Source organism: Diaphorina citri, unplaced genomic scaffold, assembly GCF_000475195.1.
Source record: "Diaphorina citri unplaced genomic scaffold, Diaci psyllid genome assembly version 1.1 scaffold983, whole genome shotgun sequence".
NCBI classification, from domain to species: Eukaryota; Metazoa; Arthropoda; class Insecta; order Hemiptera; family Psyllidae; genus Diaphorina; species Diaphorina citri.
Window position 1 is genome coordinate 4346 of NW_007378414.1, and position 72089 is coordinate 76434.

Below are 72089 nucleotides of genomic sequence, written 5' to 3' on the forward strand. Positions count from 1 at the left end.
TTTAATCTCTCGTCAGCTTATCACACTCATGAGATTTCTCTGGTATGACCGAGGTGGAGTAAGGAATAATGAGTTACCAATAAATTATGATATACTGACACGTGGAAAATATTATACATATCTGCTTATTATGAAGATATTTAATCTCTCGTCAGCTTATCATACTCATGAGATTTCTGTTAAGAATTCTAGCTTTGACAACCCAAAGTTGAAGGAAGCTAATACCTATCTACCTATAAGTACCCTATAAATCGGGAACTTTAACTAGCTTTTGAGTATTAACGGAAGCTTGGAAAGTGATGTACATCTGTATGTTCAATAAAAGATGAGTAGAGGATAAATTTAGCTTATATTCCATAGATGTGGTTGCGTAGAATTAGAAAAGAACGTAGATTCTCGAGTAAAAGGTCACGAAATACCCCAAATCTTATTAAATATTTATTTATTTTATTTATTTATTTATTTAATATACCTTATTTATACTGTCGGCTAAGACTAAAAAGTCCCATTATGCCAACAGTTAGTCCCATTATGCCAACAGTTTAACTCCAACTGTGAATAGGTACCTTTAAAAGGTCGTGTTATGGATCATGAAATGTATGTCGTTCCGCAATCAGTACAGTTGGACTCAAATCACATAGGTACCTAATATATGTACCTATAATATACCAATCTTCAGATCTGAAATTCAAGCTAACGCCTACATCACTGAGATTGATTGAGAAAAAATAAATGAAACAGTCATGACGTCAGATAACGTAAGTCACTGTCGTTAGGTATATTATACTAACTTATTGTTTCTTTCATCATTGTGACGTCACACTTCCTGTCCTGTATCTGAAATAGCCTAAATTAGCCGTCAGGATTTTTGATGACGTGAAATACCGTACAGGCGTATACCTGACATTCTGCAGAATTTCGAGTGTTAGCAAACGGAAATGGCAACACGCTTACACGCGTTAGCTCATGAATCTTTATATGATGGACTGTCTTACACGCGTAGCGATTTATTAGCATTATTTCCTGACGCACTAGTGAACTGGTGTTATGACCGAGGTGGAGTAAGGAATAATGAGTTTTACCAATAAATTATGATATACTATACTGACACGTGGAAAATATTATACATATCTGCTTATTATGAAGATATTTAATCTCTCGTCAGCTTATCATACTCATGAGATTTCTGTTAAGAATTCTAGCTTTGACAACCCAAAGTTGAAGGAAGCTAATACCTATCTACCTATAAGTACCCTATAAATCGACCTCGTAGATTCGTAGAAGCTTAACCCATCCTTTAGGGCTGTTTGCCCCTACACCTAGTCAGCGAACTATTCTCTTGATAAATAAATAATCAATAGATTCCCTCCAATGTTTACCCTCAGTCTGTACATGTAGATATTTGGGATTATGCGTTCTGAAGCTCAAAATGTGGTTTTTTCGCTCATCGAATTCTGGGATAAAGGCTACCGTCACGTCATAAGAAATGGATTTATATGAATTATTATGAAATAATAAATACCAAGATAACACATAGGTGAATACAGCCCTCTGGTTTTCGAGAGCCTGGGCTCCCTTGGCCCCCCTAGTGTATCCGCCCATGATGATGGCATAAGAAACTTTATTTTTGCTTTCAGTTTCAGGGGTTCAAGATTTGAAGCACACTTCACACCATGGCCAATGCTCAGGACATAGAAGCTATGCGGGATTGGCTATCCAAGCAGCCACATCTACCGGAGAAAATCGGTAAGCCTTCATTTCATTTATTTTCCCTCACTAAAAGAATTTCGATTTTAAGCCTGATTAAATTAGTCAACATTGTTTAAATGGACGGGTGACACAAAAATACTCTGAATAAATCAGCAACTGTAAGTACATAAGTCGCAAAGTATTCGCTAGAGAGAGGCATAATTGGATCTTTGGGCCCTGCAAAACCGCAAAATGTTCTTTTCCTGATTGAGTTTCAGAGTTTACTGAATATACTGAACCACTACAGCTCCACTAGCTTGACCTTCGGGAGTTCGAGTTTTACATAATTATTTGCAATGAAATTTATGTATTCTGTTCTCCGCAGACGATTTTCTGATAGAGCGATTCCTGCTCTCCTGTAGAGGAAGCTTGGAACGGACCAAAACGGTGATGGATTCCTTTTTCAAGCTGAGATCCGAAGCGCCGGAATTCTTCACAAATCGAGATCCCAGACAGGAGGCTGTCCAGGCAATGCTGAGAGCAATGTAAGTGTAAGATATACAGGCGTGCATAATGGAACATGGCCTGGCGCACTGCCGTGCTCTCAGATTGATGTTATGTTTAGCCAACCTCCGTGGCCGATTGGGTATCACACTAGGCTTGCACGTAGGAGGTCCTGGTTTAGATTCCCCGCGGTGTCGAATTTTTTTTTGGGGGGGGGGGTTCTGTGCTTGGAGTTCGGGGTACACTCAACGTCGTGAGGACCCTAATTTTGAAGATAGCGGGTTTTGGAGACCACTATGAAAAGTATAATGTACCAAGAGAGTTTAAGGCCCTCTTTTAAGACGTCTTCCCTCATAAGCTCATCTTTAATTTCCCTTCCTCAGAGACACCGTCACCCTGCCCAAGCGGACCAAAGAAGGCTACCAAATCTACTTACACCGACTAGAAGACACGGATCCGGAGAAATTCGACTTCACCGCCTACGGCAAGGCCTTCTTCATGCTGGTCGACACCCGGTTCCGGTCGGAAACTGAAATCCCCAATGGTGACATTCCGGTATTCGACATGGCGGGCTTTACGTTCAAACATTTGACGCGACTCATGTCAGCACTGGGGGCCGTGCGGAAGTACATGCAAATCACACAGGTATGAGGTTAGGTGGTAGAGAACGCTTCCGGTGTTAACCTCGCCTAGTGGTTACCTTCCACTCAAGAGTCTATTATTATTATGACGAGCAAATCACTCTGGTATGGTTTGGGGGCCGTGCGGAAGTACATGCAAATCACACAGGTATGAGGTTAGGTGGTAGGGAACGCTTCCGGTGTTAACCTCGCCTAGTGGTTATCTTCCACTCAAGAGTCTATTATTATTATGACGAGCAAATCACTCTGGTATGGTATGCAAATCACAACCGATCTGCAAGTCACAGTGAAACATCTTTTATTTTCCACAGTTTGTTTTCAAGTGGCAGGGAATAAAAGTTATGATGAATGGTCTACTTTATCCTTGATGACCTTAAAGAATCTGTCACTCTGTCTAAAATCTACAGAGTCTACAGACACTAACCTATGACAAACACCCTTGAAGATGTAGACTGCTTCGCGCGGCAATCGTAGACTCTGAATCATGTACCTATCCTATTATTGCATTATCTCAAGATTCCCAAGTCAGTTACGAGTATTTCCAACTTCGATATGGGTAGGGCCTGCGTAAAAGCCGGTCTTTGCTTCGAGGGCTGCAGCTATGGGGTGATTTGTGGCGAATATGGCACAGTATGAAAGACAATATCACCTATGTATATCCTTTAAATAAACCGGAGGTTTGATACAGTAAATAAGTCAGACTCACCTGCTCTGATTTATCCCATAGTTGATGCAGGTATCTCCTATACATTCACAGCACCCATCATGGAACCACCGCACACTGGTCGAGCCCATACTGCGGCACGAGGTCTTGCATTTACTCCATGTCTATGTATATCCTTTAACTTTAAATAAACCGGAGGTTTGATACAGTAAATAAGTCAGACTCACCTGCTCTGATTTATACCATAGTTGATGCAGGTGTCTCCTATACATTCACAGCACCCATCATGGAACCACCGCACACTGGTCGAGCCCATACTGCGGCACGAGGTCTTGCATTTACTCCATGACATACAGGTGCTCATGTATGCCACTGTGCAGTTCAGTGTGACAGCGGTCAGTGGATCTGCAGTCTCCTGATCTGAAGTCTCTGTGGGGAAAGAACAAAATGGGAATTAAAAGATTTGATAGAGGGAACTTGAACAGTCAGTGGATCTGCAGTCTCCTGATCTGAAGTCTCTGTGGGGAAAGAACAAAATGGGAATTAAAAGATTTGATAGAGGGAACTTGAACTATTCAGGTCTTACTTATCATCCTGAAATTGAAAAGAGAAGGATGGGATAGGAGAAAGCTAGCTGTTCAGAGAAAGCACACTATCTGTTTTCTGTTTAGGATAGTCTGCCCCAGGCAGCCCGTAACCTAGTTCTTGCAGGGAAAAGAAGGTAAGTCAGTTACGAGTATTTCCAACTTCGATATGGGTAAGGCCTGCGTAAAAGCCGGTCTTTGCTTCGAGGGCTGCAGCTATGGGGTGATTTGTGGCGAATATGGCACAGTATGAAAGACAATATCAAAAAGAAGGGATGTACCTATTGGGAGTTAGTATCTGAGTTGAAGAGTGAGTTATATGAATTAGGATATGACTCATAGACTGAGTAGTTCACTCAGTTTTTTTTCTACAAATCAAAGATCTAAAATTATTGAAAGCTAAAAAGTTGTCTCGACAATATCAGCAATAGACGAAGATCACAGAAAGCTCCGGGAGATCACAGAAAGGTCTGCTAATTGAGTTTTTCATTTTCCTCAGGACACAAATCCACTGAGACTGAAGAACATCCATGTCATCAATACTAACTCGCTGATCACCATGCCCATCCCGTAGTATGTCCTTCATCAGATGGGCGATAAGAGACACAATACTCCCCATTTAGGTGCTGGGTCAACACGAGAACACCAGAGAGAAACCCGTTGAAATATTTTCAATCGAAAGATGGTGGGATTCTAGCCCGGGATCTTCTGCATGGCAAGCAAGCACGTTACCACTGGTCTAACTTGTTCTGGTCCCCCATATTGTTCCCGGGAACTTCGGCAAAAGAGGACATCCAGTTTGATTTGAAATGCAACTTAAGGTGAAAACACACTGCTCTCACGTCACGTGAGGTGTTTCTACCATTAGAGGGACATCCTGTACGAATTACATCATAAATCTTACCACATGACTGCGTTGAGTGTACAATATTGTTCATAATGCACCGCGTCTAATAAATTGCATACAAGTGCAATTTGTATACTCATGGCAAATATTAGCTCCCTTCCCCTGACCCCCTAATGACTAGCGAAATATTGGCAATTTTGTCCGTCAGTGGTGTGTGTTCCGTTGAGGCTAGGGAACCACCGATTCCCCTGAGGGAAGGACACGGAAATGCCCGTTTTCCTTCCCCTCTATGAGTTTTCCACAACCCCTACTAGTCACTTGCCGAAAATAACTGATTTAGTGATTGTTTAACCTCGGTTCCAAGACCTTCAGCAAATTCGCCACTAAATTATACTCAGTGGGAGTTTTTCATTTTCCTCAGGACACAAATCCACTGAGACTGAAGAACATCCATGTCATCAATACTAACTCGCTGATCAAGGGTTGGGACATCGAGACGAAAACATCGATGTTCGATACATCGATGTTTTTAAACTTCGATATATCGAGTATCCGATGTATCGTAATCAAAAACATCGATGTTCGATATTATCGGGATTTCGATGTTTTTCGGATTTTCGGTAATATAATTATGGTCCTTTCCGCGTAAATTCCGTATGGGAAATTTTTATAAGTTCGAGGGAATTTTTTTGGAAACTGAGAAAAAAAAATCCCACTTCATGAGGAACCACAGACATCGAACATCGAAAAATAAAACATCCATGTTCGATGTCTGTGGTTCCTCATGAAGTGGATTTTTTTTTCTCAGTTTCCAAAAAAAATCCCTCGAACTTAAAATTTCCCATACGGAATTTACGCGGAAAGGACCACAGACCACAGATAAGTCTGTGGTATTATTAGAAAAAGTCTGTGGAAAGGACTTTTTTTGTTTACAAGTTTACATTATTTTGTCCCGCTTCATATTACAATATTTTTGCGAAAAACATCGAAATCCCGATAATAACGAACATCGATGTTTTTGATTGCGATACATCGGATACTCGATATATCGAAGTTTAAAAACATCGATGTATCGAACATCGATGTTTTCGTCTCGATGTCCCAACCCTACTATAGGTACTAACTTCCTAACGTATGCATCTGAATAGCACCTAACTATAGGTACTAACTTCCTAACTTATGATATTTCTAGCACTTTGAATATTGAGTGCTTTTATCTGAGTTACCTATTTTGAGAAGGAGGAGAAGGTGGAACAGAGGGGAGGGGAGAAAAGAGGAGGGCGAGAAAGAAAGAGAAGTAGAGGAAATGAGAGTAAAAGGAGTAGAGGTAAGACGAGGAGAAAGGAAAGGGGCGTATGAGAGGAGGAAGAGAAAAGATAGGAGGAAGGAGAGAGAGGTGAGAGGAAGGAGGGACAAAAAAAAAGAGAGGGGAAAAGAGCGGGGAGAAAAAGAGAAGGGAGAAAAAAATGAGAAAGATGAAAAGACGAGGGAGAGAAAAAGGAGACGGAAAAGGAAGAGAAAGAGGGGAGAAAAGAAGGAGGAGAAGGAGGAAAGAGGGGAGAAAGAAAAGTTTACTTTTCAACTGATACTGATAATAACCCAGATATCAAGCATTTCACTTATATTCCAAGTAAGGGTTTTTAGCCCGTCCTTCCTTTATTATTACAATAGTAATAAAAAGGTATAGTGGACGGGCTATTGTATTCGCTTCGGTGTCTGTCTGTCCCCATAGAAGGAGTTATCCAAACCTAGTCCACCTATATATCAAATTAAAGGTCTTTTTACCAGGAACACGAAAGTGGTGGTGCAAATTTTGTCCAGAAAACGATTTCACCAAATCGTTTGGATACCACTGATCTAGCCTGTTTTGCTTAGTTCTATGCGACATAAAACTAGGCACATATCAAGTACAATGAGAAAAGTAGGTAGATACTTACTGCGAGATAAAATCTGATCTTGACCTTCGCAAAAACTGGGGTTTATTTACATTCAATTATTGTCAACTTCTAGATTCCATTTGTTCCCAAGCTGGATAAACCAGTTTGATTACTTTGTTCGTGTTACAACTTCTCCAGTCTACGTTAATGAAAGTACAAGTTCTTTTGTCTGTACGTTGAAATAGTTAATGTTACCCTCACGTTTCAAGCGAGGAACTGTAAACTGGTGTTACCTAATTTTCCGTCTGCAAGGATAATATTATCTAATGACCTTTTCCATCCACAAGTTATCTAACGGTCATTTTCTGTCTTCAAGAGGAATTTATCTAGTGTCCATGGACTTGGAGTTACATAAATGCAGTCTTGATATTGCATCCTTAGGGCTGAATAAGCTCTATTGTAAAAACGGGTTACATAGAAAGAAAACCCCATTATGAAAACAAAGGAAAATTCTTTGAGTATAGCGTCCATTGACTAGTATTCCTTTTAATGGGTTTCAGCTGCAATTTCACAGTACAATGGACACGTTCACTGAATATATCCCTCTGGAACTTTTACCTGAAGAGTATGGTGGCAGTGGTGGAAAACTAGCTGACATCAGAGGTAAAGTAATTTCAAGTAATCTTCATGTAATCAATAAATATAGAAATGGAAAGTAATCAACATAGACCTTCACAAAGTTACAGAGCCATCCATTCAGATGCAGAAAGTAATAATAAATTCGTTTTAATTTTCTTACAAATGGCCTTCTTCTGAAAGCGTTGCAGAAAGAAGCCAATTTGTTTGAAATAAATCTAGCAAATGGCCTTCCTTTGACTTGATTATTTTTTGTCACCACTGATGAGATTCAAACCGCAGTCTCCTCAGTTATGAATCTATGTGTACAAGATCGTGGCAAATGCAATAGTGAAACTGAGGATGGGTGATGCAAATATTTGTCTTGGCATAACCTTCTACTGTGGTGTGAAGTTCATCAGAAGTACAAGAAGAAAGGCGATCGGCATCCTACGATTTTTCTTATGATCACATCAATAAATAAATCACCGTTTAGATCGGTAATTCGGTAGAAACAGTGCAGAAATTTTAAGGTGTGTCCAAACCCAAACATAGTCGACGTGAAGTTCATCAGAAGTACAAGAAGAAAGGCGATCGGCATCCTACGATTTTTCTTATGATCACATCAATATTATCAATAAATAAATCACCGTTTAGATCGGTAATTCGGTAGAAACAGTGCAGAAATTTTAAGGTGTGTCCAAACCCAAACCCAAACATAGTCGACCGGCCGTCGATCGACGAGCTAAATCTATGTTGCCGAGGCAGTGTGGACGGTTCAGTCGACATCGATCGACGACCGGTCGACTATGTGTGGACACACGTTTCCAGTTTCAAGAACACACGAACGATTTATAATACATACCATCCAATCGTTGGAAAAAAAAAAAAAAAATCATAGTGTAACACACTTTTCCAGTTTCAAGAACACACGAACGATTTATAATACATACCATCTAATCGTTGGAAAAAAAATCATAGCGTACCAGGATATTACAGTGTATCAGGTTTTATAGAACCAAGAACCAAACACGCGAGTGAGAAGCTAACAATCTTTGTTCCATTTCAGAGGCACATTACAAAAGGATTGAAGAGAACCGGGAATGGCTGCTCCAGGAACCCTGGCTATCTGATGAAAGAAAACGACCCGCTGGTTCCCGGAAATCTATCCACGATTCCTCCTCGGCCGTGAACGGATCCTTCAGGTCCCTGGCTCTGGATTAGGGACTTATTAGATCAGTACCTTAATTTACGACAGCGTGTGGTTAATATTCTTCCATCGTGTGTATTTTTTCGTCTAAAACTACCCGAAAACGGCTACTTTCTCTGTAGCGTATAATATCTCTTAGTAACGCTGTCAAACTGTTGACTTGAGATCAGTACCTTAATTTACGACAGCGTATGGTTAATTTTCTTCCATCGTTTGTATTTTTTCGTCTAAAACTACCCGAAAACGGCTACTTTCTCTGTAGCGTATAATATCTCTTAGTAACGCTGTCAAACTGTTGACTTGGCGGGACGGAGCTTCTATAGGTACATATTATTTTCTAGCATTAGGTACCTAGATTTGTAATTTAAATTATACTTGTAAATACATAGTTAGACTTATATTCTTTGACAATAAAATAATGAGAGGACAATCAATTGGTTTTCAGACGTATCATTTTGTTTTCATCTATTGTTTTTGTTTAAATGATCCGTACTCGTATATCATAACCAAATGAATAACTTTAATTAGTTTTTGGTAAACCTTAACAACCAAATACCTATCTTGTGAAAAATGTGGAGAATTGTGTTCAAGTTTAGAAAAACGTATGTGTAGTTTATTATATGGCACAATACTAGCATACTAGTAAACTAAACTACAGTAGTTACAGACTTACAAAACATTTAGGAATGAAATAAACTAATATAAACTAATAATTAGGTACAGACGTATGTAGCTATTATTTCTAGCCTATTAAAAGTGAATTTTGTTCTCAGCAATTAGTTTTAGAATTTTATTGTTTCCCAACCTTAAGACAAAATACCTACCTACTCGTATCATTTTTAGCCTAAGTAGCTATAAAAGTGAATTATTTTACTGTCGGCAAATTGTCAGAAGTTGAATGTTGGGCCAATTTCCCAAACTTGAAAATATCTAAAATAAATTGTACAAAAAATCACTACCAATACTGAAAATTTGGTACCTAGTTCATTGTGGAATGTAAAATCGTAACAAAGGAATACGTAAAAAAAGTCGAAATTTAAAATAATACATCTTCAATAAAGCACTAAAAAGGCACCCTTAAAAGTAATACAAAAATAATCACATATTAAAAGTAATAGGTTCTGATAGCCTAAAAGCTAATAATTATAACAGCAGAATGTGAGAAAAGATCTAGCTCTCATTACAGACCGGATCTTTGATCTCCATGTTGAAGTTAGTCGACTTCGTACCATATTTACCTACTCCCAAATTAAATGTTCAGTTGATCATTACACCATCCGGATCTTTGGACATCTTTCTAGGTTTAACGATCTGAAGTTCTGTACAATCTCAGTGGCTGCGTCGAAGAGCAACTTCTAAGGTGCAACCCTGACACTTTACAAAACTTGTTAGTCCGTAATTGGACATATTTCTAGGCTTAAAATCTCAAGTTGATTGGTCAAAGAAGACCGGAGGACCACAGCTTAGCTCCTATAGGTAATTGAAAAAAGAGACCTTTGAGTTCAACATGAGATTTTACCAGTGCTCTTTCTTGATCACCGCTTTGTCAACATGAGCCTTGTAAACCCAAGGTTCTGGTATTCTCTCTATGTCTCTATTGCACATGCGTTTCAGTCTTATTCTCACTCGTCTTCACTTCTTCCTTCTTCTTCCCACTCTCATCTTTCTCACCTCCTGTTGTTGCTGTTTTCTTTGCTGTTGCATCGACCTCAGATGAAACTGCCGGTGGTGGCTCTTCTGTCTCATCATCGTCTTCACCGTAGTCCATTTGGTCGGGAGACAGATGACTGATGGCCACGGTGGTACAGTTTTGACACCTGGTGGAACAAGGTGGCATAAATAAAACAGGGTTAGTGAACTATCAGTCTCATGTATTTAATGGGTTCCAGACCATAGGTTGTTAGGGTGGGTTGGGGTAATGACAAGTGCAATATCAAGACACCAACTTCATTGGTCTCAAACAACATACTACTTAATAAGGTACAGAAGCAATCCTTTAAAAGCTTGGTTTCTTCACCAGGTTATAATATGGAAATCTGACTAATTCAGTTGTCCATGCAGTAGATCTCCAACCTTCAAAGTAGGTGTCTCAGAATTGTACTTGCCTTAAAATTACCCAACCCATCCTAACAGCAAAAAAGTTTGGTCTGTGTTCTATGTATATCCTTTAAATAAACCGGAGGTTTGATAAAGTAAATAAGTCAGACTCACCTGCTCTGATTTATCCCATAGTTGATGCAGGTGTCTTGTAAACCTAAATCAATCTCTAAAACAAGGTAAGTTTTGTACCTCTGTAGGTAGATCCACACCTACTGAAATACCTACCTACAAAATACCATTTACCTAACTGCCTACTTGCCATAATATAGGTATGCATAGAGTAGGGTCATCCAAGACTCCCTAATACAGAATTCACAGAATTGTCAATTGTGACTTTAATTGTTGTGGGAATTCACATGCATACCTAATGTCCAATTTACAACAATTAATTCAAGTGTAAATGTAAAATGTATGTAAAATGTAAATGTAAATGCAGTTTCTTTGTGTTATTATGTCACAACTTTGGTGCTCACTGCAGCATTGTAGGATATTATACATATGGGTATAGCATCGAAATCATGAAAATAAATAGGTAATTGTTATTTCGCGCTTAAAATGAACCACTTTTCGCCCTTTTTCAAGTGAAAATTTAGTGTAAAATACAGTGTCGGGTAGCTGATTCTTGTGATTTCTCGCCATCTTTCCCTTGCACGGTTGTTGCACCTATACAATGGCCACCGAAAAGGTAAGATGAAGAGCTTTAAATTCTCAAATAAATGATAAAATTTCATGCCTCGGCTCGGATCGAACTTGCGTCCTGTTTACCAGGTGAGTTAACCACTAAGTAGTATCTATCCATACCTACTACACTACCTAGGCAGGTTTAGAACTTATATACAACTTCTTAGAACTTACCTATAGTACAATCTCATTCCTTGCACTTATTCACTTACCTACATCAACAAAATCATCAATCTTGTCAATACAAGGATAAATGGCAACAAACTAATCACAACTCTGATCTCTCTCATCTCGTACCTACCAGTGGTGTGTGATGTGTGATCCATTGATAGCGAAGCACCACTATCCTTCCTCTCAAAGGGATCTCCCCTCAACTCCCCTACTTGCCATCACTAATGTCAGCCACTCACGTGCAGACTATCTCACAGACTTCTTGTGTCCTATGTCTGTCAGTCGGTCTGAAAGCTTTTCCCCCTTCAACCGTTAAGATGGTCTGATGGATCTAGTTCTGTGAGACTGCGATCTGTCACACGGTCTGAGCGGAAGTGGCGGGTACCTATAATGTACCGAAAAAAGGTAGCACATCTAGCACAAAACAGATACCTATTCGTAGGCTTGCCAAACGTCCCGAATTGGCCGGGACAGTCTCGAATTTCAGGGGGTGTCCCGGCGTCCCGTTCAGTTTTTCTTTTGGGGCGTTTTGTCCCGAATTTTCGTTTTTGTCTCAGAAAAAATTCGGGACGCGTTTTTTAACTTTAAAATTAGGTACCTCTATAAATCAGAATTTGTTCTTAACTTGTTTAAATTTGTCATGCTTTCATCAGTTAGCTCTTCCACTTTGCTAAACCTTTATAAACGAGAAAATGTTGTATTAAACCGCCTTAAACGAAAAAATGAGCTGGTCCGTTGGATTCTCGTTTATCCAGGTTCGACTGTATTTTGTTTATCTGTTTTTAATAATAGGTATGTTACCCATGACCTATCGTACCTATGCACATATCGTACCTATGTGATTTCGCGATTTTGTTCGCGGATTTGGCGATTATGGTCGCGGATTCGGCGATTATGGTCGCGGATTTCGCGATTATGTTCGCGGATTTCGCGATTATATTCGCGGATTTCGCGATTATGTTCGCGGATTTCGCGATTATGGTCGCGGATTTGGCGATTTTGTTCGCGGATTTCACGATTATGTTCCCGGATTTCGTGATTATGTTCGCGGATTTGGCGATTATGTTCGCGAATTTGCGCATAAAATGAACCACTATTCGCCCTTTTTCAAGTGAAAATTTAGTGTAAAATACAGTGTCGGGTAGCTGATTCTTGTGATTTCTCGCCAACTTTCCCTTGCACGGTTGTTGCACCTATACAATGGCCACCGAAAAGGTAAATGAAGAGCTTTAAATTCTCAAATAAATGATAAAATTTCATGCCTCGGCTCGGATCGAACTTGCGTCCTGTTTACCAGACGAGTCGACCACTAAGTAGTATCTATCCATACCTACTACACACAACCTAGGCAGGTTTAGAACTTACAACTTCTTAGAACTTACCTATAGTACAATCTCATTCCTTGCACTTATTCACTTACCTACATCAACAAAATCATCAATCTTGTCAATACAAGGATAAATGGCAACAAACTAATCACAACTCTGATCTCTCTCATCTAGTACCTACCAGTGGCGTGTGATGTGTGATCCATTGATAGGGAAGCACCACTTTCCTTCCTCTCAAAGGGATCTCCCCTCAACTCCCATACTTGCCATCACTAATGTAAGCCACTCACGTGCAGACTATCTCACAGACTTGAGTCCTATGTCTGTCAGTCGGTCTGAAAGCTTTTCCCCCTTCAATCGTTAAGATGGTCTGATGGATCCAGTTCTGTGAGACTGCGGTCTGTCACACGGTCTGAGCGGAAGTGGCGGGTACCTATAATGTACCGAAAAAAGGTAGCACATCTAGCACAAAACAGATAGGTACCTATTAGGAATATTCCTACCATATTTCAGCTTTCTAGTAAATGGATCTTGCTTTTGTATTAAGCTAATACCTATTACAAATCTCACTCCACGCCACTGGCTCAGAGCTCAACCTTGCTGTACCAGTGACTGTTTTCATTGCAAGTCATTGCTCTCTTGAGAAGATACAGTAAATACCTCTCAATGTAACACACACACAAAGTTCATGCCGATATCAGGGGAGGAGGGAGGGGGGTCTGTTGCAGAAATGTGCATATTGCACATCTGGACTGCAAAAATCTGCGCTCCTGAAAGAAACTCTAAAGGGGGGGGGAAAGAGAGAGAGAGAGAAAGGGGATAACGGGAGGGAGGAGGAGGACTTTTGAAAGAGGGAAGAGGTTTGATAGAGAAAACCGAAACAATGGAGGTATTATCGTCGAGAAAGTCGACGAGAAGGAAGACAGGATAGGAGAAAGTCAGCCGTTCCGAGAACGAATATTATCCGTTCAGGATAAAACAAGCAATCTAGCGCTTACAATGCAGACGCCCTACCTACCAAGCTAACTAGGCTGCCGAATTTCAATTGGGGTCGACATTATGCTGTTAAATCAAGTTCATCTGGCCACTCCCAAAGTTGAATACAACAGCCCCAGTTATATCAACACTGTATCACCAGTTGATTCCAGTGGATCGCAACAGTGCAGAAACTTTCACTCATAACATTCGCGATAGAAGTGTGAAGGTTACCCTCCCCCCTCTCCGTCTACTGGGAATGACTTTTAACTGGAACTACTGCGAATGTCGATAGAGAGGTATCAGATTTTTTTAATGAACAATCCGTTTTGACTATTATGAATTTGCGTACAGGCGTGAATTTAAGGATACTGTAGTGTAGACGACATGTTTGACCGGCAATATGAATGTTTGATATCAAATTATAGGTATTGTCTATCTAGGTAAAGGTAAGGTCATCAGCCACTCACTATCAGGATCAGGTAGACCTGACAGGTACGACTGAAAAGAGTGAAAAGGTCCGCCTGTCAGGTCTACCTGATCGTGTGTGGCTGGCATAAGGTAGGTATCTCTTGTAAGGAGTATACATATTATTTCTCTTGTAAGGAGTATACATATTATTTATCTTGTAAGGAGTACCCCCTATATTATTTCTAGTAAATCACTTTTCGGATTATGGGGGCATTTTTCCCCCACATTTTGAGTACTAGTAAAGCTTGGCACAACCGGGGCTACAACACCTTCCCTTTCTGGAATTAGACCCTGAGGGCCTGACTCTACAAGTGTCTTCTGTTGGTATTTGGCTCAGGCTCAAAATTTGCATTCAGCCACTTCAAAAAATAACGTAGGGTACCTACCTTGATGTCAGTCAAAATTAATATTGATATTGACTTAAAGAATTCTTTTATTTGACGGATAGGTAGGTAGGTAGGTACTTAGGTACCTACCTATTGTGGTGTGATCGAGGTTGAACTTTGAAGTGTTTTTTACGAGTACTCATACTTACCAACTTACCTACACTTACAGGTATGGGAGTAGTTATGTAATATGTATACTTTTTGACTAGGCTTATGAACTATGTAGATTTTATTGATGTAGGCAGAAGAATTTACAATAGTTGTAGGTACTTATTTTCCTTTCGGAATTCCCCCTCTTCTGAAGCTCCCCTCTCTTGGCGTGGTAGCGCCTGTACTAACATAGGAAATCCAATTTATGTTTGATACAAATTTCTTGACCCCGCCGGGAATCGAACCCGGGTCTCCCGCGTGCAAGGCGAGTGCAGTGACCACTACGCCATGGGAGCTGACAAATGGCTCAAGTTCATGTGAGGACGAGGGTAGCTTGTCGCCGAACGGAGGGGAGAATCCCCGAGTCTCAAGACCTTAACAGTTATAGAGCGACGTTGAACCTTTATCAAACAAATATTGTGGTCAAGCTTGACTTATAGATGAATCAGTAAGGTTATTAAAAGGTATTTTACTTCTTTCAGTTGCGAATTCAGCATCACATTTGCAAGAAACAAGGGAAACCCCAAATCGAATACTCAGAGGCAATGCAAATTGCCGTCACAAATGGCCCGGATTGTTTGAAATGGTTGTCCAGGCCATGCGACGTTGAACCTTTATCAAACAAATATTTTGGTCAAGCTTGAGACTACTATTAGATGAAATAGATATGTTATTAAGCCATTTTATTTTTTTCAGTTGCGAATTCAGCATCACATTTGCAAGAAGCAAGGGAAACCCCAAATCGAATACTCAGAGGCAATGCAAATTGCCGTCACAAATGGCCCGGATTGTTTGAAATGGTTGTCCCGGCCATCACCGTAAGTAAGTTTCTCCAAGTTATGTGCCTTCTAATAAACGTCTCAGGTACCTAGCTTCTCGCTATTATAAAGCTGTGTCCCCACATAGTCGACACCGTCCATCGACGAGGTGAAGAGGTGAATCTTGTGTGTTATCGAGGCAGTGTACGGTTTCAGTCGACGTCGATCGACAGCGTCGACTATGTGAGGACATACCTTAAGGAAAATCTGACTGAAAAACTTGTTTTTAAGCTCCATCCCTTTTCCTAGCTTCCTCTCAGTTCTCAAGATTAAAAAAAAAAAAAAAATGAAGAAGGTGTCATCTACCTAGCTACCTAGATATGAGAAAAGGTTGATTAGTTATGTAATAAATTTTGCTTTTGGTTTTAGATACCTGGTCGACTTTTTCGTCAGTGCATACCAACTTGGGATTTGCTGTGCGTATATTGGATTCATAGCGGGGACTGCTAGACAGGTGAGTTCTCAGTTTTCCACTATCTTTGGCCTGCCACTCAACATCAGGTAGATCGGACAACAGGTCTACCTGATAGTGGGTGTGCTCATCAGGTGTCAGGTGTACCTGTCAGGTCTACCTGATAGTGAATGGCACATCAGGTAGACCTGACGACAGGTAGATCGGACAACAGGTCTACCTGATAGTGGGTGTGCTCATCAGGTGTCAGGTGTACCTGTCAGGTCTACCTGATAGTGAATGGCTGGCCTTATTGACGTTTCCCAATATTTTCACCATTCCAGATCGCAGATTTCCACTGGAATCTCGACTGGGACATCCGAATCTGGATGCTGATTGTCGGATTGATCATTTGTCCTCTCAACCAAATTCGGAACCTCCACTACCTCTCCCCCTTGTCCGCCATCGGCGACTTTCTTCTCATGGGAGGAATGGCCATCATTTACTATTTCATTTTCCAACATGGCGTCCCATCGTTCGAAGGTGTAGGTAAACCTAAATCAATCTCTAAAACAAGGTAAGTTTTGTACCTCTGTAGGTAGATCCACCTACTGAAATACCTACAAAATACCATTTACCTAACTGCCTACTTGCCATAATATATGCATAGAGTAGGGTCATCCAAGACTCCCTAATACAGAATTCACAGAATTGTCAATTGTGACTTTAATTGTTGTGGGAATTCACATGCATACCTAATGTCCAATTTACAACAATTAATTCAAGTGTAAATGTAAATGCAGTTTCTTTGTGTTATTATGTCACAACTTTGGTGCTCACTGCAGCATTGTAGGATTTTCCCAATATCTCAACACATGCATAATGTCCAATTTACAACAATTAATTCAAGTGTAAATGTATCCTTACGTAAATAAACAAGAGATAGTTTTTCGTAATCTAATACAAGATATACCTATACCTAGGTAGGTAAGTAAATCTAATATATAAATAGAAAGTAAAAATGAATGTGTGTGTGTGTGTGTGTGTGTGTGTGTGTGTGTGTCGCTATGCGAATTTATATGTCGTAGCTACTCATTTTCCTCACGAGGCTGAGTGGGCCCCGCAACAGCCAGTCACGGAATCAATCATTTGCATGATACAGATTTTTTGACCCCGCCGGGAATCGAACCCGGGTCTCCCGCGTGCAAGGCGGGCGCAGTGACCACTACGCCATGGGAGCTGAATTCAAGTGTAAATGTAACCAAGAGATAGTTTTTCGTGATCGAATACAAGATATATACCTAGGTAAGTAAATAAAAAATAATAAAATCGTCCGTACTTTTATCATTTACTGTTTATTTTATTTCCTTCTTCTTTTTCTTCGCCTTTTCCCGTGTACAGACGGGGTCGGCGTTTTTCGTCAGCCTCTCAATCAGCTCTAACTAGGGTGATTGCCCTACTGTTTATTTTATTTCCTTCTTCTTTTTCTTCGCATTTTCCCGTGTACAGACGGGGTCGGCGTTTTTCGTCAGCCTCTCAATCAGCTCTAACTAGGGTGATTGCTTTGGGCTGACACTTGTTTTTGGCTACTTTGGCTGTTTATTTTATTTTCTGTATAGGAAATTACGTACCTACTGCATACGAGTAACTACTAGGTAAGTATAGGTACGTACTCGTACTATAAGTACCTACCCATGAGTACTGTCTGAATACTTACTACTGCATACGAGTAACTACTAGGTAAGTATAGGTACGTACTCGTACTATAAGTACCTACCCATGAGTACTGTCTGAATACTTAGCTGCCTATCTGTTCACGGGATTCTGGGGTTATATCAAATGGGGAGACGCTACACAAGCCACCATCACGTGGAATTTGCCCACTTCTAATGCGTAAGTTTCGTTTAATATGCTCTTAGGTACCGTAAACTCATAAACCTTGAGCCACTCAACTTGATTCGTGAGATACATGCTGTTTGATTCCCCCTCCCCAAGATGATTGATAGAGGGAACTGCAACTGCTATGGTCTTATCGTCCCGAAATCGAAGAGAGAAAGAAGACAGGATAGGAGAAAGCCAGCCCTTCCGAAAACGAACATTATCCGTTCAGGACGAAATATGCCCCGGGCGTGAATCGAACCCGCGGCCTAGCGATTACAAGGCAGACGCACTACCAACCAAGCTAACTAGGTTGGCTCTTCAAGGTCAAAGGTCCATTAAATCTACTTGAATTTACTACTTTATACTTCCCTCTCTCCGCAGATTGACCGAATCTATCAAGATCATTTTCGCGTTCCTCATTCTCTTCTCCTATCCACTTCAATGTTTCGTCCCCATCGAGATCCTATGGCAGAACTACATCAAACCTCACCTGGGTAAATCCACACCCCAACATCAATGTTTCGTCCCCATCGAGATCCTATGGCAGAACTACATCAAACCTCACCTGGGTAAATCCACACCCCAACAGGAGAAGCTGTATTCTACACTACTGAGGACAGTGGTCTTATGGGGGACAGGTAGGTTGATATTATCATCAGACTCATGTTATAAAGGTTACAAGGCAGACGCGCTACCTTCTAAAATCTAAGCTAACTAGAGGCTAGCCATTAGGTTTAAGAGTTTCAAGGTTATCATCTGAAAGTCATAATGAAGATGGAGCTCATTTTTTCGAGGGGTTTGAATTTGATGTGACTAGAGACTAGAGGATACCTAACTCCTAAAGTTTTTAGTGACGAGAGTTTTATCTTGCATCATTTGGCTACAAACTACCAGCCTCCTAGTAGTTTCCCCGATGAACACCCATCTGGATACCTACCACACACTACAGGAGCAACGTTGCATAACTTCAGTGCCGCTCAACGTTCACCGCCGCTGACTTTTTCATACTCTATGTAGGTTTTTTTTTTTTTTTTTTTTTTTTTTTTTGGAGGTAGGTAGCGCCTTGACCACTACACCACCGAGGTAGGTAGCGCCTTGACCACTACACCACCGAGGTAGGTAGCGCCTTGACCACTACACCACCGAGGTAGGTAGCGCCTTGACCACTACACCACCGAGGTAGGTAGCGCCTTGACCACTACACCACCGAGGTAGGTAGCGCCTTGACCACTACACCACCGAGGTAGGTAGCGCCTTGACCACTACACCACCGAGGTAGGTAGCGCCTTGACCACTACACCACCGAGGTAGGTAGCGCCTTGACCACTACACCACCGAGGTAGGTAGCGCCTTGACCACTACACCACCGAGGTAGGTAGCGCCTTGACCACTACACCACCGAGGTAGGTAGCGCCTTGACCACTACACCACCGAGGTAGGTATTCCATACCTCGGCTGGGATTGAACCCACGCCCTCCTGTTTACCAGGCGAGCGCCTTGACCACTACACCACCGAGGTAGGTAGCGCCTTGACCACTACACCACCGAGGTAGGTAGCGCCTTGACCACTACACCACCGAGGTAGGTAGCGCCTTGACCACTACACCACCGAGGTAGGTAGCGCCTTGACCACTACACCACCGAGGTAGGTAGCGCCTTGACCACTACACCACCGAGGTAGGTAGCGCCTTGACCACTACACCACCGAGGTAGGTAGCGCCTTGACCACTACACCACCGAGGTAGGTAGCGCCTTGACCACTACACCACCGAGGTAGGTAGCGCCTTGACCACTACACCACCGAGGTAGGTAGCGCCTTGACCACTACACCACCGAGGTAGGTATTCCATACCTCGGCTGGGATTGAACCCACGCCCTCCTGTTTACCAGGCGAGCGCCTTGACCACTACACCACCGAGGTAGGTATTCCATACCTCGGCTGGGATTGAACCCACGCCCTCCTGTTTACCAGTCGAGCGCCTTGACCACTACACCACCGAGGTAGGTTCACGCCAAGGTTGTATATTTTGTCCTGAAAAGACTGGGTTTGGTCTCGGAACGTCTGGATTCTCTCGAAACGGCTGGATGGTGAACATAATTTGATTTGCACATTGCATATCTACACAAAATTAGCAGGCGTTCATACAAATTGGATTACCCGACCTGGTTGAGAATGTTGAGATTACAAGAGTTGGACAGCAGAGCTAGCGGGCAGCGATAAATCCGAAATAATAGGACAGTAATTTTCTCCGCGCCCGGAATTCGAACTCAGCTCCTTCGGAATACTGCGGATTGAATGCTCATAGGTATCCGTATGTTGACACCCTGTAGGTAAAAAAAAGAAGAAGAAGAAAAAAAAAAACAATTCGCATGTCATCATCATCAAACGTTGAAATGAAATGTCGAAAATTCAAAGCTATCCGTATCCGTATCTATTTTAAGATCCAATGATGTTCCAATATATTGATGAGATGTCAAGTTCGAACGATTGTTTGAACGGCTATTTTTTTTTTTTTTTTTTTTTTTTTTTTTTTTTTTTTTTTTGGCTATTCCCCCTCAAGTTCATGTGAGGACGAGGGTAGCTTGTCGCCGAACGGAGGGGAGAACCCCCGAGTCTCAAGACCTTAACAGTTATACAGAGTGTTTCAAAAGTCCGGGGACCCCTGAATATTTTTTGAACGGCTAAAGATGGGAAGCTGAAATTTAGTTGACGGCCATTTCACCTGTGTCAGTGTCAGTCGAAACGTGTACGCCGTGTTGTGTTTCCGTGTGTGAGAATAAACTGCCGGCCGCGCTAGGTCGTGGGTTTGATTCTCGTCCTAAAAAGATAGGTTTCCTTCTCTTGGAACTTGGAAGGGTCTATTATTGAAGAGGATGATTGAAAGTTGTGTAGGTAGGTAGGTACCTACATGCCTTTTGGTCTCCAGGGTATTATACATATGGGTATAGCATCAAAATCATGAAAATAAATAGGTAATTGTTATTTCGCGCATAAAATGAACCACTATTCGCCCTTTTTCAAGTGAAAATTTAGTGTAAAATACAGTGTCGGGTAGCTGATTCTTGTGATTTCTCGCCAACTTTCCCTTGCACGGTTGTTGCACCTATACAATGGCCACCGAAAAGGTAAATGAAGAGCTTTAAATTCTCAAATAAATGATAAAATTTCATGCCTCGGCTCGGATCGAACTTGCGTCCTGTTTACCAGACGAGTCGACCACTAAGTAGTATCTATCCATACCTACTACACACAACCTAGGCAGGTTTAGAACTTACAACTTCTTAGAACTTACCTATAGTACAATCTCATTCCTTGCACTTATTCACTTACCTACATCAACAAAATCATCAATCTTGTCAATACAAGGATAAATGGCAACAAACTAATCACAACTCTGATCTCTCTCATCTAGTACCTACCAGTGGCGTGTGATGTGTGATCCATTGATAGGGAAGCACCACTTTCCTTCCTCTCAAAGGGATCTCCCCTCAACTCCCATACTTGCCATCACTAATGTAAGCCACTCACGTGCAGACTATCTCACAGACTTGAGTCCTATGTCTGTCAGTCGGTCTGAAAGCTTTTCCCCCTTCAATCGTTAAGATGGTCTGATGGATCCAGTTCTGTGAGACTGCGGTCTGTCACACGGTCTGAGCGGAAGTGGCGGGTACCTATAATGTACCGAAAAAAGGTAGCACATCTAGCACAAAACAGATAGGTACCTATTAGGAATATTCCTACCATATTTCAGCTTTCTAGTAAATGGATCTTGCTTTTGTATTAAGCTAATACCTATTACAAATCTCACTCCACGCCACTGGCTCAGAGCTCAACCTTGCTGTACCAGTGACTGTTTTCATTGCAAGTCATTGCTCTCTTGAGAAGATACAGTAAATACCTCTCAATGTAACACACACACAAAGTTCATGCCGATATCAGGGGAGGAGGGAGGGGGGTCTGTTGCAGAAATGTGCATATTGCACATCTGGACTGCAAAAATCTGCGCTCCTGAAAGAAACTCTAAAGGGGGGGGGAAAGAGAGAGAGAGAGAAAGGGGATAACGGGAGGGAGGAGGAGGACTTTTGAAAGAGGGAAGAGGTTTGATAGAGAAAACCGAAACAATGGAGGTATTATCGTCGAGAAAGTCGACGAGAAGGAAGACAGGATAGGAGAAAGTCAGCCGTTCCGAGAACGAATATTATCCGTTCAGGATAAAACAAGCAATCTAGCGCTTACAATGCAGACGCCCTACCTACCAAGCTAACTAGGCTGCCGAATTTCAATTGGGGTCGACATTATGCTGTGAAATCAAGTTCATTTGGCCACTCCCAAAGTTGAATACAACAGCCCCAGTTATATCAACACTCTATCACCAGTTGATTCCAGTGGATCGCAACAGTGCAGAAACTTTCACTCATAACATTCGCGATAGAACTGTGAAGGTTACCCTCCCCCCTCTCCGTCTACTGGGAATGACTTTTAATTGGAACTACTGCGAACGTCGATAGAGAGGTATCAGATTTTTTTTTTTCTTTTTTTTTTTTAATGAACAATCCGTTTTGACTATTATGAATTTGCGTACAGGCGTGGATTTAAGGATACTGTAGACGACATGTTTGACCGGCAATATGAATGTTTGATATCAAATTATAGGTATTGTCTATCTAGGTAAAGGTAAGGTCATCAGCCACTCACTATCAGGATCAGGTAGACCTGACAGGTACGACTGAAAAGAGGGAAAAGGTCCGCCTGTCAGGTCTACCTGATCGTGTGTGGCTGGCATAAGGTAGGTATCTCTTGTAAGGAGTATATATATTATTTCTCTTGTAAGGAGTACCTACCCCCTATATTATTTCTAGTAAATCACTTTTCGGACTATGGGGGCATTTTATCCCCCCATTTTGAGTACTAGTAAATCTTGGTACAACGGGGGCTACAACACCTTCCCTTTCTGGAATTAGACGCTGAGGGCCTGACTCTACAAGTGTCTTCTGTTGGTATTTGGCTCAGGCTCAAAATTTGCATTCAGCCACTTCAAAAAATAACGTAGGGTACCTACCTTGATGTCAGTCAAAACTAATATTGATATTGACTTGAAGAATTCTTTTATTTGACGGGTAGGTAGGTAGGTAGGTACCTACCTATTGTGTTGTGATCGAAGTTGAACTTTGAAGTGTTTTTTACGAGTACTCCCTACACTTACAGGTATGGGAGTAGTTATGTATACTTTTTGACTAGGCTTATGAACTATGTAGATTTTATTGATGTAGGCAGAAGAATTGCATCCCATTATACTCACCTAATTTACAATAGTTGTAGGTACCTATTTTCCTTTCGGAATTCCCCCTCTTCTGAAGCTCCCCTCTCTTGGCGTGGTAGCGCCTGTACTAACATAGGAAATCCAATTTATGTGCTTATTTGAGGGGCCAAGACGTAAAACGGACTAACCCACACTAACTTCATTTTGAGACAATTGGAGTCAAAGTATAGGAGTGGCACTTGAGTGTACAGAGGTCTTGTGATTATGATTTTTGGTATACAAGATACAAGTAACTACAGCTGATATCGTTATAATTCATCTACCAGTGCCCTAAATCACCAAAGTATGGAAAAGTATTTACAATTCCATATTTCGATATTTATTTATTTTTTTATTTTATTTTTACACAATTTAGCTACATGGGCCATTTGCGGCAAATAAATAAGGTGACCTAGAGTTCTTTTAGGAAGTTGTTCCTCTTTAGGAAACGCATCAGGACATCAATGGAATAGTAACTACAGCTGATAGAAATCGCATGGTCGCACGACTTTTTCTCGTGTCGCGCGACACGTTTCCACTATACGACTTTTTTCGCGCGACTCTGTCGTGCGACAAAAGTCGCGTTGGTGAAAACGCACCTTTATAATTCATCTACCAGCAGATAGAGGGCGTTTCGGGCTGTGGGTTAGTCCAAAAAACTGAAAATTTTCAAAAATGTGTGGGTTAGTCCGGTTAATCTCTTGGCCCCGCATTCATTGTTTGAAGTGCTATTAGGTCTTGTGTCTTCTGTCCTCTAACGGCTCTAACCAAACTCATAACATCTTCCCTGACTGGCAGAGTCGCCAGACTTTTTTCATTGATTAATTTGGCTTCTTATGGGTTAGACTTTGATGGCTTCCATAGATTAGGTGTATGTAGGTACCTGTACATGTAACAATTTTGGATTTTGGCAACTGTTTCACATTTCGTAGCTAATATGGTAATATGTATGCCATGATAACCTTGAGGGGCATCAGGACAACGTATTAAATCCGAGTCCGATAAGTATTTCCCCATCCGTGGCACAAGCTCTGCTTATACGGATGGGTATACCATTTATAAGAAAAATGTATGTTCTGAGTTTTTTTCTTTTTTTTTTGTCGATCAAATATAAATGGAAATTTGTAAAAAAAAAAAAAAAAAAAAAATTAATTACCTAACAACCTAACTATACCTACTACCTACACATATTGGTAGTGATAGAAGTCCGTACTTAACACACTCCAGTAACAAAAAGTTGTGTAGAATGCTAATGGTAGATACCTACCTACTTGAAAGTTCTAATATCTTCACAAGCCAAATATGGAAATTCTGGGCAACTTTGAGTATTTGGTAGCAGGTATCTAGGTGCCTTGTAGTTATCACAATCATAAGCCAGCGGCAATAACTCATTGAATACAACAGTTTCCAATGGATTACTGAAGTTAAGCAACGTTGCGCGTGGTTAGTATCCGCATGGGGGGACTATATGGGAAATCACGCACTGCTGGCTTTGCCCAGCCCCACTCGAGCTGGCTGAGGGTAATGTAGGTGGCTTGTCGCCCCCGTCATCAAAGACCTTAACAGTTGTGCAGGGACGTTAAAGTCTTTATCAAGTTGGAATTTGTTGTATCTAAATATTCTAAATAGTAGTCTCAGGCCGGCCACTCACTATCAGGTACACCTGACAGACGGACCTTTTCAGCAGTACCTGTCAAGTCTACCTGATAGTGGGTGGCGCCTCCGGCATTAAGGCGATCTCGATCTACCGTGGTGGAGACGCTGATTTACACATTGATACCTAATACCTACCTACCTAGGTATTATCTGATACAACATACCTAAAACATACCTAATACATACCAATATTTTATACTAAAGAGATCTATAGGGCACTGCTCGCATAGATAAGGTTCACATAAGCAACCGGTTTTTAGAATTAATAACTTCATTGTTACCTACTAATTTTATTACACAATGGTAGATATTATCGCAAACTAAAAGTTAGTAGGTGGAACTGGTTCCATTAAAGTCCAGAGTTCTTTGTAGATTCACCTCTGTTAGGCTAGCCATTCACTATCAGGTAGACCTGACAGGTACGGCTGATCAGTTCACCTGACACGTGATGGGCACACACACTATTCAGGTAGACCTGACAGGTACGGCTGAAAGGGTCCGAATGTTAGGTCTACCTAATACCTGATGAGTACACAGTACACACACTATCAGGTAAAACTGACTCTATCAGGTAGACATGACACCTGATCAAGTCTACCTGATAGTGAGTGGCTGGCCTTATACATACGAGTATAGGTAGTCGGGTTTTGAAGTTACCTTGGAGGTCCGAAAGTTGACCAGGAAATTTCGTTGTCATATTTCCTTTGTTCTCTGGATGCATAGTCGTCGAATTGAAAACTTATTTCTTTCGTTCCCTTTTCGTCCAAAAATGACCCCACCCCAGAGTGACCGCCTAAACTTTAGGATAGTTAGGACATATTTACAGACATGTTTTTGGGCTAGAGAAAATTTCTTCAGAAAATTTCGCTCTGGGCAGGATTTCGCTCTGGGCAGACGTAACTTGTGTGATAAGCTGATAAATACCCAACTATTAGCTACGTAGTTTCCTACTAAGAAAACAAAACCACTAGGTGGCCTATTTACAATAATATTACCTATGGTGATATTGGAGATCCATTACGCAGGGCCTAAACTTCTACGCAGCGCAAAATTTCCGGCTCCATCTCGGATTTAGGCCATCTAATAGGTACCTAAAATTCACCCATCATGGTAGCAGGTACATAGGTATATCACACAATAAAATATTCAAGTTCTCAGAAATACTAGGGACGGAAGTAGATAGAGGGACGGAAGTAGATAGAGTTACGGACTACCGATATCCTAAAATTTCATGCCAAGATTGCCAAGTCGGAAAGCGAAGACATCAAAATCCTCGCGTCGTGTAGGGGATATTCCGAACGGACCGTACAATCAACGCAACAGTCGCCGCGGTCGCGAGACCGATGTACACGACGCGATTGTCTTGTGACTGACTATTGATCAGTGCACCTGCACAGTGCTTCTTATTATTGAACATTGAACAATGTCCGATTGAAGCAATCGACATTCTTTCATACAATACATTGTATAAATAGTTAAATACCACATTTTCAAAATTATCAGTACCTATAAAGGTATGTCCACACATAGTCGACAGGACGTCAATTGATGTCGACTGAACCTCCACACTGCCTCGACAATATAGAGTTATCTCGTCGATCGATCGACGGCCGGTCGACTATGTTTGGACACACCTTTACGATGTTCTTTCTGCCTCAACTGTTATATAAAAGCCCATGATAGAAGACAAGGCCCTGCAATCGGGAATTATTCAGGAGCATTCAATTATTCGGGAGTTTCAATTATTCGGGAGTTTCAATTATTCGGGAGTTTCAATTATTCGGGAGTTTCAATCGGGAATTTCAATTATTCGGGAGCTTTGCTCCAGTAATATTGTGTCCAAACCTGAATAATCCAAACCATTTATTCAGGAGCAAAGCTCCATTTATTCAGAGCTTTGCTCCTGAATAAATGGCTCCTGAATAAATGGTTTAGATTATTCAGGTACAAACCATTTCTTCAGGAGCTAACACCCTATGTCGAAATAGTTTGGATTGGTTCTGCTGCAACGCGTTTCTAAGGATAGACAACTGTTTGCCACAGCATCCAGTTGCCTGCCTCGGGCAGAACCAGTTCCAGGTATTTGTCCTCGATGACCTTGACCGTGGCTCTTTTGTTGCAAGCCTCATTTCTGATTATCATTATTCTTTTTTCTCATCTAAGTACCTAGTTGTAAAAATAGCGAACCTCGCGTTACGTTGAGCAGAATGGCAAGGTGGCTCTGTAGCTTCGCAATGGCGTAGGTAACCTCATTGAAGAGTAAAAAAAAAATGTATCTTCAAATAGGTAAAGTGAAGAAACCATTAAATTGAGATCATATCAAATTTGGTGAGATCCTCTTCTGAATAATGGTTCTTGCTTATCATATTATCATCAGAGATGTGCAAAATGCTTTTGAAAACCAATTTGAAATGCAAAATGTAAAATGCCTCTAGAAAACCAATTTGAAATGCAAAAGTTCCGTCTTCGGTAATCTTCCCATAAAGGCAAAAGGAGTGTTTTATTATTTTCATGTCTTGTTCTTTGATCTTCTTATACAATATCCCTCCCTTAGATAGAAGGCCAGAAGGTGAGCACTTGACAAGCCTCAGACATTAACATGAAACATTGACGAACCTGGGTGGGTATTTGACAGAACAAATTTCAATGTTCCCCTCAAAAAAGATCAGTCTGGTGCTGATCTTAAAGAAACAGGGAAAGATTTAAAGATACACAAACAAGGCTGCCACTCTCCGACCGCCACGGCCTTGGCGGGCAAACTAGAATTTCCGCCTCATACGTTCTGGCGGTGTGGCGGTCTAACAGACCTAGATCTATCCGAAATCGACAGTTGAAGAGTGAGTGGACGGCCCAAGTATGTCCCGTTATCGCGTAGGAATGGTTTGGGGATAGGTCATTAATTTCTTCTTTTTCGTTTGACTCAGGCTGAAAATGATCTGATCCAGCACTGAGTAACTGAGTATGAATAATAATTATATGCCGCCTCAACTTATCTATACTAAATACTCACAAGTGATAAGGACCAGGCAAAAAACAGATTTGAAACCGACTAAAAAATATTTCACTGTAGGTTTTGTGACTTATTGTGGTCCCCTGTTTGACATTTTAGTTCTTTTTCTCTTCTTTCATTATATTTCGTGTCATTATAACAGATTTTTGTAGTTGTATAAAGTTTGATTCGGCAGAGAAAGTGTTTTTATTGATATTGCTCGTGTTTTTACTGTGTTCCTTTTCTACTGATTCATAGTTTTCGGAGCAATGAAGGTAGGTCAGGCTGATGCCCTGTTTGACATTTTAGTTCTTTTTCTCTTCTTTCATTATTTTTCGTGTCATTATAACAGATTTTTGTAGTTTTATAAAGTTTGATTCGGCAGAGAAAGTGTTTTTATTGATATTGCTCGTGTTTTTACTGCTGTATTCTTTTCTACTGATTCATAGTTTTCGGAGCAATGAAGGTAGGTCAGGCTGATGAGGGGATTCGAATCATGCATTAAAAAAAAAAAAAAAAAAATTAAGGAGCAATGAAGGTAGGTCAGGCTGATGAGGGGATTCGAATCATGCATTAAAAAAAAAAAAAAAAACATTAAAGGTTACAGCAAAAATCCAAAGGTTGTAGAATCCATTGCGCAACAGCGAGATAAATAGAATCAGCATTTTCTTGTGACGAATAAATTAGTAGATCCTTATGTAATACCTAAATGACGACGCGACGAGAGATTTAAGTAAGTTCTTGAATAATCCTGCCAGCCACTCTCGCTCAGACGGTCTGACAGATCGCGGTCTCGAGCTTTTTCCGCCACACCCGTTAAGACGACAGACCGCGGTCTGGCAGACGGATCAGACGGTTGCCGGCATAATGCAAATGGTTACCTACCATGTAAGTACTTGCATGCAGCCATGTTAAATTCATTCACCTATGTAAATTTATGTCAAGAATCTGATTTGCTTACCGTAATATCGCGTTTTGTTCTGGGACTTCTGGGCATTAAAAAACCCGAATTGGTTTTTGCCGAGAAAAGATCATGTTTGTACCAAACAAACCTCGACATCTTACTAAAGTCAACAAGAGCACTTAGCTAAGTAATAGAAAGCAAGAAAGAAAGCCTACAATCATATCGCAATTTCGCAATATTCGCAATCCAGTGAAAGTTCTTTGCAAATATCACTTAGCAAAATAAATTTCAAGTCATGGTCTGACATTGTTCACGAGCCGGTCTCCTCCCTGAGAAACGAATAAAAAAGAGTTGCAATTCAAAGAATAGATTCAAATGACGGTTCAAGATGAAGAGTTTGTATAGAGTCCGTGGCTCAACATTCTCAACAAATAGTTCAGTAATCAGTTGCTCTCCAAGGTGTGGTAAACCATCATTTCGATTGCAAATATTTCAACGGGTTACTTTCTGGTGCTCTCGTGTTGACCCAGCAGTCCCAGCACCTAAATGGGAAGTATTCTCACCCATCTGATGAGAGGCATACTACGGGCATACTACGACACAGACCACATGCGTCTAATGTAGCAGTTGTTTCATTGCTACGAAATAAAAACGGCAGTGAAAAAAAAAAAAAAAAAAAAAAAAAAAAAGGTATTTTTACAAAAAATTTCCCCCTTTCCTTTTTTTCAGGGGGGGGTACGACACAGACCACATGCGTCTAATGTAGCAGTTGTTTCATTGAATTCTCCTCGTCTTGTTTTCAGTGTGGTTGATATAGTGAAGACGTCTGCAGAGGTTTTGAAGAAGGGGAGATAAGATAGGGTTCGAGAGGGTTCATCTTGTAGACACTGTTCGCATTCCTCTGAAATGAATAGGGTTAGGTGAAAGTTCGCCAGGTCCTATACTGAACTGTGCTACCACAACCTTGGCATTCAGCTGATTTAGCGATTCACAAACGGACTACATCGATTTCCGTCATGTAGGAGTGAATGTCTAAGACGAAAAGTGCTTATTTTGCGGGAAATATATTTTAGAATTTCATTAATTCCACTAGTAATACATACCTAGGTATTATCTGATACAACATACCTAATACATACCAATATTTTATGCTAAAGAGATCTATAGGGCACTGCTCGCATGGATAAGGTTCACATAAGCAACCGGTTTTTAGAATTAATAACTTCATTGTTACTAATTTTATTACACAATGGCAGATATTATCGCAAACTAAAAGTTGGTAGGTGGAACTGGTTCCATTGAAGTCCAGAGTTCTTTGTAGATTCACCTCTGTTAGGCTAGCCATTCACTATCAGGTAGACCTGACAGGTACACCTGATCAGTTCACCTGACACGTGATGAGCACACACACTATCAGGTAGACCTGACAGGTACGGCTGAAAAGGTCCGAATGTTAGGTATACCTAATACCTGATGAGTACACAGTACACACACTATCAGGTAAAACTGACTCTATCAGGTAGACATGACACCTGATCAAGTCTACCTGATAGTGAGTGGCTGGCCTTATACATACGAGTAAGTAGTCGGGTTTTGAAGTTACCTTGGGGGTCCGAAAATTGACCAGGAAATTTCGTTGTCATATTTCCTTTGTTCTCTGGATGCGTAGTCGTCGAATTGAAAACTTATTTCTTTCGTTCCCTTTTCGTCCAAAAATGACCCCACCCCAGAGTGACTGCCTAAACTTTAGGATAGTTAGGACATATTTGCGGACATGTTTTTGGGCTAGAGAAAATTTCTTCAGAAAATTTCGGCCTGGACGGGATTCAAACCTGCAACCTAGACGTAACTTGTGTGATAAGCTGATAAATACCCAACTATTAGCTACGTAGTTTCCTACTAAGAAAACAAAACCACTAGGTGGCCTATTTACAATAATATTACCTATGGTGATATTGGAGATCCATTACGCAGGGCCTAAACTTCTACGCAGCGCAAAATTTCCGGCTCCATCTCGGATTTAGGCCATCTAATAGGTACCTAAAATTCACCCATCATGGTAGCAGGTACATAGGTATATCACACAATAAAATATTCAAGTTCTCAGAAATACTAGGGACGGAAGAACCTAACTTTGTACTAATAAACCAACGACACTCTTTACAAATGATTTGATTAATTTGTCACGTAGCGTAGCTAGGTGTCTGTGGAATTTCCGTATACAAACGTAGGTATAGTGGGTATAGCCTCTTTTTCACATGGTTTTATTCAATATTCATTCAAGTATTCGTTTCTCCTTTTTTTATGTCTGTGTAGTGTAAGTATAGTAGTATTGTTTTGAATTTTTACTTTCCTTATCCTATAGGAAGGAAAGTAATGTAATCGGGTCAAAATTTCGATGGTCAGTTTTTAGTGCCAAAACACGCCATTCAAGTATTCGTTTCTCCTTTTTTTTATGTCTGTGTAGTGTATAGTAGAATAATTGTTTTGAATTTTTGTAAAGGTATTGTGTCCACTTAATGCACTCGTGGTAGTTTTGGTCAGTGTACTTTACTTAGTGTGCTGGAAAGTAGAGTCAAGTGTAGGTACGTTTGTTTTTAATTTTATGACTCGAGTGAAATTTAATTTCGTGCTATTAAACTTTAATTTGTCTACCTGTTGCTATTTGCGTTCCTATGTTTGTGTTTGTGTTAAAGTGCTAAAAGTGCAGTTAGTGCAGGTCGTTTTAGTTTTTTTAGTGTTTTTCATGAGTAGTAACTATTGAATTTTCGCTAGTTCTGATGATGAACTTTTTTGGTATGCGAAACTCTTGAAAAACCCCTATACAAACGTAGGTATAATGGGTATAGCCTCTTTTTCACATGGTTTTATTCAATATCCATTCAAGTATTCGTTTCTCCTTTTTTTATGTCTGTGTAGTGTATAGTAGTATTGTTTTGAATTTTTGTAAAGGTATTGTGTCCAGTTAATGCACTCGTGGTAGTTTTGGTTAGTGTAGTGTGCTGGAAAGTAGAGTCAAGTGCAGGTACGTTTGTTTTTAATTTGGTATTGTGTCCACTTAATGCACTCGTGGTAGTTTTGGTTAGTTTACTTAGTGTGCTGGAAAGTAGAGTCAAGTGCAGGTACGTTTGTTTTTAATTTTATGACTCGAGTGAAATTTAATTTCGTGCTATTAAACTTTAATTTGTCTACCTGTTGCTATTTGCGCTCCTATGTTTGTGTTTGTGATACAGTGCTAAAAGTACAGGTCGTTTTCGTTTTTTTTAGTGTTTTTCATGAGTAGTAACTATTGAATTTTCGCTAGTTCTGATGATGAACTTTTTTGGTATGCGAAACTCTTGAAAAAAATCCCATTTTTTTTTTTTCATCGTTATTAATATTATTATTTTTCTTACCCATGTTTTAAGAATTGCAAATTAAAGAATTATTTAATTAAAACACTTCGACAAAACGCAGCAATTTTCGTAACATTTTGGTGTTATTTTCATTTTGGCCCTAAGGAAATTCTTCGTCAACAACAAACTGTAGTTATTTGAAAATTGAAACTTCGAAAAACCGCAGACTGGAATTTGATGAGGTACTTGAACTTAAAGTGAAGCACGGAACGCTTTTGGAGTTGTTCTGAATTTGGGTAAGTTTTGCAACTTTAAAATTTTTATTGAAGGTGTGGTGAGAAGAAGATTAATTTTGATCTGCAAAACGCGTTTGATGAACTGGAACTGTCTACAGCAGTTTTCTCTAAAGCTGAGATACATGAAACAGAGTAGACACACACAAGAGGGCAAGAGGGACAGAAAAAGTGGAATATACCTACTTTATCATTCCAGAAATTTACAGTAGGTATGTATAACTATTCAATATTGTTATCGTGAGGTGGGAGGGTATTTCAGGGAACCTTTCTTAGCCCAAACTTTGTACTTTGAATTACCGTCGCGTGGGAAAGTGTGTGGTGGAAAAAGTTTTAGACCAAGCTTTTTTCCGCCACACAGGTTCTGATAGACCTGGGTCCTGGACTCCTGGGTCTTTCAGACGGTCTAACCGTGAGTGGCGGACATGGCTCCCGTTACTTGCGTCCTGACTTACATGTGTATGTGTGGACCATGTCCTTTCCTACCTCAGTATTCCGTCCGTAATTGCTAAGTAGGTGTGTACACTTAGAATTCTAAACAATTTAACTAAGCGCATCGCGTGGCAAATTTGTCATACAAAGTAGACCTACATAGGTAGGCAATTTTGACAATAAACTTTGAAAACAAATCTCTCGCTCTTCTATTGTTTAACATTTTGCTGATAACTGATAAGGGCCTCGACAGTAAGTAGGTATGTACACCTAGAATTCTAAACAATTTAACTAAGCGCATCGCATCGCGTGGCAAATTTGTCATACAAAGTAGACCCACATAGCTAGGCAATTTTGACAATAAACTTTGAAAACAAATCTCTCGCTCTTCTATTGTTTAACATTTTGCTGATAACTGATAAGGGCCTCGACAAGATACCCAGTTTCGGTCGTAAAGATCTGATCCCGCCCAATAGAGAACGTAAAATGGGCTTAGATGCAGTGGCGACTATGAACATGGCAAAAGGAGTCTTCTTCTTTTACTTTCGTCTTTTCCCACTCAAGCGGGGTTGAGTGGGACAATTTATTTCTAATCAGTCTTTTCTAAGTGGCACGTTCTTGAGCGAGTTCTACCTCTAACACCCATATTTATGAACAAAATGCTGGCTCTTAAGTTCGTGCTAAGCATAGTCTTAAGGCATTTGATTGGTCAATTTTGACTTGAATGCAGTGGCGACCATGAAAATGGCAAAAGGAGTCTTCTTCTTTTACTTCCGTCTTTTCCCACTCAAGCGGGGTTGAGTGGGACAATTCATTTCTAATCAGTCTTTTCTAAGTGGCACGGTCTTGAGCGAGTTCTACCTCTAAGTTCTGTTCCGTAAAATCTTCGGTAATCTTCCCATAAAGGCAAAAGGAGTGTTTTATTATTTTCATGTCTTGTTCTTTGATCTTCTTATACAATATCCCTCCCTTTGGGACTTGCGGTCCTAATCTGACAGTCAACAAGCACTCCTTATCACATGGTTTTTAACTCGAGATCTCTGCTGTTTGGGTCAAATCAACATCAATACATCGCACATCTGTCTTCATTTTCACGGTGACTAGACCCAACTGACAGCCTCTGCTACCCATACGGTCAGCACACCCTGATGTGTGCACAGAGATAGCACTGTCTCAGTGGCCTTCAGATGACAGCAGCCTCATTCTGTTTATACAGTGAGCTACTCTTGTTATTACTACTCACTGTCTCATTAAGAAGAGTTATATGGTATATGTACAAAAAATAAATAAAATAAGTAAAACACGTAATGAGTTTTCAATGGAGCAGAATATATTTGGGGAAAAAAACTAAACCAGATGTGCTGATTATGTAGGACTGGACTGAAACACGTCTAGAAATAAGTATGTACGAATGTACCTATGTCTGTGCAGTGCAATAGTCCTAAACTAAAATAAACGCGGCACATCAGGGATCAGGAAGAGACCGCCTTAACCTATGTCTGTGGTGATGAAATTCTAATTGACGGGAGCAAAGATGGTGTTGCCCTGATATCATTGACAACATTTTTGAAGAACACATAGCATAGGAGCTATTCAAATTCAAATTCAATCTTCTCTAGCCATCGTACCTAGCGACGGGTTGTTGTAGGTAATTTGGCTGAGGGCAGACCAGCGAGATAAATAGAATCAGCATTTTCTTGTGACGAATAAATTAGTAGATCCTTATGTAATACCTAAATGACGACGCGACGAGAGATTTAAGTAAGTTCTTGAATAATCCTGCCAGCCACTCTCGCTCAGACGGTCTGACAGATCGCGGTCTCGAGCTTTTTCCGCCACACCCGTTAAGACGACAGACCGCGGTCTGGCAGACGGATCAGACGGTTGCCGGCATAATGCAAATGGTTACCTACCATGTAAGTACTTGCTTACTATGTGCTTACTATCATGTAGGTACTATGAGCTTACCATGTAGGTATGCTACTTGCTTACTAATTTTGTACTCGTCACCGAAGTCCCGACACTGCTTGTTTGCTTCACTATTAATGAATTATTTATATGGAAAAACATTTTTACGACAACTGTATGAATAAATGGGATGGTAATATTTAACTTACTTCTATTGCTTGAGGAACTGTGCCCAATATGAAGCCCGGTCAAAATTGTGGTCTTTTGTTGTTTTTATCCCGCGCTATTGATTTATTTTAAAGTTCCAATTGAATTCTGACATCATATTACCTGACATTGCATAAAAAAAACGTTCACAAACAGAGTTAAATTAGGGTTAACATGAGTACATGAGATTATATATAGAGATCTGTAATACCGTAGCGCTAAGTTCTATGGATCTAATTTGAGGCCCTGTCGACCAACAACTTTATTTTCATTCGCTGTGTCCGGTTGTGTGAAAGAGCTCACTATTTGAGAATCCTGCCATTAAAGCCGAAGAAAAGTCTCTCGCCAACATAACAATTTTAAATACATACGAGTACTCGTAACAGTTGTAACTAGTTTCCCATTTCTGAGCATTGTACCTACACGTACTTGAACAAAGATCCAGAGGGTGTCCCTGTCCAGCTGTCCAGGGATAGCAAACCCCATTAGGTATGTCCTTTATTTAGAAACGGTCCGGTATTGGGCACTCTCCCCCAAATCTTTCAACTGTTCAACATAATGTCGTTATTACATTGCACTAGTTACCGAGCATACCTGACAGTAATACGAGGTAGGATCTCAATAGTATCTACTGTTTTCAAACATGGAAATGCAATGCCCTCCACTCACAATCAGATCGTTTGACAGATTACGGTCTGACAGAGTGACGGGCATAACATCCTGTCCCATAATCTAACCTGTGCCATAATTTTACTGTCATAGGTAAAATAGGTGAATATTCGTATGATGTATTGCAGAAGGTCGGAATTGCGAATTTCCGTTTCCGCTTTCTATTTCGTTACTATACGGGGAAATTCGTTGAAGCACATGCTTTCAATGTACATACATGAGGCCATATACTCGCGCTTGGACCGCCTGAAAGACTTAGGTCTCGAGGTTTTTCCGCCACACACGTTCCGACGGGTCTGTTTAGACGGTCTGAGTGTCACGGTGAATGACTGGTTTTGTGCATATCAGCCAATGTTCATCTAACTCACGACATATCAGCCAATGTTCATCTAACTCGCGAGTCATTCTCTCAAGCTGCGTCCAGTGTCCAAACATCGTCGACGCCCGTCGATCATCGTTGATCGACTAGGCTTTTTGTTTACGCAGTTGAGCTTAGGCTAGGCTATGACCGGCCCTGCCTGCCCAATAATAAACCTAGCCGTCATGCTCACCGTCCATGTGTAAATTTAATATCTACTTAATAGTGATTAATTGCCCATTCATGCTGTTTTCTCATTCTGGTAAAATCAAAATGTCAAAAAGAAAAAAAACTTAGGATACATTATTATAATAAATGACCAGGAAGTAATAGCACTGACCGCTCAATTAATTAAAATTAGTTCATCACGAATATTTATAATTACTTAATTGAACGCTTTTATTCAAGAAGACCCGGTTGGGTGGAAGAGCTCACTAAGTGAGAGTCCTCCATTAAAGCCTTAAAAAAAGAGCCTTGAACTGTTTAGGTCCTTCATGGGTAGATAAAAAGGCTTTTCTAATGAGGAATATTGTTAAAAATCAGCCTCCAAAAGAATTATATTGATATCTCAATTATTGACAAAGATACTCTATTTTTCTTTTTTTTTTCTAAAATCCTCCAAATGCTTTTCATTTCAGTGCAAATCAAAAATTCGACTCTTCTTCTTTTTCTTTGCCTCTTTCCGTGTACAGACGGGGTCGGCATTTTTCGCCTAAAGTTAGGTACTCTACACTACACCACCTGCCCCGGTGACCGGTGATCAAGTCGTCTGGTAAACAGGAGGGTGCGGGTTCAATCCCAACCGAGGCATGGAATTTTATCCTCATTTATTTGACACCACAATATTGGAGTTCTAAAGGTTGTCACCGGAGCTGCCCAGTAACTTGCCAAATAACACAAGAGATTGACTGATGTCAGCAGCTCTGGGAGCTCTTGGATTTGACACACCCGATATTCGTGCCAGTCGAAGTGAGTGAGGTGAGTAGAAAGGTTCGACTGACCTTCGATCTTAGAAGAATCATTTCCCAGACTCGGACTGCCGGAAGAGTTATAGGTTGGGTGGTAGAAAACGCCTCCGGCATTAAGGCGATCTCGATCTACCGTGGTGGAGACGCTGATTTACACATTGATACCTAATACCTACCTACCTAGGTATTATCTGATACAACATACCTAAAACATACCTAATACATACCAATATTTTATACTAAAGAGATCTATAGGGCACTGCTCGCATAGATAAGGTTCACATAAGCAACCGGTTTTTAGAATTAATAACTTCATTGTTACCTACTAATTTTATTACACAATGGTAGATATTATCGCAAACTAAAAGTTAGTAGGTGGAACTGGTTCCATTAAAGTCCAGAGTTCTTTGTAGATTCACCTCTGTTAGGCTAGCCATTCACTATCAGGTAGACCTGACAGGTACGGCTGATCAGTTCACCTGACACGTGATGGGCACACACACTATTCAGGTAGACCTGACAGGTACGGCTGAAAGGGTCCGAATGTTAGGTCTACCTAATACCTGATGAGTACACAGTACACACACTATCAGGTAAAACTGACTCTATCAGGTAGACATGACACCTGATCAAGTCTACCTGATAGTGAGTGGCTGGCCTTATACATACGAGTATAGGTAGTCGGGTTTTGAAGTTACCTTGGAGGTCCGAAAGTTGACCAGGAAATTTCGTTGTCATATTTCCTTTGTTCTCTGGATGCATAGTCGTCGAATTGAAAACTTATTTCTTTCGTTCCCTTTTCGTCCAAAAATGACCCCACCCCAGAGTGACCGCCTAAACTTTAGGATAGTTAGGACATATTTACGGACATGTTTTTGGGCTAGAGAAAATTTCTTCGGAAAATTTCGCTCTGGGCAGGATTCAAACCTGCAACCTAGACGTAACTTGTGTGATAAGCTGATAAATACCCAACTATTAGCTACGTAGTTTCCTACTAAGAAAACAAGTTATTTATTTTCTTAATCACCTGTAGGTAACATCTCGAGAAGGTATCGAAAGGCGACTGTAAAAGGCTATGAACAGTAAATTCCTACATTTCCCATGTCCTAAAATATAAGTAGAATTAGAAAAGAATAGAATAGAATTAGGTATAAATTATCCTTCTGAATCCCAAATTCCACGTGTTTCCGACGTTAGTACCTCCAGAAGACACGTGTCGAGTGTCAAATGATAAGGTGGATAAATTGAAGGAAAGGGGATTTGATAACAATAGTCCCTACCTAGTCAAAGCTTCAGGGACTTACCTTACATTAGCTAGTGGAACCTTGCCATAGCTGATATCCAGTAAAAGTTTCAGGTACCTATCTCATAGGTACTCTTGATTGTTTTGGGCTGATATTTGGTTTTGGCTTTGACTACAAAAAATTCTTTCAGCACCTTTGCTATTCCTTTAGCTAGGGAAATTTCAGGCTGGTATCCTCCCCCTTTAAAGTGCTCCAGCCAGAACTGCATGGGTACCTACTTTACATATGTACATATTAGCCTTTGAAAGGAACCTAGCAAAGGATTGGAAGTGGACTGACCTCTTCGTATTAGTCTTTGAAGAGACACTATTAAAGGATAGGAATTCCTATAGTCTTGCTTTCAATCCCTCGGAAAATTCTTCATTCGGCCCTGACGTGGGATGTTTCGACCTCATTATAATACTCAGACTGTCAGTTACCCTTCGTTAGCATTTTCTTTCAACGAATTTCCTTTGTTGAATATGAAAAGCCTAATGTATAAGTACATTATAATGTTGTCCAAATGTACACAATCGATTTTACTAGTGTTTCTAAGCTCAGTGTTTGTTGACTCTGCTCACAGACCTCATAGTCCTTTGATGTTTATAGTCCAAATGTACACAATCGATTTTACTAGTGTTTCTAAGCTCAGTGTTTGTTGACTCTGCTCACAGACCTCATAGTCCTTTGATGTTTTTTGGAAGAACATTTGAGTTAATGTTTCCGTCTGAAGGATTTCTTTACTCTTAGGAGATGGTAATATAAGTTGGTAGGGTATGTACATAACTAGGTGTAATAATCCCTATACCCAACTAGGTACCTATACCGACCTAACTACAATAAAATTATTGAATACGGACTAAGCCATAAAAGAATGCAAAAATTATACGAAATATGAATCCGTAGGGTAGGTTCTACTACCTATTTCTCATAATAAAAGTAGACTAAAGTACCTACATATCCAGGTAACCAGCTGTAACCTATATGATAGGAAGGTTTAGTGAAACCATTGAAAGATTTAAAGATCTTATTTTGGTAGCTATAAATTATAATAAGGTATTATGGAATTTATAGGTTGAGACTTTGCCTACTGCCTAATATTCTTGCAAAAATCACCTTCCCTCGGGCAAAAGTTTAACGACTGGTACCAATACCAACCCATTGGTACATTCTATGAGTGATTTTATTAGTTATCTCGTGGTTCTAGTGCCGAAATCTTGTTTAGGGGTGCGCGAACGAATAGCGATTTTTAAATCGCTATTCGTTTCGATTTTTTTTTTTTCTTTTTTCTTTGAAAAATTTGAGAAAGTGAAGTTCTACCTATGTTAAAAATTAAAGTAAGTGCATAAGGAATGCTCTAATTAAAGTGGAATTACTAATTAACAGATGTGAAAATAGGTATTTCTAAAAATAAGAAATAAGTAAAAAAAAAAAAAAATGGGACTTGCCGTCCTAATCTGACAGTCAACAAGCACTCCTTATCACATGGTTTTTAACTAGAGATCTCTGCTGTTTGGGTCAAATCAACATCAATACATCGCACATCTGTCTTCATTTTCACGGTGACTAGACCTAACAGACAGCCTCTGCTACCCATACGGTCAGCACACCCTGATGTGTGCACAGAGATAGCACTGTCTCAGTGGCCTTCAGATGACAGCAGCCTCATTCTGTTTATACAGTGAGCTACTCTTGTTATTACTACTCACTGTCTCATTAAGAAGAGTTATATGGTATATGTACAAAAAATAAATAAAATAAGTAAAACACGTAATGAGTTTTCAATGGAGCAGAATATATTTGGGGAAAAAAACTAAACCAGATGTGCTGATTATGTAGGACTGGACTGAAACACGTCTAGAAATAAGTATGTACGAATGTACCTATGTCTGTGGATTCTGTTTATACAGTGAGCTACTCTTGTTATTACTAACTCACTGTCTCATTAAGAAGAGTTATATGGTATATGTACAAAAAATAAAATAAGTAAAACACGTAATGAGTTTTCAATGGAGCAGAATATATTTGGGGAAAAAACTAAACCAGATGTGCTGATTATGTAGGACTGGACTGTAAAACACGTAATGAGTTTTCAATGGAGCAGAATATATTTGGGGAAAAAACTAAACCAGATGTGCTGATTATGTAGGACTGGACTGAAACACATCTAGAAATAAGTATGTACGAATGTACCTATGTCTGTGGTGATGAATTTCTGATTGACGGGAGTAAAGTTGGTGTTGCCCTGATATCATTGACAACATTATTGAAGAACACATAGCATAGGAGATATTCAAATTCCAACTTATTAATCTTCTCTAGCCATCGTACCTAGCGACGGATTGTTGTAGGTAATTTGGCTGAGGGACCTTAAACAGTTTCTGATTGATGGGAGTAAAGATGGTGTTGCCCTGATATCATTGACAACATTTGAAGAACACATAGCATAGGAGCTATTCAAATTCCAACTTATTAATCTTCTCTAGCCATCGTACCTAGCGACGGATTGTTGTAGGTAATTTGGCTGAGGGACCTTAAACAGAGAGCAGACAGTGTCTTAATGTCAGAGCAGCCAAACTCTAACCAGCCTAGCTGGAGGTTACAAAGGGTTTATCATGCTTCAAAGGAAAAGCACAGGTCCTCATGATGGTTGGAAAAGCACAGGTCCTTACTTACCAACATAGACCCTGAGAAATATCTACATAAATTTCACACAATTTTCCGGGGATTTCTTTCGGTTGTGCAATAGGTAATTGTCTATTTTATGATAATCATGTGGCGGTGAAGTTGGTAGGTATAGCGCTATTGATTTATTTAGTGTTCCAATTGAATTCTGACATCATATTACCTGACATTGCATAAAAAAACGTTCACAAACACAGTTAAATTAGGGTTAACATGAGTACATGAGATTATAGAGATCTGTAATCTATAACTTACTGTAGCGCTAAATTCTATGGATCTAATTTCAGGCCCTGTCGACCAACAACTTTATTTTCATTCGCTGTGTCCGGTTGGGTGGAGAATCCTGCCATTAAAGCCGAAGAAAAGTCTCTCGCCAACATAACAATTTTAAATACATACTCGTAACAGTCGTAACTAGTTTCCCATTTCTGAGCATTGTACCTACACGTACTTGTACAAAGATCCAGAGGGTGTCCCTGTCCAGGGATAGCAAACCCCATTATGTCCTTTATTTAGAAACGGTCCGGTATTGGGCACTCTCCCCCAAATCTTTCAACTGTTCAACATACTGTCGTTATTACATTGCACTAGTTACCGAGCATACCTGACAGTAATACGAGGTAGGATCTCAATAGTATCTACTGTTTTCAAACATGGTTGTGTTGGATCTAGGATTAGAAAACTGATCAGGTTTCATTTGTTTATATTACTATCTGGTGTTACATTACCTAGGAGTAGTTCGTTATCAATGCCCATATGTGTAAACTTGATTTTAATGACGGATAATTGATTAGGAATCTCAGGATTTTTATCCAGTTCTACTACTTTTATTACTATTATTTTATACATAGACTCTTTATTGTGTTTACCTTTTTCAAAATGCTGATCTTGGTAAATCCATCATCAGTGCTACCTACTCGAACTGTTGATACACTCACATCCTATGAAATTTCGTATGGACGTACCTATACTTAGGGGTTACCTACCAGTTTTTATTGTTCTCGGTAATCGCACATTCTATTTTTAATGTTTCTTTTGAAGGTACACATAATGATTTCTTCTAGTAATACACTCACATCCAATGAAATTTCGTATGGACGTATACCTAGGGGTTACCTACCAGTTTTTATTGTTCTCGGTAATCGCACATTCTATTTTTAATGTTTCTTTTGAAGGTACACATAATGATTTCTTTATTCTTTAGTTCTTTTCATGATGTGTATTCTCTTCAGTCTCCCTTTGCTCTTGTAACCACAAGGGTCGTCTTTCGTTTTGATAATTCAATACAAATTTCTAACCTCTAACCTAACAATACACTCACATCCTATGAAATTTCGTATGGACGTATACCTACCTAGGGGTTACCTACCAGTTTTTATTGTTCTCGGTAATCGCACATTCTATTTTTAATGTTTCTTTTGGAGGTACACATAATGATTTCTTTAGTTCTTTTCATGATGTGTGTTCTCTTCAGTCTCCCTTTGCTCTTGTAACCACAAGGGTCGTCTTTCGTTTTGATAATTCAATACAAATTTCTAACCTAACCTAACTTTCGAACTGTTAACAGTTCCATATTGGTATTTGTGGATCGCATTGAGTGGTAAAACGGTTGTGATCGCAATTTTATGCTCGAGAAGTTTCATTTTGAAGCCGATTTTTACGAGGATTCTTTTTAGGTTCATTTTTTTCTATTTTCTCATCAGTCAGTGCTTTTAGTAAGATTCTTTTTACAGTAAGAATGTGGTTTTATGTCCTTTGATTTATCCCATTACTGGTGGGTATCATCTGCCAGAACATTTTCTAAATGCGGATTTTTGAAATAGACATGGGACACAATATTTCTATCATCTAAAGCAATAAATCCAAAAGGATCTTTTTGAATGATTTTTCTTATATCGATCATAATACTAATGTAGAGATTTTCTCTTGCAGGGTGAAGTAGCTGGACATTGTTCTTTTGATGATTTTCAATGTTTTTCTCATCCTCAATTATGACATATCTCTTCTGTTTCAGATATTTGTTGATCTAACCCATCCGCCACGGCGACTTTTATCAGTTTAACTTTTTCAAACTTGATGAATTTCCCTTCCCGACTAACCCGCATCGGTCGAGCACCACGTAAAAAATAAGCCACCCCCATTATCGGGCACTGAAAACATAGTGACTCTGGTTTTGAATTTTGCTGGTTCAGTTTTGGCTGAGTTTTTGCCGTAGTAAGCAGATTCGAGCAACATGGAGCGAAGGAGATCCTCGATCCTGTGCAAGATCGGAATTCGGGTAAGTGAATTTTCGTAGATTTGGTAAATCGGATTTTTGTGTTTTTTTGTTACTTACCTATAAGATTTTACTTTCTATCTTTATCTCTTTTTGCTTAGCACTTCAAATGTTGAGGATGAAAAATTACAGTGTGCAGAACTCCGAAGACGAACCAGCCTAAAGGCAGTAGGAGAAATTTAATTCTAGATACAGTTTTGCAGCATTTCTCTTTCGATATGAATGGATAAGTACACAGGTACTGATTTTAAAGATCGTATTTTTTTTTATAAACTTCGCAATTACGAATACTGGTCACCTTTTTCCTGCTTGTTCAAATTCTCTTTCATCATGGTCTAGAATCGGTATGCTTTCCGGTACGCAGGTACTGATTTTAAAGATCGTTTTTTTTTATATATATAAACTTCGCAATTACGAATACTGGTCACCTTTTTCCTGCTTGTTCAAATTCTCTTTCATCATGGTCTAGAATCGGTATGCTCTCCAAATATTGCAATACTTAAATACTTAAACCTACCTCAGTTCCCAAATTGGGATGAGCAAGTATGTGACTATGTGAGTTAGGTATTTAACCAACCACCCAACCAGGCTTGATTATGTAAGCATATTTATCACGAGTGTTGCAATTTGCGAAGTTGCCGAAAAAAAATGGTTGATACTACTACCACATAAATCTTCATTCCTCATCAGTATTAAGAACCACATTGCCAGTATTAAGAACCACATTGCACAAATTCTCTTTCATCATGGTCTAGAATCGGTATGCTTTCCAAATATTGCAATATTTAAACCTATCTCAGTTCCCAATTTGGGATGAGCAAGTATGTGACTATGTGAGTTAGGTATTTAGCCAACCACCTAACCAGGCTTGATTATGTAAGCATATTTATCACGAGTGTTGCAATTTGCGAAGTTGCCGAAAAAAATGGTTGATACTACTACCACATAAATCTTCATTCCTCATCAGTATTAAGAACCACATTGCCAGTATTAAGAACCACATTGCACATTTCTCTATTGATTCTGCTCACCAATAGGTACATAAATAAAGCGAATGCTTGTATCATACTCTTAAAAAAAAAATGGTTGATACTACCACCACATAAATCTTCATTCCTCATCAGTATTAAGAACCACATTGCACATTTCTCTATTGATTCTGCTCACCAATAGGTACATAAATAAAGCGAATGCTTGTATCATACTCTTTACGACCAAAATGGATCTTTAATTTGAAGCCAATGTTTTTCAAGGTTATTTATTTTCTTAATCACCTGTAGGTAACAACTCGAGAAGGTATCGAAAGTCGACTGTAAAAGGCTATGAACAGTAAATTCCTACATTTCCCATGTCCTAAAATAGAAGTAGAATTGGAAAAGAATAGAATAGAATTAGGTATAAATTATCCTTCTGAATCCCAAATTCCACGTGTTTCCGACGTTAGTACCTCCAGAAGACACGTGTCGAGTGTCAAATGATAAGGTGGATAAATTGAAGGAAAGGGGATTTGAGAACAATAGTCCCTACCTAGTCAAAGCTTCAGGGGCTTACCTTACATTAGCTGGTGGAACCTTGCCATAGCTGATATCCAGTAAAAGTTTCAGGGACCTATCTCATAGGTACTCTTAATTGTTTTGGGCTGATATTTGGTTTTGGCTTTGACTACAAAAAATTCTTTCAGCACCTTTGCTATTCCTTTAGCAAGGGAAATTTCAGGCTGGTATCCTCCCCCTTTAAAGTGCTCCAGCCAGAACTGGGTACCTACTCTAGAAGTCAATTTTACCTTTTCCCAATCAATTTTACCTTTTCCCAATCAATTTTACCTTTTCCCAATCAATTTTACATATTAGCCTTTGAAAGGAACCTAGCAAAGGATTGGAAGTGGACTGACCTCTTCGTATTAGTCTTTGAAGAGACACTATTAAAGGATAGGAATTCCTATAGTCTTGCTTTCAATCCCTCGGAAAATTCTTCATTCAGCCCTGACGTGGGATGTTTCGACCTCATTATAATACTCAGACTGTCAGTTACCCTTCGTTAGCATTTTCTTTCAACGAATTTCCTTTGTTGAATATGAAAAGCCTAATGTATAAGTACATTATAATGTTGTCCAAATGTACACAATCGATTTTACTAGTGTTTCTAAGCTCAGTGTTTGTTGACTCTGCTCACAGACCTCATAGTCCTTTGATGTTTCAAGCATATAATTTTCACAAAATGGAGAGGGATTTGATAGCACCTTTGTCAGAAGTAGGAGATTCATTTCTGCTATTCTTCTGATTGGATCATAATCATTTTGAGGAATTTGATTGTGATCAAGTAGTAACAACCGATTGCCGAAACTCCGCAGTAGGTTTCGGATTTTTACGCCCCATATTATGATGTCAATCGTCGATGTCAATGGTCATACTCTTTGTTTTTTTATGGAAGATTTCTATGATAGACTGGACACTGGATGTACAACCATTTTTATGATACGTGTACATTCCTTTATAATCCTTGATTTACCTTCAACCAAACTCGTCTTCCCTTCTATGTTATGGAAAGGGATTTGATAGCACCTTTGTCAGAAGTAGGAGATTCATTTCTGCTATTCTTCTGATCGGATCATAATCATTTTGAGGAATTGGATTGTAGTCGAGTAGTAACAACCGATTGCCGAAACTCCGCAGTAGGTTTCGGAATTTTACGCCCCATATTATGATGTCAATGGTCATACTCTTTGTTTTTTATGGAAGATTTCTATGATAGACTGGATGTACAACCATTTTTATGCTTCGTGTACATTCCTTTATAATCCTTGATTTACCTTCAACCAAACTCGTCTTCCCTTCTATGTATATGACATCAAACTTGATGGGTGCACACTTGGACACTTGTTCTTGATAGAGTCTATGAAGAAATGTAGATTGTTAAAGTATAGAGTACAAAGATGTCATTCTTGAACAAGTCCATGTTCTACATTTCGACAAATCATGTAGATAGTTTTATAAACGGTTCCAGGTTTCAGTTTGTATAGATCTGATGTCTATTTCGTTAGAATAATCAAGTAATGGGACTTGGGTATCATGGTTTTATTTCCCTCTAAGGCAGTTGTAATTGGAATACTGGTAGTAATTGTTCAAGGGCATTCAAGGCAGAAAATCCAAATTGGAATAGTTAATACACCTACCTTGTTTATCCTGCAAGGATGGGACTGAAAAGTCCCTTTACTCCCGCAGGCTAAAACAAGGTCTAAAGTTACGATTTATTGGAGATTTTTTTCCTGTGCAGGCGAAAGGTAGATGGCAGGTTGGCAGTTCTAAGATCCTGTTCCCACTTGTCGTAAGAACCATCCGATTTTTGTCGGAATACCTAGCGGCTAGTGGCAATACAATTTAAGGTTTTTTCCTCGAACAATTTTGTAAATGCGTGCCTACTGAATTTTCAATGCCTACCTGCTGAAAAAGGAGCAAAGGGCAGCATTGGTAATAAATTAAAATTTAATCGTCTAACAAATCTATATCTAATCGAGACAGTAATCACCTGACAATGTTCTTCTACAATAGGCAATTAATAGGTATATCCTATGTTGGTATTAGGTATGTAGGAACCTATTATATCAATTTGCCATCTCTTCTTCTTCTTCTTCTTCTTCTTCTTCTTCTTCTTCTTCTTCTTCTTCTTCTTTTTCTCAATTTTCCGGGGATTTCTTTCGGTTGTGCAATAGGTAATTGTCTATTTTATGATAATCATGTGGCGGTGAAGTTGGTAGGTATTTTGTTCTAAATTAACGGACAGTTAAAAAACCAATTCTCAACTTGCTTTAATGCAATTTTCTGCTATAATAATACAATTTATATTACAAAGTTGGTGACAAGATAAGCTTGTTACAAAGTTAATGTTGCATGAAATCGTAAAGCACCTGGGTGTAAATCGAGATGATAATCTTGCGTAAATTAATATCGCGGATATTGTTACAATTGTAACTTCATGGTGACAATAAGTATCATGGTTTTATTTCCCTCTAAGGCAGTTGTAATTGGAATACTGGTAGTAATTGTTCAAGGCAGAAAATTCAAATCGGAATAGTTAATACACCTACCTTGTATATCCTGCAAGGATGGGACTAAAAAGTCCCTTTACTCCCGCAGTCTAAACAAGGTCTAAAGTTAAGATTTATCGGAGATTTTTCTCTGTGCAGGCGAAAGGTATAGATGGCAGGCCGAAGAGCCTGTTCCCTCTTGTCATAAGAACCATCCGATTTTTGTCGGAATACCTAGTGGCTATGGCTAGTGGCAATACAATTTAAGGTTTTTCCTTGAACAATTTTGTAAATTGCGTGCCTACTAAATTTTCAATGCCTACCTGCAATATTGTTGGTGTTTACTACCGTTTAGGTGCGTGACCTTACATACATTATTCAGGAAAAACATTTTTACCTGGCAAATACTTACTTACCTACCTATACATATTACCTAGGAGTCTGTTTACTACCGTTCAGGTGCGTGACCTTACATACATTATTCAGGAAAAACATTTTTACCTGGCAAATACCTACTTACTTACCTACCTATACATATTACCTAGGAGTGATTACCTTCAGAACACACCTATGAGAGTTATGAGTCTAGAGATGCACCAGGGATTGTAAAAAAAATCGTTGATGTTATTGGTATAATGGGACTATCTTTGATTCCTAATCCTAAAGCTGTTTCCACACATAGTCGACGGCAATCGATGGTCGATCGACAGCCATCGACTATGTGTGGACGCAGCTGAATGAACCCAAATCCAAAAACCCATAACTCAATGGAAGCTATCTTTGGTTGGATGTGTGCTTTTTTTTCAATTTATTTTTGTTCTAAATTAACGGACAGTTAAAAAACCAATTCAACTTGCTTTAATGCAATTTTCTGCTATAATAATACAATTTTATTACCTACAAAGTTGGTGACAAGATAAGCTTGTTACAAAGTTAATGTCGCATGAAATCGTAAAGCACCTGGGTGTAAATCGAGATGATAATCTTGCGTAAATTAATATCGCGGATATTGTTACAATTGTAACTTCAAGATCCTTTGACACTTTGACAGACCACGGTCTGACAGAGTGACGGGCATAACATCCTGTCCCAAAATCTAACCAGTGTCAGTGCCATAATTTTACTGTCATAGGTAAAATAGGTGAATATTCGTATGATGTATTGCAGAAGGTCGGAATTGCGAATTTCCGTTTCCGCTTTCCATTTCGTTACTATACGGGGAAATTCGTTGAAGCTTTCAATTGACATACATGAGGCCATATACTCACGCTTAGACCGCCTGAAAGACTTAGGTCTCGAGGTTTTTCCGCCACACACGTTCCGACGGGTCTGTTCAGACGGTCTGAGTGTCACCGTGAATGACTGGTTTTGTGCATATCAGCCAATGTTCATCTAACTCACGAGTCATTCTCTCAAGCTGCGTCCAGTGTCCAAACATCGTCGACGCCCGTCGATCATCGTTGATCGAGTAGGCTTTTTGTTTACGCAGTTGAGCTTAGGCTAGGCTATGACCGGCCCTGCCTGCCCAATAATAAACCTAGCCGTCATGCTCACCGTTTGACATGCATTGTCTGTGACGTCAGAGAGTCTTCTGGAAAATTCTCTAGTGGGATGCTAATGCTGTACCTACCTATCTGTCTAACACCATCTATGTCAGGGATCTCCAACTTCCATGTGTATGCGGGCCACATACTACATCGGCAGGTAGTGCGCGGGCAACATATACAGAGGAGCAGTCCCATATCCAGGATTTTCTTAAGGGGATGAGGGTGGATGCTCCATTTTTGGAGTCCACCCCATAGTAAAAGAGCAAAAATCAAGTCCGAGGGGGCCCATCCTAGAAGCTTTGCGGGCCACAAAAATGGTTTGGCGTACCAGATGTGGCCCGCGGGCCGCTAGTTGGAAATTACTGATCTATGCTGTCAGTATCTTTCCTTTAGAAACAGCATAAGTATAAGCTGGGATGCTAATGCTGTACCTACCTATCTGTCTAATACTATCTATGTCAGGGATATTCAACTTCCATGGGTATGCGGGCCACATACTACATCGGCAGGTAGTGCGCGGGCAACATATACAGAGGAGCAGTCCCATATCCAAGGATTTTCTTAAGGAGATGGGGGTGGATGCTCCATTTTCGGAGTCCACCCCATAGTAAAAGAGCAAAAATCAAGCCCGAGGGGGCCCATCCTAAAAACAAAAAGCCTAGTCGATCAACGATGATCGACGGGCGTCGACGATGCGGTGTAGATTGTAGAGCGTCCTAAAAAAAACCTCTTCTTGATCCCGTGTGTGCAGCGTCCAATTTTAGTTCAGGACTATTGCACTGTAAAAACCTCTCTTAAGGTGCTAGTACACTGTAGACTAGACTGGTCTGGCGAGACCAATCTCTACGCTACGGAGTCTACCCAGTTCGTAGAGAGTAATCTCGGAAAACGAAGTCTATGGAAAAAGTGTACAGTGTACTGTCGCCGTTATAAAGATCGGGACACACATTTCCGCACCACGACGGTGCTGTCGCGGTTCTGGCCGTACCAAGTCCAACACTCGGCCGTATGCCAGATCGGGCTTGGTGCGGTCATAATTATGTGTTCCAACTTTTAAGTAAATAAGTGATAAGTGGTTTAAGTACTCATACTTATTGATATTCGGATGTAGGTACATACCTATCTACATACTTAAGGTATGTTTGTAGGAACCATTAACGGAAACAATGGCAAAGTCTACCATAATGTCTCCCTGACCCAATTAATAAAGTAGGTACCTAAGGTATTAAATATTAACTGCATAGTACCCCATTACTAATTATAATTACTTACATATTAATTACACTTCTTATCTTATCGTCTTCAAAAAAAGTCACAATGGAGCAGTTGCAATGGTAGGTATAGCTGCCTGTATTTTCCATTAGGTCTATCATAAATTTCATGAGTCATATACCTACTGATTTTATTTTCCATACAATAGCTGAAGATAAAATCAGAAATCAATTTATGTAAATATATTGATGTCTAATTAAAATATTGTCTTACCTTAGTACCGTTTGGAGAAGGTATAGTAAATATTTTTAATTGATTATTATAATTATTTTCATTTGTCAGCAGATAAGATTTGTGTCGGAACCAGGTAGGTAATTATGGAAAACACAAGGAATCTCCTCCCATCCGAATTAGGTACCTACCAATAAACTTAAAAAAAAAACCTATTTAGGTACAAAACGAAGGAAGCAAGTTTCAAGGTTTCGCTCGAAATTTCAAAAACTCATGTTTAAAATACGTAATATCCTAATAGGTACCTACTTCATCACCATTCGCATAATATATTAATTTATTACTCGTAGGCCCATGTGTAAATTTAATACTTAATAGTGATTAATTGCCCATTCATGCTGTTTTCTCATAATTTCTGATTGACGGGAGTAAAGATGGTGTTGCCTTGATATCATTGACAACATTTGAAGAACACAGCATAGGAGCTATTCAAATTCCAACTTATTAATCTTCTCTAGCCATCGTACCTAGCGACGGATTGTTGTAGGTATAATTTGGCTGAGGGACCTTAAACAGAGAGCAGACAGTGTCTTACTGCAGAGCAGCCAAACCCTAACCAACCTAGCTGCAGGTTACAAAGGGTTTATCATGCTTCAAAAGAAAAGCACAGGTCCTCATGATGGTTGGAAAAGCACAGGTCCTTACTTACCAACATAGACCCTGAGAAATATCTACATAAATTTCACATTTTATATTTAGAACGAATCAACGAACAATTGTTGGTGTTTACTACCGTTCAGGTGCGTGACCTTACATACATTATTCAGGAAAAACATTTTTACCTGGCAAATACTTACTTACCTACCTATACATATTACCTAGGAGTGATTACCTTCAGAACACACCTGTCATACTTATGAGAGTTATGAGTCTAGAGATGCACCAGGGATTGTAGAAAAATTCGTTGATGTTATTGGTATAATGGGACTATCTTTGATTCCTAATTCTAAAGCTGTGTCCACACATAGTCGACGGCAATCGATGGTCGATCGACAGCCATCGACTATGTGTGGAGGTGGACGCAGCTTAATGAACCCAAATCCAAAAACCCATAACTCAATGGAAGCTATCTTTGGTTGGAAATAAGTACCTATTCACTGATTGATTGACATTTTTCGCCAGTCTCTCAATCAGCCCTAAGTATAGGGTGATTGATGCTTTGGGCTGACAAATCCAAAACCTGACTGTTTTACTCAAACCCCGATTTCGTGCTTAGGTCATTCTTAAATGAAACCTTTCAATTGAATATTTATAATTAGCCATAAAAAAATGCTAATAATACCTACTGTCCAATTTCTAGGAGGGGGCAGAGACGCAGAGAGGCTGATTAAGAATTCGTACGAATTAATTTGTTCCCTTAACTGTGAAGGAACTGTGATGAAATGACGTATATTTTGATTAATAAGAAATTAAGGACTATAGTTATCAAAGACAAGTCATTGATTTCCTTGTCATCATTTAAGGGTCATCAAACCACTCCAGTAAAAAGAACATTGCATCATCTCGTGTGTAAATTGTCATGATTAAATTAAAGGAGGAAGGTCATATTCACATATTGTCATATTTGAAGGCTACAAGAGTTGATTTGTGTTGAAAGCAAAGTTATAAATGTCGAAAAAAGAAGAATGAGTGTTTTTATTATTATTATTTACAGAATTTATTTTCCCAGGTGACCTAGGTAGGTACTTTGATGCATTGATCCCAATACTATTTAGAATCTCTAGTATTTTCCACATGAAGCTGTTTTTCGCAAAAAGGTCCTAAGCCGGGGTTAATAATAGCAGTGCTTATTTATACTGCTCGCATAGGACTGAAAAGTCCCTTTACACGCAGTAGGCTGCTATGTATTATTATTATTATTGTGTTGAAATTCTCAAATTATATTGAGGATAAATTTCCATACCTCGGTTGGGATTGAACCCACGCCCTCCTCTTTACCAAGCGAGGGCCTTGACCACTACACCACCAAAGATCACCTATGCTCTTTTTGTAACAAAGCGTTCAAATACAGTTTGTCGATGTGTTTGGCGTGAACAGTTGTATTAACAGTATTAGTCAGTGAATTACTCACACACTGATTATGAGTTATAGTACATTGATTATCCCATTGTCTTCGCAATACACCTTGTACAGAGTCTGAAATTCAGACGGTTAAGCCTCGGTTTAGCGGTTTTGCTCTTATGTGGTCGGAATCGGAAACCGAACTCTTGTTCTATTTGCCCTTGACGTGTGAAATACGAATGCAAAATATTCTACGATAATATTGTTCTCGCAATTTTGTCCTCTCAAATCGGTTTACCGCTCTGGTAACACTGAGAGTAGAAATTTAATGTATGCATATTACCTGTCCTGATGAGGGAAATAACATTAGGGGAAGTCAGGGCAAAGTGGTCCTCACCCCAATTATTGTGGAGAGAGCGTATGCCGTGACGTCAAAGTTCACGATTTACCGGTATTTTTTAAATCGATTTATCTCGGGATCTAGAAGTCGCAGAAGAAAAAGAAAAATTCCGTTGGTCCTCATTTTTCCTGCTCTTTGACTTTGAAACATCACCCAAGTAAGCGCAACTGTTCTATTCAATGCTGTCTCTGATGTATTGAAATTTCCATTGTCAGTTTTTAGTCATTTACCTACTGCTGATAAAAAATTTGGATGAACATTTGAGTTAATGTTTCCGTCTCAAGGATTTCTTTACTCTTGGGAGATGGTAATATAAGTTGGTAGGGTATGTACCTAAGTAGGTGTAGTAATCCCTATACCCAAGTAGGTACCTATACCGACCTAACTACAATTTTATTATTGAATACGGACTAAGCCATAAAAGAATGCAAAAATTATACGAAATATGAATCCGTAGGGTAGGTTCTACTACCTATTTCTCATGCAGTTGCAAATGGGTAAAAATTATTAATAAATGGTCGATTCCTATGTAAAAAGTTGTGAAAAATACAAATCTGAGGTCAAAACTCCGAAATAATAACTGTAAAAGGTCGAAAATTCAATTCTTTACTTTCCGTCAGAGTCTTGAACTCTGACGTCAGACTTCAGGAGATGCGCAGAAACGTATGCGCACAAACATGAATTGCGCAGAAATACATATGTTGTGTCCTTTAACATTATGTTATGAGGACATATAGTACAACCTATTATGTTTTATGTTGTGACAACGTTCATTCTATTTGTTACCAACATAATGACAACGCCTCTGACGGAAATTTAAGTTACGTTAGGTTCAAACAATTGGCAAAATATTGTATATTTTTGCATCTCATCAGGCAAATATAAAGGGTTTGAAGTTTCTAATGGTTGTTAGTCCTATCTTATCTAAATGCATAAAGTCGTATCTATAATAGTATGATTGCATAAAGTCCGAGTGAGCAACGCGGAGTACCTGGTAGTCTTTTGAGAAAACAAATACAGAATCGCGCCCTAATGATTATTTTCATCTCTGGTTGGCGTATTCATAATTAATTTTCTCCTAATGATGAGTCAATGGATTTGAGTTTATGACAGTTAAATCATGAGATTGTTTTACCAGTTCTCAAATCTCAATTGATATTGATACTACGAGTATACGCGGTGATTTTACACTTGATAAACGTTGTAATAACTTGATAAAGTGTGTGATAAGACATTTTAGTAGATTTTTTTGCTTTTTTTTCGAATTAATTAAGAGACGTAAGAATTAATTAAGTTATTGAATAAAAAGTGAAAAACAACTTTCCGGCGTAGGCTAAAAGCCAGATAGTCTTCCCCCCCACCCTAAGTCTATTTTACTCAGGACGGGGGCCACAAAGTGAGCTTAAACTCGCTTTAAGTTTAACTCTCGGATTAAGCAATCTGATTGGTTGATTTTTAAAAATTAAAAAACAAAAAAAGAAAAAACAGTCAATCAGTTTGGCCAAAGCGAGATTAAAACTTAAACGGAGTTTAAACTCATATTGTGGCACCCGACCTTAGTGCAATAAAATAGACTTGGGGAGGGAAAGCGTCAAAGCGTGTTTTTACTAACTAATTAATTAAAAGTTAATTAACGGCTGTGGCTGTTAGTTAAACTTTCATGTCATTGGCCTTTGCAATGTTTGTGTCACGCGGTCTGGTCAAGAAGCTTTTTGTTTGTCATTTTTTTCACTGGCCAGTGGAACCTGAAATTTCATTTCCAATTTAGTATGCTTTATTTATTGATATTTATTAGAGTCTGCCAACAAATTTAGTCTTCTTGATAACAGCATTTGATTAGTGATGGGTCGGTTTACTTTTGTCCTTCGTTTTTATTGGTTCAGTCGTGTTCGGTTTGTGTGTTTGCTTTGATTCTTGTCTTTGGTCAATTTTTTAAAGCCGTTTGCTTGTTCTGAATTTAATTTTTTCCTCCAACTCACAAAGCCTTTGTTCATATAAATTTCATTTTATTCCCTGTAGGTATACTCAAAGCATTTGGAATCCTGTTATAATTTGTTAGTTCACAAAGGTTCATAATTGTAATTCCTGTGCCGATGTGTAGGGTAACGTGTTTTCATAAATTTTTACACACAGGGATTGAAAATTATGTAAATAATTTCATAAATTAATGCCTAAAACTCAATTTAAATCGGGTAGAATTATTGAATTCAAGACAACATTAAAATGTGACTATTTTTCGAAACAAGATGGATCCTTAAACCTAGTGTCCGAGTGATTTTGGAAACTCTACTTAAAGCCACGTATGTAAGGGACTCAATTATGGAACCAGGACCAAACATGGAACCCCAACCCAATCCTGAACGCCGGAGTTCCCTGAAGAAAATTCGAAGCATTTTGAAGCCATTGCGGTGGGCACATTCCACCAAATATGTAAGTACAAAGGGTTTTGTAGGCAATATTGGTGGGAACAGGAGGTTAACGTTTGTGATAAAATGATGATATATTAAATTTTCTATTTCAACCTAGCTACTTGTATTGAACACTTATTTATTGTCACAATATCTGTCAATAATGAAATCATCTCCAAAATTGCCTAGGTACTTAGCGAGATATTTATTTTATCTTGTCAAAAAATTTGTAGATATACCTTAATATTACAAAATGTCAGCCCAAAGCAATCACCCTAGTTAGGGCTGATTGAGGGGCTGATGAAAAGCGCCAACCCCATCTGTACACGGGAAAAGGCGGAGAAAAAGAAGATTAGGACAGGTAGGGCGGTTGGGTGGAAATACTCCCTCAGGAAAATCCTACCATAAATCTACACAGGTTCTCTCTCCGTGTTTATAAACACCAAAGTAGCACATGTTGTAAACCTATTACAAAACATATGTTATGAGGACATAAACATACATATGTTGTGTCACACGGGAAAAGGCGGAGAAAAAGAAGATTAGGACAGGTAGGGTGGAAATACTCCCTCAGGAAAATCCTACCATAAATCTACAGAGGTTACCTATCTTTCCGTGTTTATAAACACCAAAGTAGCACATGTTGTAAACCTATTACAAAACATATGTTATGAGGACATAAACATACATATGTTGTGTCCTTTAACATTATGTTATGAGGACATATAGTACAACCTATTATGTTTTATGTTGTGACAACGTTCATTCTATTTGTTACCAACATAATGACGGAAATTTAAGTTACGTTAGGTTCAAACAATTGGCAAAATATTGTATATTTTTGCATCTCATCAGGCAAATATAAAGGGTTTGAAAAAATCCCGTGGGTAGGTGCCTAAATTATTCAATCCAATCCAATTTATTTATTGTGACAGTTTTGACAACAACACAATTTACAATTTTACATAATTATTATACCGAGTATCGCACATCATTTTTGGCCAGATGTATCTTGTATGATTATGTTGAGAACTTTTTGAAGTCCCAGTAGTACAGTAGCTAAGGCGTTGGATTTATAACCGAGGGGGTTCTATGCCCACCACTGGCACTGGTCACTCCTTACAATGTCCTACTCAATTCAAGCACAAAGTTGAAGAATCTACTTCAAATTTACCTACCTGATGTCTTGCCTGTTTTTATTTTTTGTCACACCCTGTATAAAAATAATATAGGAAAAAAAATTGTTTGTTCCATTTCAACTACTTAGTGGCGTAGGTCCCTGGTGGAGCGCTAAGCCCTAACTTCGGTAAATTCTAATTGAGCTCATTAACATTATCATGGTAAAATTATCAAGGCAATTTGGGTCCTTCAAAAATATTGACAGGACACTCTTTGGATATGTCCAGTCTTCCATGTAAGATCGGCCCGGATCAAAAGGATGGGCTATCATGATCCAAAGCTTAAAAGAATGAAGTTTGATAGAGGGAATTGTAATCTGCTGAGGTCTTATCGCCCCGAAAGCGAAGAGAGAAGGAAGACAGGATAGGAGAGTTCCGAGAACGAACCTTGTCTGGATAAAATCCAAATCCACGACTCAGCGCTTGCAAGACAGACCCCGAGGGAACATTCAAAAACGATTTTACCGCGGTGGGGCATTAGTAGCTACGCCACTACGGCATCTATTAGCGATGGGTGCTGTAGGTATTTTCGTGAATTTTTTTCCCGCAAATAACCTTGAAATTTCCCTATCACATGTGACTGTTGTCAAACACGCGACCCGGGGCAATAAAAAAGTAAATACGAACTGAAAGTAAATACAGAAGTAATATATACTTTATAAAAGTAGATAGCTACATAGGTAATGTAAATAGAAAAGTAAATACACAGGTAATATAGGGTAATATGTATGGGGTAGTGGATGAAGTATGTTTGATGGCTTTAAATAAGAAAGTAAATGGTACAGTAGGTACATAATCTAAATGAAATATCAAAGTAAATACACAGGTCAGGCCCGTGTCCAAGATTTCAGCGAGGGGAGGGGGCAAGAGGCCAAGAAGGCAAGAATCCGAATAGTGGCTTATAAAGGGGGGATTGGGTGCTCCAAATTATAGAATAGAATAGAATATACCCTGCTTATAATGCCAGAATGAGACTGAAAAGTCCCCTTACTCCCGCAGTCTAAGCAAGGTCTCATGTATTTGGTACAATATTTTCAAAAATAAATTACAATAGACCCTTCCTTAAATTAAAAAAAAAGCTTATAGATCAATACTTCTTGGGGGATTGAGGCGAAAGCCGGCAGGTGCCCCCTTTCAATCGCCCACCAGGGGTGGATGGAGGGACTACTTCAAATAGGCCAATTCTTTAAGTACATTACTACATTGCGTGCGTACGCTTTATATACCATGTGCGGCGCAGGGAACACATTACGCCATGTTACAATAGGGCCCGATTGCTCAAGCTGGAGGATAGGAGGAAAATCCTCACCCTCTCCCTTCTATACAAAATCCTCGTATCTCAATGTCCTCCCTACCTCTATGAAAATAACATTAGGGGAAGTCAGGGCAAAGTGGTCCTCACCCCAATTATTGTGGTCCACTCTCTTAGCTCTCAAAGTGGTCCACCCCAATTATTGTGGTCCACTCTCTTGGCTCTCAAAGTGGTCCACCCCAATTATTGTGGTCCACTCTCTTAGCTCTCAAAGTGGTCCTCACCCCAATTATTGTGGTCCACTCTCTTGGCTCTCAAAGTGGTCCACCCCAATTATTGTGGTCCACTCTCTTGGCTCTCAAAGTGGTCCACCCCAATTATGGTGGTCCTCTCTCTTAGCTCTCAAAGTGGTCCACCCCAATTATTGTGGTCCACTCTCTTGGCTCTCAAAGTGGTCCACTCTCTAGCTCTAGGAGTGGAGGGGAAAAATTCTTGACAGAATGTTTCTAATGGTTGTTAGTCCTATCTTATCTAAATGCATAAAGTCGTATATCTAATAGTCTGATTGCATAAAGTCCGAGTGAGCAACGCGGAGTACCTGATAGTCTTTTGAGAAAACAAATACAGAATCGCACCCTAATGATTATTTTCATCTCTGGTTGGCGTATTCATAATTAATTTTCTCCTAATGATGAGTCAATGGAATTGAGTTTATGACAGTTAAATCATGAGATTGTTTTACCAGTTCTCAATTGATATTGATACTATACGAGTACGCGGTGATTTTACACTTGATAAACGTTGTAATAATTTGATAAAGTGTGTGATAAGAATTTTTTTGTAGATTTTTTTGCTTTTTTTCGAATTAATTAAGTTTTCAATGTGTTTGTACGTTTTCTGTTTTCTGTTTGAATAATTTACCGTGCATTGCACTTTATGCATTATTAATTTTAAAATCCGCACATTACCTACCTACTTAGTCATTTAAATGACTTGAGTGATTTTTATCTTGCTTTTAAATCTGCTTCTTCTTTGTACAAACGCAAGGGGCAGGTGTAAATGTAAATCCGCATACCTAGGTTTTCCTATACATATTTATACAATATAGGTACTTACCTATCTACATATTTCGAATTTCACCTGTGTCAATAATAATGATAAACTTACTAGTACTTATGTACAGTTGTACAGTCATACATATTTAGGTAGATACTTTTAATATACCTACCTACTACATTCATACTTACCTATCATAATAATTCAGTCATACTTACCTATCAATATAAGCAAATAAAATTAATTTCTAATCTGGAAGCCTCATAGCAAGTTTGTATGTTTCCTCATCTCTCTCTCCTTCTCTCCCTCTCCTCTCTTTCTCTCTCTCCCTCTCCCTCCCTCCCCCTCTTTTCATATTTTCTTTTAACACTCCACATATAGGGTACCTGCCTACATAATTATATACCTATGTAGGTATTATCTTTTCCATAAAATGTATGATATATATTATATATCTCTATTTACAATTACCTATTATCTCCTTTGCCAGTTCTATCATTGCTAAGGATTCTCTTTATTGTCTGTGCAAAGTTTCAAGTTCATTTCCACTGCTTTCCTTTTCTCGTCTGAACTTGACATCTGTTATCGTAGCTTATCCACTCTAAAATAATGGAAAGAAACCACTGGACGAGATTAACGCCTGAGGCGTTCTCTACCACCTAACCCATGGACCTCAACTATGTGGTCAAATTGTCAACCAAACGACGGTGAAATTCAAATAAACGACGGTAAAATTCAAATAAATGACGGTAAAATTCAAATAAACGACGGTAAAATTCAAATAAACGACGGTAAAATTCAAATAAACGACGGTACCCCTTGGCTGGTATTGAACCTGTCCTTTCTTGTTAAAAAGGCGAGAGCCTTGACCACAGCGACAATTCTGGAACGGTTAGTTAAAATTAACGAATTTTAAATTTTTGATAAAATTGGACCAACTTGGTTAACACAAAAAGAAAATTTGACTAGGTATTTGATTTTGGTCTAATCCCATCCGGCTTTAGGATTCAGTCCCTTAAGATCCTTCTTTACGGATGATTTTTGCACTTTACTCTACACTAGTGAGTTTTCCAATTTTCACTATAATAGATCAGTTGCGCTTACTTGTGTGATGTTTCAAAGCCATAGAGCAGGAAAAATGAGGACCAACGGAATTTTTCTTTTTCTTCTACGACTTCTAGGTCCCGAGATAAATCGATTAAAATAATACCGGTAAATCGTGAACTTTGACGTCACGGCATACGCTGTACGCTCTCGTAGGCGATGACGTCACATCAAATGTCCCGAGCAAAGCTCCTTCGCAGGCAACACATTAATGTGTTTGTGCGCATTTCTCAAGTTAAATATTTTAGAACTTTCGACGGGAAATGGCGTAGTCAATATAGAAATTAATTGGAAAGTGTCAGAGAAGGGCGACATGGAAGGGGAGGATGGCGGATGGAAATAGGTCAATAAAAACAAAGTTAATAGGACTCTGTGATGGAAAAAAAGGACGAAAGAAATAGAGGACGAAGCCTAGCGGACGAAAAAAACAACTGCGTAAAGTCTGACGTCACACATCTTTGAACTCTTTCACTAGGCAAAATAAGTGCCATATTCTGCCGGTCTCTGGTAATTTCACAGGACCCTCTTGAATAAACCGTTCAATGTGTAACTACCTACATCAGACATGAAAGCGTGCATGCAACTGCTTACAACTGCTTACACTACATGTTTTTTTTTTTTTTTATATATCGGGGCAGGCGGTAGATGTGAGCTCAGAAAAAGTCCTTGGCATTGAAAATAATAATACCAATTATTATTCTGCATTAGCTACATTACAAGCGGTTTGCTTCCTGAGTAATGACATTCTTTCTTCTCCTTCCTCTCCTTTCTTCTTATCCTTCTTTTTCTTCCCATTCTTTGTCGTGTTTCTCTCCCTATTTCTCTTTTCTTCCTGTACCTATCTTATTTCCTGTTTGTCTTCTCTCTCTCTCCCTTTGTTCTTTCTCTTTATCCTTAATTTTTTTCTCCCATTCTTTTTCATGTCTCCTTCTGTCTCTCTTCATTTACTTTATTTCCTTTTTGTCTTTATTTTTCTCTTTTTCTCCCTCCCAGCTCTCTGTCTTCTTTTCTTCTAACAAGTTGCAGTAGTGGAAAAATAGATCAGTTGCGCTTACTTGGGTGATGTTTCAAAGTCATAGAGCAGGAAAAATGAGAACCAACGGAATTTTTCTTTTTCTTCTACGACTTCTACATCCCGACATAAATCGATTTAAAAAATTCCGGTAAACCGTGAACTTTGACGTCACGGCATACGCTCCCGTAGGCGATGACGTCACATCAAATGTCCCGAGCAAAGCTCCCTCGCAGGCAACGCATTAATGTGTTTGCGTGCATACGTTTCTGCGCAGTTCTTTCTGCTCCTCCGCTAGCGCGCTTGCATAGATGCGCTACCTAACGGACGAAAAAAACAACTGCGTAAAGTCTGACGTCACACATATTTGAACTCTTTCACTAGAAGGGAAAATAAAAATTGAATTTTCGACCTTTTACAGTTATTTTTTCGGAGTTTTGACCTCAGATTTGGATTTTTCCCAACTTTTTACATAGGAATCGACCATTTATTTATAAATTTTTACCCATTTGCAACTACTCCATTCTTTCTCTTTCCCCCCCCTTTCTTCTTCCTCTGCCTTATCTTCTTTATGTCTCTTTTTCTTTTTTCTCTCTCTCTCTCTCTCTCTCTCTCTCTCTCTCTCTCCGAGTCCCTTCCCCACTCTCGGTTTTCTCTCTTTGTTTTTCATCTACAAGTAGCAGTAGTAGAGCAATGGGAGAGGAAACAGAAATATAAAGAATTAGAAGATAACTACTTAAAGACATGTTTGGTCCTCGACTACTAACTATTACATACTAACCAGTTGAGAATGTTTGGGTACCCTTGGAAGTATTCCCCAAACAACTTCTTAGTCCGACCTTATTCTCACTTCTCGCACAGACCACTGGTGTCCAGTAACAATTCAGTCCAGGTAACCGAAAAAACCGAATGATTAGGGTGCCACAAGTTTTAGGAGACTTGGGGTGGAGGATCTCTATTGTTGGGTTGATTCCTCCTCTGATTTAGGTTCATCCCGACATAAATCGATTTAAAAAATTCCGGTAAACCGTGAACTTTGACGTCACGGCATACGCTCCCGTAGGCGATGACGTCACATCAAATGTCCCGAGCAAAGCTGTGTTTGTGTGCATACGTTTCTGCGCAGTTCTTTCTGCTCCTCCGCTAGCGCGCTTGCATAGATGCGCTACCTAACGGACGAAAAAAACAACTGCGTAAAGTCTGACGTCACACATATTTGAACTCTTTCACTAGAAGGGAAAATAAAAATTGAATTTTCGACCTTTTACAGTTATTTTTTCGGAGTTTTGACCTCAGATTTGGATTTTTCCCAACTTTTTACATAGGAATCGACCATTTATTTATAAATTTTTACCCATTTGCAACTACTCCATTCTTTCTCTTTCCCCCCCCTTTCTTCTTCCTCTGCCTTATCTTCTTTATGTCTCTTTTTCTTTTTTCTCTCCCTCCCGTCTCTCTCTCTCTCTCTCTCTCTCCGAGTCCCTTCCCCACTCTCGGTTTTCTCTCTTTGTTTTTCATCTACAAGTAGCAGTAGTAGAGCAATGGGAGAGGAAACAGAAATATAAAGAATTAGAAGATAACTACATAGAATTAGAAGAATTGAATTGAATTGAACTACATAAAGACATGTTTGGTCCTCGACTACTAACTACATACTAACCAGTTGAGAATGTTTGGGTACCCTTGGAAGTATTCCCCAAACAACTTCTTAGTCCGACCTTATTCTCACTTCTCGCACAGACCACTGGTGTCCAGTAACAATTCAGTCCAGGTAACCGAAAAAACCGAATGATTAGGGTGCCACAAGTTTTAGGAGACTTGGGGTGGAGGATCTCTATTGTTGGGTTGATTCCTCCTCTGATTTAGGTTCTTGAAATGTTGAATTAAAGTTTCGAGCTTCTTGATACAGCGTTCCATTTTAGAGAGTTCTGGAACCCAGTCACTCCATTGGGCACCTTTTTCTGTGTTAGGTAAGCTCTTTCAAGTTGGTACTAGATCGGATGGTCCAAATCATGACACTCCATAGGGACTGAATGAGGGACGTCTGTACAGCGCAGATACTGATAAGGCCCCCCTCGGCCCTAATCCTAGAGTCCCCCCCTCCTTGTTCTCTCTGGGTCAACCTCACCTCCCCCTGTTTGGAGAAAGAAAAAAACGTATGAACATTAGCTGAAAAGTGTAAACCAAATGGACTGAGGTGAAAATTGATTTCAAATAGTGTAAAAGAAAAAAAAAAGTCTAAATAGACAGAGTAGTCGGCAAATTCCAGAACTGAACCGCTTTCACAAAACCAGAGATTTCCAAAAACGAAAAAATTGCATTCTCTCTCGCCTGGGATCTGGATTGAAAGTACCACTTGCCCGGCCGACCTAACGGAACGGTCGGCCGGGCAATACATAGGTAACCTCATTTAGGTCAAAAATAAATAAATAATTATAAAAATAAAAGTCTGGCAATCGTATCTGGGCGAAATTTTACTGGAAAAAATCACTTGCGATTATAGTCGTCAAACCACCTCGCTTTCGACGGCGCACGTTCTCTTGTATTTGTTTTTCAGCCGAGAGTAGAAACGTTGATAGTCTCTCTTTTTTCCTGCGTTAAAATTTTCCTATCTACATTCAACATACGAGGAAAGAGAATGGTAGAGAGCGCAAGAGAAATAGACGGCGCTTTTTTTCTCACCCCCGCCTTCTAAGTACTACCTTCCCCAATCCCCACCTTTACCTCCTTCCCCACTTTTACCTCCTCGTATTTCCCTTGTTCCGCTTTCCCCTTTTTCTTTCCCTCTTTCTGCTCTCTTCCCCACATTTGGCTCCTTTCCTTAGCACTTTTCCCTTCTCTTTACCTCTTTCCCGCTTTCTGCTATTTCCCCCCCCCCTTTTTGTTCTCTTCTCCTCCTTTCCTCAAACCTTCCAGTTTCTGCTCTTCTTTTCCCCTCTTTCTGTGCTCGTCTCCACATTCGCCTTCTTTCCTCCAACTTTCCCTCTTCTCTATTTATGCCTTCCTTCTCTTTCTTTTCTCTTCTCCACTTTCAGCTCTTCTCTCGCCCTTTCTCTTTTCTTCGGTCTCTCCCCTCATTTTCCTTTTGCTTCTCTTCCCCTCTTTCTGTGCTCGTCCTCACAATTGCCTCCTTTCCTCCCACTTTCCGTGCTCGCTTTCCGGCAGTCTCCCTTCGTCCCCCCGAGTCCCATATTTGGCTTCTCCCCCGCATTTTGCTTCCCTGACCCGGTCTCTGAAAACCCTAGTTGTGCGGCAGGCAAAGGCCGAATATCATCCCGTGCTCCCGACGCGACGCGCAACAGAACGCGAAACGGGCGCGGTATTTGACACGAGCGTCGGTTGTTTACATTCTGAACACATGGACAATTTGTGATTATTTATTTTTTTCTTATTTTACAACTTGGCATTTTTTTTTCTTACAATTTGGGATTTTCGCTTTCAATTGGCTTAAATTTTCAAAAAAAAAAAAAATCTTTTTTTTACAACTTAGGATTTTCACTTTTCATTGCATTAATTAAAATAATAAAAAAAAATAAATAAAAAAAAAAAAAAAAACAGTGGACTGTTTAAAGATTTTACGAGTAGGTAGGTAGGTACATAATTATGTAGTTACATAGGTAGTGGGAGTCGAGTTAATCATACCTATGTACCTATAGTTTTAATTACATACCTATTAGGATATTAGTTTTACATTAGGTACATTAGCTCCTGTTCATTACATGGCCTACAGTTTACGATTTACACAGGCATAGAGGAGTTGAAAGGATGTTTGTGTCCTTATAATCTCCCTTGAGGCTTGTATTTCTCCCTTTCCTTCTCCCTCCCCTCTTTCTGCCCTTCCTTGCCTCCTTAGTTTCTTCCTTTCCTCGTCCTTCTCCCTCCCTATTCCTTCTGTCTGCCTTCCCTCCCTCCTTAGTTTCCTTCTGTTTCTCCCTCCCTATTCCCTCTTTCTCCTTTCTCTCTTATTCTCTCCCTCCTTAGTTTCTTCCTCCCTCTTCCTTACTGCCTTTCCTTCTATTTCTCCCTCCCTATTCCCTCTTTCTGCCTTCCTCCCTATATCTTTTTCTCTCCCTCCTTGTTTTAATGTGTATTTATGTTTTCTTGTTCTCTGTCCTAGATTGTAGTTTGTCGGGTATGGTCTTGTAAACTTTGCCATTTTCTGTCCCTTCTTTCTCCCTCCCTCGTCCCTCCCTTTCTTTCTCTTTTATCTCCATTTTGTATATCTTCATTTGTTTTTGTCCCTTTCTACACTTTCTATAACCACAGTCCCACACTCACTACCTGATGCTCCTTGAAAAATCGCTTTCTTTCTTTCTTCTATATTTTCAGTTTTAAGTAATGAACAATTTCACTATAGGGGAGGGGTATCTAATGTTGCTATACCCTGTTATGGATAGGAAGGTAGGGTACCTACATGATGTTTATTTTGAGACTTCAGTGTCTGGTAACAAATGGTACTAACATTTTCATGACATCTGTAATACAGTAGGTACATTACCATTACCTACCTTATCCTAGCAGACATGTTATGGTGTAATAACTGCTTACAAACTTACAACATGATACCTACCATAGATAGTTGAATTTTCTTTTCTATTTCCTCTTCTTCTTCTTCTTCTTCTTCTTCTTCTTCTTCTTCTTCTTCTTCTTCTTCTTCTTCTTCTTCTTCTTTTACAACTTAGGATTTTCACTTTTCATTGCATTAATTAAAATAATAAAAAAAAATAAATAAAAAAAAAAAAAAAACAGGGGACTGTTTACAAGATTTTACCTGATTTTTGTACGAAAATTCAGTGAGAAAATTTTCGGATTTATTTTTTCGAGAGAAATTGAAAATTAACGTGAGAAAAATCTATTAAAAAATAAATAAAAATAATAGGGAGTGTCGAAGTGTTTTTCAAGCTGTGAAAATTAATTGATAAAAAGTATAAAAAAATTATTATTTTATTGAAAAATTGTCCACAAGTTTTGAATAAAATCTAGTTAATCTAGAGGAGATTTGTACCTAATTGCCTAATACATATAGGTCTCTCTATTCTAAATTGTCAAAATCAATTTTTTGCACGTGACCCATTTATGTACCTTGACCAATTTGTGGAAATTTATTTCTCAATCATTATCTAATCTAAACTGTTACCTACCCCAATCAAAAATCGTCTTAGAGGTGCCTAAAATACTTACATAAATTAACAGAAAAAAATATTGTGATATCCTAGTATTGCAATTTTCTATGCATTTTTAATCATACATATTTATAATTTTAATTAATTATCTTCAATTTATGTCTACGAGTTATATTATAATAACTTTTGACAACTTACAAACAATTAACATTCAAACTTAAAAAACTTTGCATTAGCTTTCATCCGATTAAAGATTGTTTTTAAAGATTGATCGAAAAAAGAAACACTTCATTTTCATCTGTAAGCTGAACGATAAGAAAACTCAAAACAGGGTGAGTCCAGAAGTTCGCTAAGTTCTTTATTAGGTACCTACTACAGTGAGAAGACTCAAAACAAGGTGAGTCCAGAAGTTCGCTAAGTTCTTTATTAGGTACCTACTACAGTGAGAAGACTCAAAACAGGGTGAGTCCAGAAGTTCGCTAAGTTCTTTATTAGTTATTAGGTACCTCAGTAGGTAGTAGGTACCTAATACTACAGTGAGAAGACTCAAAACAAGGTGAGTCCAGAAGTTCGCTAAGTTCTTTATTAGGTACCTACTACAGTGAGAAGACTCAAAACAAGGTGAGTCCAGAGGTCCTTTACCATAGGTAGGGGTAGGTAGGTGTGTGGTGTGCCTACCCAGGCTGTAATATCTGTACTTCACCCAGAAAAAGTGTCCCTTGTCCCTATGATAAGGTGAGTAAAGAAGCTAGCCAAGTTTCAACTAGTATAGTACAATAGACTGTAAACTCCACTCGAGAAAGGGACCTTCCTCCGCAGGTACATCGGGGCCCAAAATAAATCTCCAACTTTCCAATAGCAATAAAGCATATAGCCTCCATCAAAATCGGAGTTACATCGCGGAACAAAGAAACAATCAGACAAGAGAAATGTAAAATTGTTCAGTTAAAAAATTGTAACTCTTCTTTACCAGGGCAGCGGTAAAAACTAATCTTAAGAGGACAAGAGATTACTTTACCATTTACCATTTCCAACATCTCCCGACGACATTGTCCTTCTCATTACCTTGATACTTTGTTCCTAGAACCAGAGAACAGGAGAAAAGGGTGATTTAAAAATAGGAAGAAAAACGGAGAACACTTAAGGAGAGAGAATTCAATTTCCAGAAAATGAGAAAGTTCCTGAGAAAGAAACATCTCTTGACAAACAAACGGGAAAAGAATGAAGAGAAGAAATTTAAAGTTCTCTCCTAAATTTTTATTTTATTGAAAAATTATCCACAAGTTTTGAAAGCTAGTTAATCTAGAGGAGATTTGTACCTAATTGCCTATACATATAGGTCTACTTTCTCTCTATTCTAAATTGTCAAAATCAATTATTTGCACGTGACCCATATACCTTGACCAATTTGTGGAAATTAAAGTGTCACAATTTAAAAGTTGCCCACCCCTTTTTATGCACTCTTAACCCTTTTATTTCTCAATCATTATCTAATCTAAACTGTTACCTACCCCAATCAAAAATCGTCTTAGAGGTGCCTAGAATACTTACATAAATTAACAGAAAAAAAAATATTGTGACATCCTAGTATTGCAATTTTCTATGCATTTTTAATCATACATATTTATAATTTTAATTAATTATCTTCAATTTATGTCTACGAGTTATATTATAATAACTTTTGACAACTTACAAACAATTAACATTCCAACTTAAAAAACTTTGCATTAGCTTTCATCCGATTAAAGATTGTTTTTAAAGATTGATCGAAAAAAGAAACACTTCATTTTCATCTGTAAGCTGAACGATAAGAAAACTCAAAACAGGGTGAGTCCAGAAGTTCGCTAAGTTCTTTATTAGGTACCTGAACAGGTAGTAGGTACCTACTACAGTGAGAAGACTCAAAACAAGGTGAGTCCAGAGGTCCTTTATCATAGGTAGGTGTGTGGTGTACCTACCCAGGGTGTAGTATCTGTACTTCACCCAGAAAAAGTGTCCCTTGTCCCTATGATAAGGTGAGTAAAGAAGCTAGCCAAGTTCCAACTAGTATAGTACCTACAATAGACTGTAAACTCCACTCGAGATAGGGACCTTCCTCCGCAGGTAGGTACATCGGTGCCCAAAATAAATCTCCAACTTTCCATTAGCAAAAGATCCTTCATCACCAACTTTCCAATAACAATAGAGCATATAGCCTCCATCAAAATCGGAGTTACCATTTGACAGTTATCGCGGAACAAACAAACAATCAGACAAGAGAAATGTAAAATTGTTCAGTTAAAAAATTGTAACTCTTCTTTACCAGGGCAGCGGTAAAAACTAAACTTAAGAGGACAAGAGATTACTTTACCATTTACCATTTAAAAAGAAAATATTCCAACATCTCCCGACATTGTCCTTCTCATTACCTTGATACTTTGTTCCTAGAACCAGAGAACAGGAGAAAAAGGTGATTTAAAAATAGAAAGAAAAACGGAGAACACTTAAGGAGAGAGAATTCAATTTCCCGAAAATGAGAAAGTTCCTGAGAAAGAAACATCTCTTGACAAACAAACGGGAAAAGAATGAAGAGAAGAAATTTAAAGTTCTCTCCTAAAAAAAGAGAGAGAAAAGAGGAAAAAAAAAAACAAGTTAAATATTTTAGAACTTTCGACGGGAAATGGCGTAGTCAATATAGAAATTAATTGGAAAGTGTCAGAGAAGGGCGCACTTTCCCTCTTCTCCATTTATGCCTTCCCTCTCTTTCTTTTCTCTTCTCCACTTTCAGCTCTTCTCTCGCCCTTTCTCTTTTCTTCCGTCTCTCCCCTCATTTTCCTTTTGCTTCTCTTCCCCTCTTTCTGTGCTCGTCCTCACATTCGCCTCCTTTCCTCCCACTTTCCGTGCTCGCTTTCCGGCAGTCCCCCCGAGTCCCATATTTGGCTTCTCCCCCGCATTTTGCTTCCCTGACCCGGTCTCTGAAAACCCTAGTTGTGCGGCAGGCAAAGGCCGAATATCATCCCGTGCTCCCGACGCGACGCGCAACAGAACGCGAAACGGGCGCGGTATTTGACACGAGCGTCGGTTGTTTACATTCTGAACACATGGACAATTTGTGATTATTTATTTTTTTCTTATTTTACAACTTGGCATTTTTTTTTCTTACAATTTGGGATTTTCGCTTTCAATTGGCTTAAATTTTCAAAAAAAAAAAAAATCTTTTTTTTACAACTTAGGATTTTCACTTTTCATTGCATTAATTAAAATAATAAAAAAAAATAAATAAAAAAAAAAAAAAAACAGTGGACTGTTTACAAGATTTTACCTGATTTTTGTACGAAAATTCAGTGAGAAAATTTTCGGATTTATTTTTTCGAGAGAAATTGAAAATTAACGTGAGAAAAATCTATTAAAAAATAAATAAAAATAATAGGGAGTGTCGAAGTGTTTTTCAAGCTGTGAAAATTAATTGATAAAAAGTATAAAAAAATTATTATTTTATTGAAAAATTGTCCACAAGTTTTGAATAAAATCTAGTTAATCTAGAGGAGATTTGTACCTAATTGCCTAATACATATAGGTCTCTCTATTCTAAATTGTCAAAATCAATTTTTTGCACGTGACCCATTTATGTACCTTGACCAATTTGTGGAAATTTATTTCTCAATCATTATCTAATCTAAACTGTTACCTACCCCAATCAAAAATCGTCTTAGAGGTGCCTAAAATACTTACATAAATTAACAGAAAAAAATATTGTGATATCCTAGTATTGCAATTTTCTATGCATTTTTAATCATACATATTTATAATTTTAATTAATTATCTTCAATTTATGTCTACGAGTTATATTATAATAACTTTTGACAACTTACAAACAATTAACATTCAAACTTAAAAAACTTTGCATTAGCTTTCATCCGATTAAAGATTGTTTTTAAAGATTGATCGAAAAAAGAAACACTTCATTTTCATCTGTACCTAACATATCTCTATCTTCATACACAAGTAAATGATAATGTACATATTATCTACCTTTTACCTACACACAGGTATGTAGGTAAATAATACATACCTACAGTCCTACATAGATAATAAGTCACATGTCACTACAGGCTACAGGTGACCTGTCAGGGAGTTGTCAGGCCAGTAGGGCTTCCCTTCTTAACGACCTAACGTCAAAATATTATCAACTCTAATTTCATTATTTCACAAGCGCAAGACTTTGTAGAGGTATAAACATCAGGTACTTTAATTAGACTTACACCCATATTTATGAACAAAATGCTGGCTCTTATATAAGTTCGTGCTAAGCATAGTCTCAAGGCATTTGATTGGTCAATTTTGACTTGAGACTGATCTAAGAACGATCATTCTTGTTCATATTAGACTTAGGTACATACTTTATCATGGACACTGGACACTCGTTGCTATGTTGAAAGTCCAGTAGGTACCTACCTACTTAGTACTTAGTAGGGACCTACTTAATAAGTAGGTACCTATTACAGACACCTAGATGGGTATGACTTTCATAAAGGTAGGTGGTTCTTTAAATGCCAAACAACTTTTTGGTGCATCACTGTCTACAATGACTGTCTTAATAATTATAAGGTTAGGTAGGGCACCTATATTTCTTTTGAAGAACCTCTTCTTCTTCCTCCTCTTCTCCTCTTCCTTCTACTCCTCTTACTTCTCCTAGGTACATACTTTATCATGGACACTGGACACTCGTTGCTATGTTGAAAGTCCAGTAGGTACCTACTTAGTAGGGAGTAGGGACCTACTTAATAAGTACCTATTACAGACACCTAGATGGGTATGACTTTCATAAAGGTATTAGGTTCTTTAAATGCCAAACAACTTTGGTGCATCACTGTCTACAATGACTGTCTTAATAATTACCTACAAGGTTAGGTAGGGCACCTATATTTCTTTTGAAGAACCTCTTCTTCTTCCTCCTCTTCTCCTCTTCCTTCTACTCCTCTTACTTCTCCTTTTCCTTTCCCTTCTTCTTATTCTTCTCCTTCTCTTCCTTCTTCTCCTCTTTCTTCTTCTACAAAGATGATTTTAAAGTTCAAAGGTAGTGACGACTTGCATAAAGGTCATACGTATACATAGAGAGGACGAAGTAGAGATGAGAAAAGTGGAGAAGAACGAAGAGAAGTAAATAAAGGAAAAGTTGAGATGAGAAGAGAGGATAATGAAAAATCCTACATCTCAAAAATTTTGTAACTCAAGGAAAATTTTGTAACTTTGTGTAAGGACATAAATCCTGTAACTATATTGAGCTTAAATCCTGTAACTATATTGAGCTTAAATCCTGTAACTATATTGAGCTTAAATCATGCAACTATATTGAGCTTAAATCCTGTAACTATATTGAGCTTAAATCCTGTAACTATATTGAGCTTAAATCATGCAACTATATTGAGCTTAAGAAGCTCCTATGTATCTTCCTACTTGAGGCAAATGCAGATGATGAAAGTATGTGGAAATTAAAATGAGGGAAAATCAAAAGAAAGTAGGTATTAGGTAGGTACGATAGATGCATAATTTATACAATTCCCGTAATATTTATTTTTTACCTTTATGTACCTATGTTTATGAAATATTAAAGACCTTATTTAGACACAGGTATTAGGATGGACAGCATTCAATTCCCCCGATTTTATACCGATTCCCCCGATTGCAAAATTTGAAGCCAGAAGGGTATGATTCTATTCCCCCGATAGAAAAAAGAAAGGTATAGTTCTATTCCCCCGATGAACAAAAAATGAAAAACATCTTCTTCTTCTTGTAGTGCCTTATCCGTTGCGGATGTTTGGCGACCAGCTTGGCAAGTTTGATTTTGTTTACAGCTATGCGAAATAGTTTCGTGGATGTTTTTCCGGTCCATTTTCTCAAATTGTGCAGCCAGGAGATTCTGCGCCTGCCGCGTCCTCGTTTTCCTTCAATTTTCCCCTGTAACTATATTGAGCATAAATCCTGTAACTATATTGAGCATAAATCCTGTAACTATATTGAGCTTAAATCCTGTAACTATATTGAGCATAAATCCTGTAACTATATTGAGCATAAATCCTTTAACACTGTAGGGAGCACCATAGACACGAACATCATAAGTGAGAAAATTTTCTCCTAGTTCTACTTTACACTTTACACCAGTGAGGTGGTAAACGCTGTTTGCCCTTCTCCTCCTTATGCCATCTATTTCTCTTCTCTCTCGCTCTCTTCCTCTCTCTTCCTCCCTCTCTCACTCT

At 39.0% G+C, this 72089-nt stretch overlaps 3 protein-coding genes and 1 long non-coding RNA gene across 4 annotated transcripts; 3 read left to right on the forward strand and 1 right to left on the reverse strand.

Moving 5' to 3' along the window:
• The first annotated feature begins 1637 nt into the window (after positions 1 to 1637).
• LOC103513541 (alpha-tocopherol transfer protein-like) lies at positions 1638 to 9701 on the forward strand. The gene is made up of 8 exons (XM_026826711.1): positions 1638 to 1746; positions 2075 to 2234; positions 2577 to 2838; positions 4582 to 4655; positions 6958 to 6982; positions 7331 to 7469; positions 8491 to 8656; positions 8794 to 9701. The coding sequence occupies exons 1-7, from the start codon at positions 1674 to 1676 to the stop codon at positions 8643 to 8645; spliced, it is 888 nt and encodes a 295-aa protein (XP_026682512.1). The 5' UTR covers positions 1638 to 1673; the 3' UTR covers positions 8646 to 8656; positions 8794 to 9701.
• Positions 9702 to 10208: 507 nt separating this feature from the next.
• Positions 10209 to 11370, reverse strand: LOC103513542. The gene is made up of 3 exons (XM_008478379.2): positions 11335 to 11370; positions 10843 to 10895; positions 10209 to 10448 (listed from the first exon to the last, which is right to left on the reverse strand). The coding sequence occupies exons 1-3, from the start codon at positions 11368 to 11370 to the stop codon at positions 10226 to 10228; spliced, it is 312 nt and encodes a 103-aa protein (XP_008476601.1). The 3' UTR covers positions 10209 to 10225.
• Positions 11371 to 15552: 4182 nt separating this feature from the next.
• LOC103513543 (proton-coupled amino acid transporter-like protein CG1139) lies at positions 15553 to 27773 on the forward strand. The gene is made up of 7 exons (XM_026826712.1): positions 15553 to 15711; positions 16081 to 16165; positions 16447 to 16651; positions 17887 to 17995; positions 18365 to 18621; positions 26903 to 27061; positions 27604 to 27773. The coding sequence occupies exons 1-7, from the start codon at positions 15653 to 15655 to the stop codon at positions 27771 to 27773; spliced, it is 1044 nt and encodes a 347-aa protein (XP_026682513.1). The 5' UTR covers positions 15553 to 15652.
• Positions 27774 to 28220: 447 nt separating this feature from the next.
• LOC113469195 lies at positions 28221 to 43249 on the forward strand. The gene is made up of 2 exons (XR_003392687.1): positions 28221 to 28394; positions 42985 to 43249. It is a non-coding gene; the product is annotated as an uncharacterized LOC113469195 (long non-coding RNA).
• Positions 43250 to 72089: the final 28840 nt, after the last annotated feature.

Bases quoted from the DNA above. Each gene is read 5' to 3' on its own strand.
- LOC103513541 (XM_026826711.1), top strand. From the start codon at position 1,674: ATGGCCAATGCTCAGGACATAGAAGCTATGCGGGATTGGCTATCCAAG. The intron at 1,747-2,074 runs GTAAGCCTTCAT...TGTTCTCCGCAG, and splicing joins ACATCTACCGGAGAAAATCG to ACGATTTTCTGATAGAGCGA. The intron at 4,656-6,957 runs GTATGTCCTTCA...TTTGTTCCCAAG, and splicing joins ATCACCATGCCCATCCCGTA to CTGGATAAACCAGTTTGATT.
- LOC103513543 (XM_026826712.1), top strand. From the start codon at position 15,653: ATGCAAATTGCCGTCACAAATGGCCCGGATTGTTTGAAATGGTTGTCC. The intron at 15,712-16,080 runs GTAAGTAAGTTT...TTTTGGTTTTAG, and splicing joins TGGTTGTCCCGGCCATCACC to ATACCTGGTCGACTTTTTCG. The intron at 16,652-17,886 runs GTAAACCTAAAT...CCTACCCATGAG, and splicing joins CCCATCGTTCGAAGGTGTAG to TACTGTCTGAATACTTAGCT.
- LOC103513542 (XM_008478379.2), bottom strand. From the start codon at position 11,370: ATGGCGAGAAATCACAAGAATCAGCTACCCGACACT. The intron at 10,896-11,334 runs GTATTTTACACT...CTTGTTTTAGAG, and splicing joins AGAATCAGCTACCCGACACT to ATTGATTTAGGTTTACAAGA. The intron at 10,449-10,842 runs GTGAGTCTGACT...TTGTTCCACCAG, and splicing joins TATGGGATAAATCAGAGCAG to GTGTCAAAACTGTACCACCG.